This window comes from Erpetoichthys calabaricus, chromosome 2, assembly GCF_900747795.2.
Source record: "Erpetoichthys calabaricus chromosome 2, fErpCal1.3, whole genome shotgun sequence".
NCBI lineage: Eukaryota > Metazoa > Chordata > Cladistia > Polypteriformes > Polypteridae > Erpetoichthys > Erpetoichthys calabaricus.
In genome coordinates, this window is record NC_041395.2 from 261945539 (window position 1) to 262017627 (window position 72089).

A 72089-nucleotide genomic window follows, 5' to 3' on the forward strand; every position below is an offset into this window, starting at 1 on the left:
AACTTTTTAAAAATACGGTAGGATCTAATCAATAACATTTTAGAATAAGCTTCCATTTCGGGGAAAAGGATACCCTTCTTTTCTTGCTCCTTTCATAGACTAGCTGTGGTTGCTGGCTTCTCTCTCTTTCTCTTGGGTGAGGCTTTGATTTGTTAAATTTGTCCTGACTGTATAGAATATTATGTTTCTAATTAAAATCCATTAAAATATAAAAAAAAAATGATGACAATAAAGACTGAGAAAGTGACACTGAAAACAGTGAAACAGATGTGGATGAGAATTATACCACTATAATAATGAGATACAGATTAAGATTATGTCAGTGGCCCATCACAATTTAGCAGTGCTAACAATGCTAATTTAGCACCCTCCTTGTTCAGGATTAACACTCACAAAAGCTACCGCCAATCTGCACTGGTTCCAAAATCAGCCACTTACCCCTGATATTATAAGAGCTCTTATCAATCACATGGTAAATCCTTGGAATCTTTGTGCGTCTTGTGCTATGTGTGCATATGCAGGCAAGGGCCCTCCAACAATCCCAACCCCCCCAATTCATATTTCATGCTTTGCCACTAGTACCCATGTTACTCCCTTGGCAAACTGGATAGCTGTACTGTGTATGAAGTATTCTGTAAGTGCTCTCTACAAAATACTGGTTCTTTAATGGCATCTTATGGTTCTTCATTGGTTTGTGTGGTTCCTCTTAAAACCATTGCTTGACAAAGCACCATTTCATTCTAGGATGGGTTCTTTGCATATGAAGTTGGTTGTTTGTGCTTTAAAAACATTCTAATATGTAGAAACTACCTGAAATCTCTAATGTATGGTAGGATACCAAGCAGAACACTAACAGGTTAAGAAAACTTGAATTAGCCTGTGCTATTGTATGTAGCAAGAGTCCTTTTAAAATCACAAGCCATTCACAAAACTCTTACCATCTATTCATGGTTATTTACTGTACTGTTATGGATTTTAATAAATAAAAGGTTCTTTCTGGAACCTTCACGTGGATGGGACTTTTGGGCATCGCTCTGAAGAACCACCCAGACACCTTTATTTTTAAGAGTGTTATCGCAGTGCAGATAATGCTGTCAATTCTTATTTGGACATTTCCAAACATCAAAAACATCAGAATAGAAGGGTTCATTCCATGGTGCCATTAAGACAACTAAAACAAGCATGTTCAGGACTCTAAAGCTAGGGTTCTGAGTTACACCAAGCCCTGGGAACATATTACACCAACTCTGAACATCTCAAATCAGTCTTCTACTTACAATTCCTAGGACTACGAAGAGTACAATGTGTGATAGGACCTTAGCTCCGGCCCTATGGAATACTCTTCTTTAGAAGCTCACAGAAGCCAAGTCATTACCAGAGAAGCCAGCGTGTCTAAAAACAGACACAAAACTTTACTGTTTACTAAATCTTTTGCATAATCTGTTTTGTTATTCAGTGTGAGATAGATAGATAGATAGATAGATAGATAGATAGATAGATAGATAGATAGATAGATAGATAGATAGATAGATAGATAGATAGATAGATAGATAGATAGATAGATAGATAGATAGATAGATAGATAGATAGAACTTTATTTGTCCTCTGGTAGAAATTTGGCTTTTCACAAAAGCTCTTTAAATAAATACATAAATAGAAATGCAGAGCTTCTGTAAAAGGCTGCTACTTGCACAATGCCCAGAAGTACACACATGAATACTACATTTATATGTGTGAAAGTTTTGTAAATTGTTAAACAGGTATTTCAATAAAATAACTTTGTATTTTTAATATAAATAACATGCCAAAATAAACATACATTTATTTATCCATGTGCTTTTTTTTACTGGTTAGTCAAGTTTATAATTATGGGCTGTTCAAAACACAATTATATATATTTGTTACAGTCATATCCAACTAGAAAAACTGGAGTGGCACAATGTATGTCAAGAAAGAAAAATCCTGAAATCACGTGACTATTTGAAATGAAAATATTTCCCTGCTCTTTGCCAGCATGTTTAGAGTAAATGGCACTTTTGTTTTCATTACCTAGAAGCTGAAGACCGGGTGCTTTGTACAGCAGATCTTTTAGACTTCAGACAGTGGTTGTCGGAATAACAGATAATATGGAGTGAGTATCTCATGAACCCATATTCATTTCCTTTTTTATATTAAACATATAAGCCAAAATAATTTTGTGTTTCTAAATGTTGTATTAATATTAAGCAAGCATATCTTAATTATCATAAAGTTAAAATATTGTAATGGCAGTAAACATCTTGATTATGTCATAGCAAATTATAAAACAGATTGACTTTTTAATGCTTTTCTATTAGACTTTGGCACCTCACATAATTGGGGTATCCAAAGCACAGCACGTATGGTCTCTAATATAAGGAAATGAACTGTGAACAGACAGTACTGCATAATGTCCAAATCCAGGTGGCCTTGGAGACCAGCAAACAAAGGGAATTAGTACAGTGGATCGAGACTGTTATTTTAAAATGAGTTCATCAAGAACGTGGGGACACAGTTGGAAACTTATTAAGGGTACACATTATAAAATTTTTCTTGACACAGAGTACCATAGACACTTGGAATAAGCTACCAAGTACTGTGGTAGACAGTAAGACTTGAGGGAGCAACAAAACTGAATTTTATCTTATTTTAGAAGAATTAATTGGATAGGACTGGTGAGCTTTTTTTGGGATGAATGGCCTGTTCTAAATGAAGGTTCTATAATGTTCTAAAAATGCACCATGGTATGATTTTAAGCTAATGTTAATACACCATTCTATGACTACTTACTTTTGTTTAGCTTAGAACAAAAAAACTTACCTGTTGATTAATAGCTCAGTCACTATAATAGCATATTAACTGGAATCACCATTTCAGTTCTGTTCAAGACTTCCATTTATTGATTGCTTTCCATGTTGTCTCTCATCCTGATGTCTGTGTTGTAGCCCCATTATCCATGCTATTTTTATAGACAGGTACTATTCAAATATTTCCTGTACAAACTGATAGTTTTATTATAAAGGCCAGTATATCCATTTGCTAAACTAAAATAGTCTCTTGAGTGTTGTAAATATTAATTAACTATTGTTGGGGTATTATCATCCTATGATTACATACTTAGGAAAATTTTGTTAAAAGTCTTCATAAACAGGTAACTGATAAAAAAAGGAGGAACTATCTAAATAAATTGTATTAATAGGTTGTAATAAGGGTTCTGTGGCAAGTTTTAAATAAATAATCACTCCAGAGAACATGATGATGGATCCACAGAGGGTTACTCTTTAGTGAGTTTTTTAACAAGCTACTTGTGTAAATATAAATCTTACAAAAGCAAAAGTGGCAAACCTAACTGAGTGATTCTCTCACAAAACAGATTTTAAATGTATTTGTTACAATAACAGCTTTTAAGGGTATGTTTAAATGTAAGTATCCTAATTTTTTTTGGAATTCACTAATTCAACAGTACAGATATAAAAATGTTTGTATTTTTATTTTTAGTATTATTTTAAGTAGTAGTTTTCAGTTGCTGGAGAAAAAATATCAGAGAATAAATTTAAAATGTGCACATGGTCAGGTAAATCAGATAGTCCATGATGATCTCATTCTTTATAAACCCAGTGCTGAAATGAAATGTTTGTGGCTTGGTCCAACCTTTTCTGGTAAAATTTTATAGCAGCACGACTAAAGCATGTTAAAGGCCCGAAAACTGTGATGACAGACTAGAGCTGTCATTATCTGACCAAGAGCTTTTGGAGTAAATCCTTTCTACACCTATTCTTCATTTCATGTTCAATAATTACCATGTGGTTTGGCTCTCTAGTGTAAATGTTGGTATAACAATTTAGACATACAATATATTCTGTGCATATTCATATTTTAAGCCAGTTATCCAGTTATCCATCTGACTTTTTGTCTAATTTTCTTTTACTTTTAGTCGATTAAAACCAATGTACTTTTCTCAACTAAAATTAATTAATTTTCTGTTGACTAAAACTATACAATAATTAAATGACTAAAATGTGACTGAAATTAAAATGCAATTTAGTCAGAAGATTAGGACTAAAACTAAATCAAAATGTATTGTCAAAATTAACACTGCTATGTTTTATACTAAAACCTTACTAAAACATATCAAGAATAGAATATTTGTACAAGTAATCATTTAACTGCTGAAAAACTGGATTTTTAGAATTTTACTTTAAAAAGGCAGGTTAGAAGTTCTTCTTTTAAAATGTTCAATAGCCACTGATGTTTGGTCCATATAGTAACTCAAATGGAGGGAAACCTGTGTAGGCTTGTTGGACATCCTAATAAGCAAAAAGTATGAGAAGGAGTAGATGATCTCAGTACTTCCCATGCATGCTGACCACCTTGCGAAGCATTTGTCTGAATGTTTGATCAAACTGTTTCACTAAACCATCAGTTTGATGATAGTATACTGAGGTTTTTAAGTGCTTAATGCAGAGTGACTTAGCAACTTCACTGAAAATTTCCAAGGTGAAGGGTGTCCCTTGGTCCATAAGGACTTCTTTTGAGATATCGAAATGCACAAAGACCCCTACCAATTCCTGTGCAATATATTTGGAATTGACAAGTCTCAGGGGAATTGCCAAAGGTACCACGTAGCATAGTCTACAATTACTAAAATATATTTGTGAACATGTGGAGAAGGCTCTAGCGGTCCTACAATATCAACTTCTATTCGCTGAAACGGGATGTCATTGAGCGGTACAGACAAGAGAGGATCATGGCCCTTCTTAGGAATCTATTGCAGTTGACGTTCTGGACAGGAAGCACAAAAGTGGTGAACCACATCATTTACGCCCGGCCAATAAAATTGGAATTTAATCTGCTCTAGGGTTCAGATGGGCACCGAGGAGGTGGGCATGGGCTAGCTTGCAAACCTGCCACCAGAAGTCTCACGGGACTAGCAACAATGATCTTACCTCACCCTTATACTCTGCTACATGATATAATAGATCATTATTAACCACAAAGTGGGGCCCCATGGCATGGGATAGGACATGCTTTGGCCATCAATCAGAATAACTGCATTCTAGGGAATTATTATTCCACTCTTCTCTTTTGAATGAGGCTGGAGTTTGTCTAAAGTGAATGTGTAAAGTAGTGAATGGATCTGGAGCGATCTCAGTGGGCAGAGTGATATCACAAGACGCCTCACCATCAGTCTGCGTAGAGATGTCGGTGCAAGATGACATCACCTTGCTTGCGTAGTACCGAGTCGAAACATGATCGTGACTGGTTCTTGGTGGTGATGTGGTGTGGGGGCACATTGCGACATTGATTCTCCATCTATAATCAGGCCCAGACCTTTACTTGGGGTGGTCCGTGTCATTCCACTTTTTATGTTTGACCAGTCTTGCCCAAGTATCATAGGAGAGAGTGGCTTGTGCATAACAGCCACCCTCAGATTCTGGGTTATCCCCTGGTCGGTAATGACACAGATGGCAGACTTGTACTATTGAGTTTCTCCATGAATACAGGTGAGACTAGTCACTCCCTTTGCTCATTGTCATGGATGCACGTAATGGCGAGCAACAATGGAAATGTTCCTGCTGGAATCTATAAGTGCTGTAATCTTGTACCCTATCATGGTTGGCCAGTGTCCTTGTGCGGCCAGGACGTGTCTTCTCTGGGAGGACAAGGGGAGCAAGCCTTGTCAGGACAGTACCTCTGCTCAGAATGCTAGATGGCAGTCCCCCTGGGTTGCAGCGGTGCCTAGGTCTCCCACAGGGCTTCATGGCAGTTGGAGTTTGGTGCTGCCCTGTTGGGGTCCATGGGAGCCACCAGGGGGTGCTGCAGCTGCTGCTAAGACTTGGAAAGCAGCTCTTCTATCACACCTGGAAGTGCTGCCAGAAATAGGCCATCAAACACCTGGAGGACTTCCGGGTGGGCTATAAAAGGCGCCAGCAGCCACCACTCCAGGAGCCAGAGTCAGGAGGAGGGAGACAAAGTTTGCTGAGGACGAGTGGAGGAGAAAAAGAAAAGAAAAGGAATGGGTTGTGATTGTGCGGAGACAGTGTTGTGTACTTGTGGGAATGGGGAAGACATGCCCAGAAGTGAAGATACAAAATAAAATCAAGTCTGCTTTTGAAAGTGTGCCTCTAACGTCTGTCTGTGTCAGGTTGGGTGTCACAATCCATTTACTACAACCACCTCAGGAAACGAATGAGACAGAGGGTTATACACACCCGGATGGTCTCCATGTGCTTCCCGACACTCCTCCATCGACACTCCCCTGTATGGCGGAAGTGCCGGCTGCGCACCCGGAAGGACTCCGGGTGTCTCCGATCCTCTTCCCCCAAGCAATTCTCGGTGTGGCGGAAGTGCTGAGGTCCAGGGCTCCCAAGGCATCGGGGCGCCCCCTGGCGGTGACCACGGGCCCCTACAGGGTTGAGCTTCCCAGCTCTGTAGCCGTGGCCCCCAAAGCAACCAGGGCGGTCGCCCCCTCGTGGTCTGGAGGAGGCACAAGCCCTTCTCTGGTCCCCTGGGCGTCCCGGCTGGGTACGACCCCCAGCCGCGTGCCACAACATCAAACCAACAATTACCAAGCCCACAATCTAAAATTTGAAAGTCAAAAATCCTAAGAACAAAGCCATAACATACAAAGCTGAAAAAAATCCAAAACTAAATGCTTAAAAGAACACTGAACCTAAGAATGAGGGGAGCAGAAAAACACAACAAAATGTTAACGCCACTGCACCTGGGCATTGACAACAAGTCCCTTAAATAATCCACAGGTACTACTGTGAGGCAAATTTTTCATCGAAGAGTTTACACTTTCACTTCTGTTGTAATTCCTGCAACAACAAAATTCAGAAAAGATTGGAGGCCTGAAAACAACACCAAGCCAGATGGACACACTATCAAGATCTGGGAAACTTCATTGACCAAATCCTAGTCAACCTAGACCCAAACTCAAATAAAGGCTCCAAAAAATGGAGGCTAAGACTTTCATTGCCAAAATGTCCAGAATGTAGTAGATTGGAACTATAAACTATTAGTGTTACGGTTAGGGTTAGGGTAGGAGACAATGCCATAAAGGCAAGCACTGGCACACATAGTCTAAAATACTAAAGATAATTTTAGGGGTAAGTTAAATGCTGTGGGTCTAGTAACACAGGTTCATAATTTGGTGGCCCTAATTCCATGGACTCCACACACAGGAGACAGAACAAGAGAAATGAATAAATATAATCCTAACATAGTACAGGGGTGGGCAGATTCAGTCCTGGAGGGCCGCAGTGGCTGCAGGTTTTTGTTCCAACCCAGTTGCTTAATAACAAGCATTTATTGCTCAAGTAACACTTCTCCTTCACTTTAGTTGTCTCGTTCGTTAAGATTTTGAACCCTTATTGCTTATTTTAGTCTTAAACAGCTGTATTCTTGGTTTTTAATTGCTCCTAATTAGCAATAACATGCAAATGACAAAAGAAACCAGCATTTCTCCATTTAGCTTGTTTTCATTTACACCTGTGTATATTTATCACGCACTGTTGGGTTTAATTAAATACTTTAAAGGACAGTGAAGAGAAAAAAAGTGAAGCACTGAGAATTACTCATCTGTGTTAGTCTTCAAATCATTTGGATGATATCCTTAGAAAGGAAAATAAATCTAGGATATGAGAATGACCTGACATGGCAGAGTTAAAGCACTAGCATGCCATGCTATTAAATAATTGACAAGGATTGGTTTTTAATTAAGCAACTGGGTTGGAACAAAAATCTGCAACCACTGCGGCCCTCCAGGACTGAATCTGCCCACCCCTGACATAGTACAACATCGAAAAAGCATTAGTAAATAACACCTCAGTAAACAAACAACATACAGATAGAACAAAACCAAAAACAGAATTGATAACATAATATGAAGACAAACACAAATTAAATAACCAAAAGAATTCTTGAGGTAAGGGAAAATATCCACGCTGAAACATAGCAGTTCCAAGGTGCTTCTAGATGTCTTTTCATCTGGTTTTCATACCAAAATCACATTTCTCTCACACATTTAAGAGTTGTCAGCTTATTTAGCACTTTCGCTAAGTTCCATGATGAAACTCATGAGACAACCTGACAAAAGTCACTTTTCTCTGTCCATCTGTTAAGTTATGGTAATGTTATAATGAGCAACTTAGTGTGCTCATTTGTTCTATCTATGACTGCATGTTGAGAAGTCAATTACATAATTATTTTAATGAGAACACCTGTGAGAATACAACTGGTCTGAACCTGGTTGGTATGTTTTAATCATCAAGATATTTACTTTATTTTTCCATTGCCCTACATGATAACCTAACAATGTCATTTTTGTATGCTGGTTTTACAGGCTACATGGGCTACCCGCTACAGCAATGACCTGTTCATTAAGCTTCAATAAAAACAGAAAGCTTTCAGAAAATGTCAAAAGAAATTGCTTACAATGTTCATCAGTGCTGCCATGCTGCAAAGAGTAAGATGGCTACAAATGAAGTGACTTTCTCAAAGTCAGATTAGTGAGTTCTGAACCCAGAGCATTCTGGTGATAAGCATTTTTCTTTAAGTATAAGATCACACTACCTGTACAGTACACTTAGACTTATGATTAATGCTTTCACTGAAAAGCCCATTCAATATTTAACACATAGCTTTTTAGCCAGTACCATTGAAGGGGACATAATGAAGGTGTTCAGCATTCACAACTGCTTTGAAAACACTGATAAACAGAATTCTTTCAGGTTAACAGCAAACTATGTAAGCTAGGACCAATAGAAATTGAATAGGAGTGCAATTAAGAGAGAAGCAAGGAAGCAATTCTTCACACAAACGGCTTGGGAAATATGGAATAAACTAATGAATCATGCAGTTGAAAGGAATCCATGACAACTTTTAAACATTATTTGAATAATATATTGAGACAACATAGCCATTAGTGTCGTGAAAAATCTTTTCTCTGTCTTCAAAGATGGCAGTTATTGAGTCCAGATGAGAATACAGAACAATTTTTTATTTGCACAAAGTTATGCACAATCGATAGAGTGAGCAATTGATTAAGCAATTCATTTGCTTTTATACATTTTTCTAATTACATTCACCTTATCTAATACATCGCATCATCTGACTCTTAACATGCAGTCCTTTATCACCTCATCCAATCAGCTAATGCCACCAGTAATTTCTGTCGATTTTCCCATTACTTTGAACACTGATTTGTTAAGAAAGATGTTTTGTGGATTGTTCTATTGATCTTAGGACCACTTTATAGGAGGGATGTATGAGCTTTCCCATCAGTTTATCCCCACTTTTTGGAGGGGTGTTCATTACTCACTGACCTCATTCTAACCTTCAAAAATTGTGTTGGTGGCTTCTCTAGGATGAGGCAGAGACCACACACGTTTACGATTTATGTTCCATTTAATTAACACTTGAGTTACTTTCAGTATATTTCTATATGTTTAATAATTCTTTCTGTTATAGTTTCATACATATATGCTTGTAATAGATTGTAGAAGAGAGAGAGATAGGTTGGGAGCATGCACTGATACATCATGTTGCCGCACTCACCACACGACAAACCACCTCAGGATCCCAAATTAGGACCAAAATGCAGAAGTACAATGGATGACACCTCAGCACCACACTAGTTCAAATGGAATGGAACAGTGTGAGGTTTTTTCATAGTGGCTGGAGTGCCAATCCTGCCACCAACCTATGAGTTTTCCCTGCAAGTTGGAGATTATTATATATTAAGTAAAAATTCCATATTATCTAGCAGAATGAGCTTGATCAAGTAAATTACCTGTTCTTGTTTGACAGACATTTTACACACTTAATCTTTTTTTTTTTCAGATCAAAAAACATTTTGGAATCTGAGCTACTTCAGCTAGAGTGCCATTTCACATGGGAACTGAAAGAAAATGATCTTGACTATTTGGAAAACAGGCTGCTTGATGAAATCAAGTTTGGCTACAGCAAATACAAGATTGGTTTTTATAATCATCTGGCATATGTTAAATTCCTTCAGCAAGACACGGAAGGAGCCCTGAAATTTTTGGAGCAAGCTGAGAAAACTGCAAGAGACAATCATGCTGAGGACTTTGAAAAGCTGATTATTGTAACTTATGGAAATTTTGCTTGGCTATACTTCCATATGGGCGATGGCCCCAAAGCACAGAGCTACTTGAGGAAGGTGGAAGTTATATGCAAAATGTTTCCTAACAGAGCTCGTCTCACGGCTCTTATTCCTACTTTATATGGTGAAAAAGGATGGTGTTTCTTGAAGGCTTGGAACAAAAAATATGAAGAAATAAATGCATGCTTTGAAAAGGCATTAGAGCAAGAGCCTGATGAGCCTGAGTGGAACACTGGCTATGCAATTGCATTGTCTCGCTCCGAGAGAGGCATAACGAGACAGAATACTGATGAAGAAACAGCAGCAGTGAACCAGTTGAGACGTGCACTACAACTTGACCCAGAAAATAGCATGATAATGGCACTTCTGGCCTTAGTGCTGAAACAAAAAACAGAATCCACAGAGTTAGCAGAGCAAGCTCTTAAAATGTCACACGACAACCCTTTAGTGGCTCAGCTTGTTGGCAAAGTGTTCCGATTGCTTGGAGAAGCTGACAAGTCCTTACAGATCCTGCAAGCTGCATTACCATTTACCTCATCAACCAGTATACTGCATTATCAGATTGCACTAAATTATAAATCTAAAGTGAGGGACGCAAACTGCCTGACAAAGAACAAAAGTGAATACCCACAAATAAAAAAACTGATTGAAATGGAAATTTACCATCTAAAACAAGTGGCACAACAAAGGCCTTCTTACATCTGGCCACAAGTTGACCTAGCCACATGTTACGCAGATTTAAAAAATTTTGGCAAAGCTTTAAAAATAATGTCCTCGTTATTTTCTATTCCTGATTTGCAAGATGAAGAAAAACAAGAAATCCACCTTAATCTGGGGAAGTTGTACTTCTACCGATTAAAATCAGTTCATGTTGCTGTCGCACATTTTAAAGCTGGAATACAAATTGAAACGGATTCTGAGAAACGAAAACAATGCTTTAGCTCTCTGAGGAAAGTGGCGGAGACACTTGGGAGAGGGAATCCCGAAAACGGGCTTCACTTTGCTCTCCATGGGTTCATACATCAAATGAACAACAGCAAAACAGAAGCAATTCAGTTCTACGAAAAAGCATTATTTTATGATAAGGGCAATGAAGAATACTTGAAAGCACTGTCTGACCTTCACCATCCAGTGAGCTGAAATGGAAACCAAAGTTTGTAAAAGTCTGAATTAGAGTAATCTGCCCTAATCAGGGGGTGTTCCTAAGAAATGTAACGATTTATTTACATAACAGTACATAATAACCAAGAATAGTTGTATCATATATTTAAAATATTAAAATATGTGCTTCATTTGTTTAAAGTCTAAATATTCTGAATTGTAATAGAGGTTTGCCATTTTTGACCCTCTGATAGAGATCCATAGATAACTAGATACCAAGTAAAGAATCAAAAATAGCATCATAGTCATAATTACTGATATTGAAATAGTTTAAAACAACATTTCTTAAACTTTTTTATGTCATGACCCAGTCTTGCCCTGTTGCATACCCAATCGTTGTTCCCTCTTGGAGAATCATAGGCGATCGCCATGGGGGTAATTGAGCACAACTGTTGTAGCAATGTCCTGCGCAACTCACTTCCATTAAATACAACAGTAACTCATGTCCAAATGACTGCAAACCGTGACCTAACCACAACATAGGTTAAGAAGCCCTGGTGTAAACAGATACTCCACTTAGATTTGAAATTTGTAATTTATAACCTTCTGAGAGTGCCTCATAGAGGTCTACATCCACAGGTAAAGAGTCAAGTATCAAAAATATTATCATATTTGTGATCAGAAACCTCGAAATAGCATAAAATGACACTTCACATGCTTATATTACTGATCTCCATTGTTTGGAGGTTTTGTGAAAAGGAGTGACATTTACGCCTTGTCAGTTGATGTGTCATGAACAACGTCAAGTTCTTTTGATCATTTTTGCTGAAGACATCTATTGGTTTACTTTTTATCTAAAAGTGTAATTTCCTGCACAAAGTATGGTTTAAAAATGGCCAAACATGACAGTTTTTCAGGTCTAGAGGGCCAAAAATAGGGAGAGGAAAAACAAAGCTCAATGTCTTGCACAACTAGACATCAAGACGAGTCAAACGGTATTTCATATGGGGGAATTTCCTCAAACTTGTGAGACAGGAGGTGCCGGACAGAAGTAATTGATGTGATTTCAAAAGCATTCACACAGAAATTAAGAATTTGGTTTCTGGGCATCCATCCATCCATTTTCCAACCCGCTGAATCCGAACACAGGGTCACGGGGGTCTGTTGTAGCCAATCCCAGCCAACACAGGGCACAAGGCAGGAAACAATCCTGGGCAGGGTGCCAACCCACCGCAGGACACACACAAACACACCCACACACCAAGCACACACTAGGGCCAATTTAGAATCGCCAATCCACCTAACCTGCATGTCTTTGGACTGTGGGAGGAAACCGGAGCGCCCGGAGGAAACCCACGCAGACACGGGGAGAACATGCAAACTCCACGCAGGGAGGACCCGGGAAGCGAACCCGGGTCCCCAGGTCTCCCAACTGCGAGGCAGCAGCGCTACCCACTGCGCCGTAAATTTGAACAACACAATCACTTTAATGGGCAAAAATCTTTATATGATTTTCAGAACAAAGGCACCTACATGAGAGATACATTTCAGATGAGACTGTGTTTCTTTCCAAGGAAATTATTTTAGTTTTCATCACTAATTTTAGCTGTAATCACCAGTGCACTAATAACAGTGTCAAAGGAAATCAAGCTACATATTTCATGTTATAAACTTTTCTTTATTAAGTTGTATGTTGTAAAAACATAATTTCCCACTACCACAACCATCAGGCATCTGCATTTCTACATATATTGCTGTTGCAACAAATCAGTCTGTCTTAGATTATTTGTTTATTTTAAAATCCTATATCACCCAACACTATTGTCAAGAGTCACCACTCATCTATCAAACTATTCTTCTTCAGAAATCACTCACATTACTTGTACTAAGATATCAACTTCATATTTTAAGGTTGTCCCTCATGTTTCAGTCACATTGTTTCCAGTTCTCTCTTCTTGTGTATCAAATCCATTTCTTATTAAGTTATTATTTATTTATTTGGTATAATGTCAGCCAGGGAGTGGAATGGTAACATACAACGTTGCTCAAATATCAGTTAAAGGATGACTGCTAAGGGACTGTTTGCACACTATCCTCATACATCCAGAGATAGTCTCGTGAAGTGTAAGTGTTCAAATGATTACTTTGTAAATTGTTTTTATAAGCATTTCTTCAGCGGACATCTTTTGATTGACATCTGAGCTAGCTAATCATTTGGCCTTTCCGCCTCTTATCTAACTGTCGTTGGTTTTGTATAATCAAATACCCATTCATCCTATGTTTTAGCCCCAAATTCCAGGGTCGCAGGGTGCTTGAGTGTTCGGTTCAAGAGCAGCACCAATCCTGAGTGGACTGCTAAAGATTCACAGGATACACACCTATGCTCACTCACATATTGGACATTTATCATTCATGTTTTACAATGTGAGAAAAATATTTAATAAGATTAATAAATAAAACAAGAAATGAGTCTTGCACAAACATTAGAGTGACTCTGAGATGGATTCTCATGGATGGGTATGCTGGGACACATCATCAGTGATGTATCCTGGGGTCATTGTGTCTTTTGGGTCTTTCAACATCATACACCCTCACCCAGATCACCCAGCCACGGTTGATGAGACCCCAACTTGTGTTCCAGCAAACATTACCCATGGATCACCCTTCTGATCCATAACAATTTAGGGGCTCTCAACAGTCTCCATGGTGGTACTGATGGCTTTCCTCTTGCCAGCCCCAGCAATACCAAGTAGGGTGTGGACTCATCAGTGTGAACGGCTAATAAAAGCCCTGCATCCTACTTCAATGGGCTATCAAAGAGACTTCCATCCTTAACTCTGGCACTGCTCCACCAGCTCCTGGTATGTGGCCTGCTTCTGCTCATTCACCTCCTCATTATGGTTCCCTCAGGTAAAAAAAAGGCCTAGATCCAACCTCGGTCAATTTGTTCCTGTGTGGTCAGGAACCTTCAGCTGCCATTCCAAGTCAACTTAAAACAGCCAGTCTCACATGACATTGACTAGATGTTATGATGATAATGATCTGTGCAGATGATGGGGCTGTACTCCAGCTCTGACAAAGGAGATGTGCTTCCTCTGGTCACATTGTTTGCTGGTGCTAATGGCCAAAGCAGTGCTCTCTCTCAGTGCACAGCCAGTAGGCTGCTACTGAGGATGTGCTCCCATAATCCTCTTCCTGGACAGAGAGTACATGCTGGGGTATCACTCTTTGAGGTTTGCAGGAAATGGTAAGAAATTGTAGAAAAATGAGAATAATAAGTTAATAGGGAATGATGAGAGTTGAGAAGTGATGAATATAAAAGGATAAGTATCCACAATGCAAGATGACAGAAAATATTAGAGTTATCATATGATACGATTTCTTCTAAATAACACATATCTCTGCCTTGATTAGTGTTAAAATATGTTTTAATAAAACTAATGTTTTGACATTAATGTTAAATAACAAATTTATACAATGTAATTTACATATTACACAACAGACAAAATGTTTCCTGGACCAAAATAGACTATGTCTCCTAAATTGGACTCCCTGTACACAAATATCACCATGAAAATTGATTTTTAGCTGTAGTTTTTTAGATATAGAAAACAACTTGTGATGGGAGACATTGTTTCTGCTACCTATGGGAAAAGTTTCCTAGTCTAAGTAAGGCAAAATGTAAGAGTTGGTTTTCTTTGGATCACAGATACGAGAACTTCACAAGGACTATCACTTTGTTGACAAATTCTCCATTTTGAGCAAAAGTGTGTGTGGGACTTTTAAACAAGTTTGTGCAAATTTCCTGAAAAACAAGAGAATTGAAAATGAAGAGGACATTGCTGTGAAGATGGTGTCATCCTATCAGAAGTTGGGCTGCAGCATGTCTTTAATAATTCACTTTATCTTCTCCCACTGGGACTTTTTTCCTGAAAACTGTGGAGCAGTGAGTGATGAACTTGTGGAATGCTTATTCTAATTCTTCTCAGAATGGCTTATGTTTCAATTTAAAGCACTGGCTTTGTAATTTAATAAAATTTTGATCACAAAAAGAACAAGAAGTATCTCTCTATCTGTATAATGATATGGTTAATATGGGAGATATCACAATAGTGAATAAGATGCAGGTAATACAATTACAAGTGTCTTACAAAGCGAGAAGAAGGAACTTTCTCTAAAAGTCATACATGAAGACTACAAATAGAAACTCATATGTGATGATAGTGGAGCCTGGCAAGTATTGGAATGAGAGATACCTGAAGAGCAAAGAATGAGTGCAGAAAGCAGTTACTATGTAGACTGAAGACCTCTAATGAGTGATGACAGCCTCTTCATTTGTGCTCTAACGGCAATTAGAAAGAAAAGAAAGAAATGGTGACTTGAGCATCTTTCACATAAAGAAGTCTGGAGAGTCATGTGTTAAGAATTCAGTAGGATTTGTTTATTCACACTTGTTAGGGTCAACCTGGGTCTCTAACGTTCACATATGACAGTCCCAGATAAAGTAGCAGAGATCATGAAATGTGGGTTAAAGATCCACGCCTTTCATATCGCTGACTAATATGCACTGTGAAGAGTGGTGTTTAAGAAACAGAAACTTGCCTGTTTTATTAAAGATTATGTGAGCCAACCAATCAACATAAACATTCTGCTAAACATTTGTAAAACTAGAAAATATTCGTCATGTGCTGACGTACTTCATTTTCTGTTACTGGCATTTTGTTTACTAAAAGATCAGTGTTATTATTTCAAAGTCACAATGAACAAAACACACAAATCCTGCTACAACACCTACTAGACATTAAAGATTTTTCCTTTGTCCACAAATTAGGAACCTTTCAAATGTCTAAAGAACCAACTTCACGTGCAGAGAAGCCTTTACAGAGTGAAATGGCTCTTCATCAAGCAATGACTCTACAAGAAACCACACAACCCAGTAAAGTGCTTTTAAAAATGCAGCATTTAAAGACAATCTGTAAATATGTTGGGGTATTGAACAGAGTTTTGAAAGATTTGGGGTCGCTCAGTTCTTGACAATCAGAACAGCGTCACTGGTGTAGTAATTTACCTTTAAAGATGAATGACAGGATTGTATTTGTGGTCAATAAGGAGAACTGCACATTTCTATTTTCCCTTGATTTTGAAATGCATTTTCTTTCTTTCTTTCTTTCTTTCTTTCTTTCTTTCTTTCTTTCTTTCTTTCTTTCTTTCTTTCTTTCTTTCTTTCTTTCTTTCTTTCTTTCTTTCTTTCTTTCTTTCTTTCTTTCTTTCTTTCCCAAATACACTCAAAATAGTCTAGCTGATGTGTCTGTATGCTCTGCAGTGGAATGATTTGGCTCCTAACTTGTACTAACTAACTTCAAAAAACTGCTGAAAACACATTATTTTAACATGGCCTTCTCATAACTTAACTGTAATTTAATCCTGATACTCTGTATATCCAGTTCATTATAATAACTATTCATGGTGGCTCTAAAATCTGTACTAACCCCTACTCTCTCTTCTGTTTCCTTTTCCGGTGTCCTTTTCATGGTGGCACATCTACTCAAAGCACCGTGATGTTCCAACAGTGATGGATTAAAAGCCAGAAGTCTGCATGACCATCATCATCAAGTCCTTCCGTGAGAACCCTAAATACAAAGAGGACTATTTCATTTATGTTAGGTAGGATGCCCAGAGGGGACTGGGTGGTCTCGTGGCCTGGAACCCCTGCAGATTTTATTTTTTTCTCCAGCTGTCTGGAGTTTTGTTTTTTTTTCTGTCCCCGCTGGCCATTGGACCTTACTCTTTTTCTATGTTAAGTAATGTTGTCTTATTTTAATTTCTTACTTTCTTTTATTTTTCTTTTCTTCATTATGTAAAGCACTTTGAGCTACTTTTTTTGTATGAAAATGTGCTATTTAAATAAATGTTGTTGTTGTTGTACTCAGTGCTGTGAGGTTTGGCTCCAACTCCTTGCTAGCACTGTTCTGACAGCACTGTGTTACACAGTGGGTTCAGAAAATAGCCTCGGTCCATGATTAATATTATTATTACAGATATATGTACTATGCTGATTAACACTTTTAAACTACCCGTACACATGACAATAATGGCTTAATATAAACCTATAAAATGAATATAGGATGTGCCCTGCCAAATCCCAAAGGCATATTAGCTTAATACTCAAACTGACCACAAAGACTGCAATCCTTTTTTTTTTGTAATTAATTTATTTGGCTAATACACAATGGGGTTAGTTTCAATTACTAAAATATCTGCATTTAAGTTTCGTTTATCATTTTGGACGCAAAAGTAACAAACGACAAGCTTGCTGCGTAACCGCTTGCTGCAAAAGAAACAAATCCCCGACCCACCTCTGCCACAGAACAACTTCAGACGCCAGCCATGTGGTAAGTGCGCTATCTTAACCTTAATCTGCATGCCTTGCAGTACGCAGAGCGATATTTGAGGAACAGTGATAGAAAAGCCGTGCATTTTGACAGATCTGCACAAGTCGTTTTGCTGTGCGGAATGGTTATCGTGGCTAGCTTTTCAAATATAGTATATATTCTGTATATAATGCAAGTATTGTATCGAAGTATAGTGGTTACGATCGAAGCTTAAGCCGCCCAATAAAATGTATTTAGCTAGTGAACTGTCACAGTTTTGTGTGCTGTAGATACAGTACGAATGTGAGAAGAGAATGCATTGTCGTAGATACGCTTACAGAAGCTGGCAGCACTGAATACCTTGCTCTAGTGATGCATATTGTGGTAAAGTAAACTTGAATATCAAGCAAACCGCTTAATTGAACTAAAACCGCAGGGGGTCCGAGCATATCAGGCAGCCTCAGATGCAGTCCAACACAGAGCCGCAAAAAGGTATTGAAACAGCAGTCCACCGCCTTGACGAGCCGGGCTGAAGTAACACTCTCTTTTTCGGACATGTAGTAGAAAAACAGTTGCAAACCGAGGGATCCCACGAAGAAACTGGGCAAGCGTTCAATGTCCTAAATACAACAACAGGAGGCGAAATTGAAGCGGCGTGAGAGGTGGCTGATCCATGCTAACACCAAGACCAGCAATTGAGTTGCACATTAGACAGGATGTCGCTTGCGGAGTTGGTTTGCATCAAAGTCGTCTTTTGGTTACCTAAAGTTACTATAGAAACCGCGTTACATAACAGCGTAAGAGAATGGCAGTGCGTGATGTGTGACTTAATATGCTTGCCTCGGGGGTGGAGGAAGCACATAATTTACTTAAGTAAAAGTAGAAATAAACGAACAAAAAATAACTCTAGCAAATGTTGAAGTATTGCATTGATATTTCAACTTAAGTAAAAGTTTAAGAAAGTATTTGTTTGAACGAATAGTTAAAGTATGCGAATAAACGTATTTGTCGAAAGTATTCCCGGATTCAACAGTAAAATGTGGCGTATGGTGTGCCTACTTTATGTATATTGTGTAAAATGCAAAGATAGTACAGGTTATGCCATTTTATATACTGTATATTGGACGGATGCAGATCCGTTGCGCACCCACCACACGACGAAATACCGGGATTGGGACTCGAGTGTAGCCGTGGAACGGGTGATACCTCAGCAGCACACGGGAACAGTCCGAGGTTTTTTTTTTTACGGTGGCTACAAAGCCAATCCAGCCACCAACCCCCACGTTTTTCGTGCAAGTTGGAGGACCTGCTTGCAGAGCTGGATGCTGATTAACGTCATACCCATCCATCCATCCATCCATCCATTATCCAACCCGCTATATCCTAACTACAGGGTCACGGGGGTCTGCTGGAGGTCTCCTAACTGCGACGCAGCAGCGCTACCACTGCGCCACTGTGCCGCCCAACGTCACACCCGTATTCATTTAATATGTTCATAAATTCGAAATGTAACAAATAATTAAACAATCTATTATGATTAATGGAACAAATCAGATGTGTGCTACTTTCACTTGCGCTACGTTTAAACGTGAAAGGCTGACAACACGACGCATGCGCTTTACTCCTCTAAATCAAGGGTTCTTAAACTTCTTCATCGGAGGACCAGTACTGGGGCTCAATGAGGCGATTATCATCATAGTGACAATACGGTCAAAAAAGAAGCTGTTTTTCCTTTGAAGCATATTTTCTCAAATGAGTAACGTATTATTATGAAAAGAAGACTTTGTTTATCCGTATTTCAAATTTGTAAATTGTAGATTGCAGGATCATGGGGCATCTGGAGCCTATAACAGCAACCATAGGATGCAAGGCAGGAACGATCACTGAACAGTAAACGACTAAGAAGATGAATTTGCTATGACATCTCTTTTTTTCTTGTGTTCCAACATTAAAACATTTGAAATGTAATTGTCTCATCCTAAATTGTGCATATCTGTGGGGAAAGAATTATTAAGAAATAGTAACAGGTATTTTTAATAATATTGTAATATCTATACAAGATATAAAACACATATAGACTGCTAAGTTCACTGAAAAAATATGACAAATTTCCATCAAACTGTATCAAATAATTAATTTTTTTTTTGTCTTCTCTGATTTATATAATTTAAGAAGGATAGTCATATAAATCACGATACCTTAGAAAGACAGGTCATACTTAACATGGCTTGTATTCAATAACTTTAAAAGGTTGGAAGATGTTAATTTTATTACTGCTTCTGCATTTAAAGAAGTTTCATAACATTTACATGTTTCTATTGTATGACAAATGTCTATTAAAGTACATTGTGAATACCTAATGTACATTATTTTTCTCTGATTAAAATAAAGATTTAATATCTTTGAATCAATTTAGACTAATTATGCCACACATTTTCATTTGATCAATAATAAACAAACAGTCATAAATATGAAAGGCCTTGCTCCATTAGACTATTGATAGTTGAATTAAGATACAATTGTCAAATGTGGCTGGCACTTGCTGCTCTTACATCTTTCATAAACATGTTTACCCAACCAACATTTATACTGTTTTGAGTACATGGTCATATGTTGCACATTTCCAATGTACTTACTTTTTAATTCTTCTTTTTCTCAGTTCTTCAGAAGACAAAGACATTAAATCTAAGCTGATGCAGTTAGAATGTTACTTCACATGGGGCTTGGAAAAGGAGGCTGTAGATCTCGAATATCTGGTTCAACGATTGTTAGATTTTATACGAGTGCCTACTGAGAAAGTAAGATCTTTCAATTTTTTGGCTTATGCGAAGTACATGCAGGGATGTAATGAAGATGCACTTGCTTATCTTAAGCAAGCAGAAGATTATGCGAAGAAAGACCATGAAGATGAATTTGAAAAATGGGTATTGGTTACGTACGGCAACTATGCCTGGCTATATTATCACATGGGAGACATCAGTAAGGCTCAAGACTTCTTATCAAAGATCGAAGACATCTGCAAGAATATCCCATCAGCTTCTTGCTATTCTGCTCCTCTTTCCATCGTGGATGGAGAGAAAGGATGGTGTTACTTCAGGTTTGCAAGGAAATACTATAAAGAAGCAATAGTTTATTTTCAGAAAGCTCTTGCGCAAGAGCCAGATGACCCAGAATGGATCAAAGGTTATGCAATGGCACTGTATCGTACTGAGTCCTTTGACATAATTTCAATGGAAGAATCACTTGCCTTAAAACAACTAAAGCGTGCCATGGAGTTGAATCCAGAAGATGCTCATATTGTGGTCCTCCTTGGTTTAAAGCTCATATATTTGGAGCAGCGTGATGAAGGAATTAAACTCCTTGAGAAAGCTCTGACTCTTGCCCCAGATGAGCCGTATGTAATTCGCTATGTAGCAAAGGGGTTACGAAATACTGGATGTGAAGATGAATCTATTAAACTCCTAAAAAGAGCTTTGGAAAAGATGCCCAATTCTGCTTTTATGCACCATCAGATTGGCCTCTGTTACAGGAACAAAATATTCAAATTGCAACCTTTGCTGAGAAGACCTATTATCGAGATGAGCATCCAGCATCTGGAAAAAGCATGTAAGTTGAAGCATTTCTTTTTTAATGCACAACTGGAACTGGCCAAGATGTATGCATTGTCAAAAGACTTTCAAAAAGCTGAAGAATTGTTCCAGAAAACATGTGAAATGCAGAATACCTGTGAAGAAGACATTGCAATGAAACATCGGTGTTATGGAGATTTCCTCTTTAAATACAAACAATCGGAGGTTCTTGCAATTAAGCAGTACAAAGCAGGCTTATCATGTAGAAAAGAGACACAAGACAAAGAAAGGTGCCTACAGCAACTGGAAAGGATTGCAAAGAGATGCATTGGCTGGTATCCAAAAGATGGGGAAGCATATGGTCTCCTGGGCTTGGTTCATCAACATAGAAAGCAAGAAATGTTAGCAGTTGAGTGCTTTGAGAAAGCTTTGCTCAATGACCCGGGGAACGAAGACTACCTAAGTGCTCTTTGTGAATTGCGGCTCAAGCTGGAATAAAAGTCATTGGATTCTGAAGGCAACTTCCTTCTGTGTGTGAAGTGAGCACAGTCTACGATATTATTTTCATCATATATTCATTTGGAAATGACTTTTCAAACAAAGGAAGTTGTAGATCCAATCTAGTAAACCCATCATCCATTTGATTTACAGAAGATGCTTAGCTTTGAACACCTTTGATGCAACAAATGAGATGCTCTTCATTGTTACTAACTTTCTCAAAAATAACTGTATATTTTTTGTGATTTTTATTGGACAATTGTTTAGTAGACTGAATGCTTTCTAACCTCCATACACGCTCCATATACTGCATATAATATAATCCTGTGAAAGGAAAAGGCCAAATCAAGTGAAAGGATATCCATTATACAGTATTAAAACAGGACTTTCTCTTTTTGTAGTTTCCAGTAGCTTCTTCATGAGTCCACCAGACTCAGAGTGCCTTATTTTTCAGTCAGACAACCCCTGACTCTTCGATAAAGTAAGATGAACTGAAGGGATGACACCTGCTTCATGGCTACCACTCTGGACTTCAGCAAGTTTGTTCAGAAGATGGGTGGATGGATGGATGAAAGGACTGACGATTACACCATCTCCCAGCCTTCGCTCACACATCAGAACAAAATGCTTACAAATGCAGTATCAATTAATACATAGTGTAAAACTTAAAAATGCACTCTTTAACTGTTTAACTTGAACTTTTCTAAAAGCTTTGAATGATGTGTGCACATATCTTATGTACCATGAAAGTTTGTACCTCACTTTACTGCAGCACCTTATTAACCAATTAATAAATAAGAACATTCATGAATGAGCATTGCTTTGCCTCACATTGCAATAAATACTGAGAAATGAACACCTTACAGTTTAGACAAATGAAGGTGACTGGGAAGCAACCTTGGCACATACAATAGATAAATAAAAATACATCTTGGTCTGCATGGGCTCCCCTGTGCTGAGGAGAATAACTGACGATAAGAGAGAGCAGTGAGCCTGATTGCTTTCCAGATTAACCAATTCTCTAAACTTCCATATCTCTCTCTCGGGTGATTTCCTTCACTTATCTGTTATTTCTGGTAGGAAGCCATGATCCACTGAATTTTATATCCAAGCTTGTAAGTTCCAGGCAGTGTTGGCTGTCTTTACACCAGTCTGTTACATATTCTTAGTCCAGGTATCCAAAACAATTCCTCGACCGTGTGAATGCCACATGGGTTGGACGGACATCCCAACCAGAGAAGGGGATGGTTCCTTACCCGGATGGGAGGCTCCGAACAGGCAGATGGGCATCCTGACCAAGAGAAAGGAAGGAGCCAGACCCGGAAGTGATGGTTGGAGGAGATGGGCGGACAGCCCACTGGAAGTGGAAGGTATTGCTGGGGACTTTTTATTCAACCAAAAAATGAGATAACAGCAGTCCTCCATATCGGCACCAATTTCGGAACCAGTAGAGAATGCTGTGAGATGTAGTCCAGCAATGCAGCCCTGCTGGGGACCATGGATGCCACAAAATGGGACTTCCGTATCACATGGGAGTCCTTCCATTGGGTAGTGTCCCTGGCAACAGAAGTATTCCCAGGTCCTTAATAAATGGGACCACACTCCCTTGTCCAGGTGAGTGGGAGCTGAGAGGATGTAAAGCAACACTGAAGTGGAGGAGGACAGTGCAGTGGTGAAAGGAGAGGCAAACTGTACAGAGAGAGAAAGGATATTAGTGCTTGTGCTTTTATTACTTTGTAGAAGTGTGTTGAATAAACACTCCATTAGTTGAACTCGGGACTCTCTGTGCATTTGTGTTTTGGTGTCTGGGGCTCACTGATGCCCCCATGATTTCCAACACAACTGTCACATCTCTGTCTCAATGAGAATGGTTCCTGTCACCCCAACTGGATCTAGGGCTTATGTTATAGACACCTCCAAATGGTCCATTCTAATGACTATTCTCCTGAGGTTCTAAGAGTATGCTGGGTAAATGTGTCAAGCTGGAGCTCAGAGACCATCATTCCGTGGTGTAAAACCTTTTTTTGCAGATGTCTAGGTATCCGTTGAGGTCAGAAAAACATTACATGAGCCTGAGCCATTTTTAGGAGAAAAGGAAATGCTATCCTGATACACAGATTATGTAAATAAAAATAAAATACCTGAATTCACATAGCTTTAGATAACAGAAGAGCAAAATAAATGTTAAACAAAGCAAAGACGTTTTTGAACCTGAGAACAACCCTATAACTTGACAACACTGGTTTGGATTTAGAAAATATCTTGGCTTTTGTAGATTTTAGTGCTACACGAGAAATTTTATAACAGAGTTATTCATTGTCTTTACCAATAAACAAATGGAGAAAAAACACTATAGAAAGGAGTGAAATGAAACTCCTTGTTTCTTTAGCTGTGGTTTGTGTCCATTCCTTTTGGTGGCCATGGTTTATACACAAAAGCACACACTGCAAGTGTAGATATTTTTTTTTTGCTGTAGAACATGGGCATTAAATAGATTATTTCATTATAACTATAACTATAATACAATTAAACATCTTTATTTTATTATTTCAAAAACTGTGACAGCTTTACTTCTGTTGTACTTGTTAATGTGGTGGCACACTGGTTAGCACCTCTGTCTCACACAGAAAGCATTCTGATAGATAGATAGATAGATAGATAGATAGATAGATAGATAGATAGATAGATAGATAGATAGATAGATAGATAGATAGATAGATAGATAGATAGATAGATAGATAGATAGATAGATAGATACTTTATTAATCCCAGGGGGAAATTCACATACTCCAGAAGCAAAAAATATTAAATTAAAGAGTAATAAAAAATGCAGGTAAAAAACAGACAATAATTTGAATAATGTTCAACGTTTACCCCCTCTGGTGGAATTGAAGAGTCGCATAGTTTGGGGGAGGAATGATCTTCTCAGTCTGTCAGTGGAGCAGGACAGTGACAGCAGTCTGTCGCTGAAACTGCTCCTCTGTCTGGAGATGACACTGTTTAATGGATGTAGTGGATTCTCCATAATTGATAGGAGCCTCTTGGGTGCCCGTTGCTCTGCTACGGATGTCAAACCGTCCAGCTCCATGCCAACAATAGAGCCTGCCTTCCTCACCAGTTTGTCCAGACGTGAGGCGTCCTTCTTCTTAATGCTGCCTCCCCAGCACACCACTGCGTAGAAGAGGGCACTCGCCACAACCATCTGATAGAACATCTGCAGCATCTTACTGCAGATGTTGAAGGATGCCAGTCTTCTAAGGAAGTACAGGCGGCTCTGTCCTTTCTTGCACAGAGAATCAGTATTGGCAGTCCAGTCCAATTTATCGTCCAGCTGCACTCCCAGGTATTTATAGGTCTGCACCCTCTGCACACAGTCACCTCTAACGATCATGGGGTCCATGAGGGGCCTGGGCCTCCTAAAATCCACCACCAGTTCCTTGGTTTTGCTGGTGTTCATTTGTAGGTGGTTTAAGTCGCACCATTTAACAAAGTCCTTGATGAGGTTTCTATACTCCTCCTCCTGCCCACTCCTGATGCAGCCCACGGTAGCAGTGTCATCAGCAAACCTTTGCACGTGGCAGGACTCCGAGTTATATTGGAAGTCCGATGTATATAGGCTGAACAGGACCGGAGAAAGTACAGTCCCCTGCAGCGCTCCTGTGTTGCTGACCACAATGTCAGATCTGCAATTCCCGAGACGCACATACTGAGGTCTGTTTGTAAGATAGTCCACGATCCATGCCACCAGGTATGAATCTACTCCCATCTCTGTCAGCTTGTCCCTAAGGAGCAGAGGTTGGATGGTGTTGAAGGCGCTAGAGAAGTCTAGAAACATAATTCTTACAGCGCCACTGCCTCTGTCCAAGTGGGAGAGGGATCGATGTAGCATATAGATGATGGCATCTTCCGCTCCCACCTTCTCCTGGTATGCGAACTGCAGAGGGTCGAGGGCGTGTTGAACCTGTGGCCTCAGGTGGTGAAGCAGCAGCCGCTCCATGGTTTTCATCACATGTGATGTTAGAGCGACAGGCCGGAAGTCATTCAGCTCACCAGGACGTGATACCTTTGGGACTGGGGTGATGCAAGATGTTTTCCAAAGCCTCGGGACTCTCCGCTGTTCCAGGCTCAGGTTGAAGATGCGCTGTAGAGGACCCCCCAGCTCTGATGCACAGACCTTCAGCAGTCGTGGCGATACTCCATCTGGACCTGCTGCTTTGCTGGCACGAAGTTTCCTCAGCTCTCTGCTCACTTGCGCTGCTGTAATTGTGGGTGGGGATGTCTCTCCTATGTTGTTATCAGCAGAAGGATGTGTAGAGAGTGCAGTACTCCGAGGTGAGAGTGGGTTAGGGTGGTCAAACCTGTTAAAGAAGATGTTCATTTGGTTTGCTCTCTTCACGTCTCTCTCGATGGTGGTACCCCGCTTTGAGCTGCAGCCAGTGATGATTTTCATCCCATCCCACACTTCCTTCATGCTGTTGTTCTGCAACTTCTGCTCCAGCTTTCTCCTGTACTGGTCTTTTGCCGCCCTGAGCTGGACTCGGAGTTTCTTCTGCACGTGCTTGAGCTCATGCTGATCACCGTCTTTAAAGGCCCTTTTCTTCTGGTTCAAAAGGCCCTTGATGTCACTTGTAATCCATGGCTTGTTGTTAGCATAGCAGCGTACTGTTCTTACTGGAACTACAATGTCCATACAGAAGTTGATGTAGTCAGTAGTGCAGTCAACAACCTCCTCAATGTTCTCACTATGTGATCCCTGCAGGATATCCCAGTCTGTAGTTCCAAAACATTGTCTCAGAGCATTCTCAGCCTGGGTTCAAATCATACACCTGGTTGTTCTCTGTGAGGAGTCTGGATGCTGTCCCCATCTTTCATCAGATTTCCTCCCACATTCCTAAAGACATGCATGTTAGGTTAACTGGTCATTCTGAACTGGTCCATGTTGGGTGGGTGTGTGCCCTGCAATGGGCTGGCACCCTCTCTAAGGTTATGCCTTTAGGATCCTATGATCTTGATTTGTATTATGTGGGTCTGAGAGTATGTGTGCATGTACCTGTATATATAATTATTAACTGCAGAATTTGTTCTACGACGGTATAAGACTACATTAATTGTGGGTGCTTGAGTGTTCGGTTCAAGGAAAGCACCAATCCTGAGTGGACTGCTAAACCTTCACAGGATACACACCCATGCTCACTCATATATTGGACATTTATCATTCATGTTTTACAATATGAGAAAAATATTTAATAAGATTAATAAATAAAATAAGAAATGAGTCTTGCACAAACATTAGAGTGACTCTGAGATGGATTCTCATGAATGGATATGCTGGGACACATCATCAGTGATGTATCCTGGGGTCATTGCATGTTTTTGGTCTTTCAACATCATACACCCTCACCCAGATGAGGGTTGATGAGACCCCAACGTGTGTTCCAGCAAACATTACCCATGGATCACCCTTCTGATCCAAAAAATTTAGGGGCTCTCAACAGTCTTCACTGTGATGTTGATTGCTTTCCTCTTGCCAGCCCCAGCAAAGCCAAGTAGGGTGTGGACTTATTAGAGTGAACGGCTAGCAAAATCCCTGCATCCTACTTCAATGGGCTATCAGAGAGCCTTCCATCCTTGACTCTGGCACTGCTCACCAGCTCCTGGTATGTGGCCCACTTCTGCTCATTCACCTCCTCGTTATGGTTCCCTCAGGTAAAAAAAAGGCCTAAATCCAACCACGGTCAATTTGTTCATGTGTGGTCAGGAACCTTCAGCTGCCATTCCAAGTCAACTTAAAGCAACCAGTTTGACATGATATTGACTAGCTCTGATGATGATAATGATCTGTGCTGATGATGGGGCTGTACTCCAGCTCTGACAAAGGAGATGTGCTTCCTCTGGTCACATTGTTTGCTGGTGCTAATGGCCAAAGTAGTGCTCTCTGCCAGTGCCTTCAGTGCCTGGTCATGGCACCACCAGTAGGCAGCTGCTGAGGATGTGCTCCCATAATCCTCTTCCTGGACAGAGAGTGCATGCTGGGGTATCACTCTTTAAGGTTTGCAGGACTGGGTAAGAAATTGTAGAATAATGAGAACAATAAGTTAATAGGGAATGATGAGAGTTGAGAAGTGATGAATATAAAAGGATAAGTATCCACAATGCAAGATGACAGAAATATTAGAGATATCACATGATACGATTTCTGCTAAAAAAACACGTATCTCTGCCTTGATTAGTGTTAAAATGTGTTTTGATGAAACTAATTTAAAAAGACATTAATGATAAATAACAAATTTACACAAAGTAATTTACATATTACACAACAGACAAAATGTTTCCTGGACCAAAATAGACTAGGTCCCCCTAATTTGGATTCCCTGTACACAAATATGACCATGAAAATTGATCTTTAGCTGTAGTTTTTTAGATATAGAAAACAACTTCTGACAGGGGACATTGTTTCTGCTACCTATGGGAAAGGTTTCCTAGTCTAAGTGAGGCAAAATATCGGAGTTGGCTTTCTTTGGATCACAAATACAAGAACATCTCAAGGACAATCACTTTGTTGACAAATGCTCCATTGTGAGCAAAAGTGTGTGTGGGACTTTTAAACAAGTTTGTGCAAATTTCCTGAAAAACAAGAGAATTGAACATGAAGAGGACATTGCTGTGAAGATGGTGTCATCCTATCAGAAGTTGGGCTGCAGCATCTGTTTAATAATTCACTTTATCTACTCCCACTGGGACCTTGTTGCTGAAAACTGTGGAGTGAGAGAGCGTGAACTTGTGGAATGCTTATTGCAATTCTTCTTAGAATGGTTTCAATTTAAAGCATTGGTTTTAATTTAATAAAATTTTGATCACAATAAGAACAAGAGTTACCTCTCTATCTGTATAATAATGTGGTTAATATGGGAGATATCACAATAGTGAATAATCCATCCATCCATCCATTGTCTTCCGCTTATCCGAGGTCGGGTCGCGGGGGCAGCAGCTTGAGCAGAGATGCCCAGACTTCCCTCTCCTCGGCCACTTCTTCTAGCTCTTCCGGGAGAATCCCAAAGCGTTCCCAGGTCAGCCGAGAGACATAGTCCCTCCAGTGTGTCCTGGGTCTTCCCCGGGGCCTCCTCCCGGTTAGACGTGCCCGGAACACCTCACCAGGGAGGCGTCCAGGAGGCATCCTGATCAGATGCCCGATCCACCTCATCTGACTCCTCTCGATGCGGAGGAGCAGCGGCTCTACTCTGAGCCCCTCCTGGATGACTGAGCTTCTCACCCTATCTTTAAGGGAAAGCCCAGACACCCTGCGGAGGAAACTCATTTCAGCCGCTTGTATTCGCGATCTCGTTCTTTCGGTCACTACCCATAGCTCATGACCATAGGTGAGGGTAGGAACATAGATCGACTGGTAAATTGAGAGCTTCGCCTTGCGGCTCAGCTCCTTTTTCACCACGACAGACCGATGCAGCGCCCGCATTACTGCGGATGCCTCACCGATCCGCCTGTCGATCTCACGCTCCATTCTTCCCTCACTCGTGAACAAGACCCCGAGATACTTGAACTCCTCCACTTCGGGCAGGATCTCGCTACCAACCCTGAGAGGGCACTCCACCCTTTTCCGGCTGAGGACCATGGTCTCGGATGATGAGAATCAGCACCTCCAAATCCGAGACCATGGTCCAATAGTGAATAAGATGCAGGTAATACAATTACAAGTGTCTTACAAAGCGAGAAGAAGGAACTTTCTCTAAAAGTCATACATGAAGACTACAAATAGAAACTCATATGTGATGATAGTGGAGCCTGGCAAGTATTGGAATGAGAGATACCTGAAGACCAAAGAATGAGTGCAGAAAGCAGTTACTACGTAGACTGAAGACCTCTAACGAGTGATGACAGCCTCTTCATTTGTGCTCTAAAGGCAATAAGAAAGAAAAGGAAGAAATGGTGACATGAGCATCTTTCACATAAAGAGGTCTGGAGAGTCATGTGTTAAGAATTCAGTAGGATTTGTTTATTCACACTTGTTAGGGTCAACCTGGGTCTCTAACGTTCACATATGACAGTCCCAGATAAAGTAGCAGAGATCAAGAAATGTGGGTTAAAGATCTGCGCCTTTCATATCGCTGACTAATATGCACTGTGAAGAGTGGTGCTTAAGAAACAGAAACTTGCCTGTTTTATTAAAGATTATGTGAGCTAACCAATCAACATAAACGTTCTGCTAAACATTTGTAAAACTAGAAAATATTCATGTGCTGACGTACGTCATTTTCTGTTACTGGCATTTTGTTTACTAAAAGATCAGTGTTATTATTTCAAAGTCACAATGAACAAAACACACATATCCTGCTACAACACCTACTAGACATTAAAGATTTTTCCTTTGTCCACAAATTAGGAACCTTTCAAATGTCTAAAGAACCAACTTCACGTGCAGAGAAGCCTTAACAGAGTGAAATGGTTCTTCATCAAGCAATGACTCTACAAGAAACCACACAACCCAGTAAAGTGCTTTTAAAAATGCAGCATTTAAAGACAATATGTAAATATGTTGGGGTATTGAACAGAGTTTTGAAAGATTTGGGGTCGCTCAGTTCTTGACAATCAGAACAGCGTCACTGGTGTAGTAATTTACCTTTAAAGATGAATGACAGGATTGTATTTGTGGTCAATAAGGAGAACTGCACATTTCTATTTTCCCTTGATTTTGAAATGCATTTTCTTTCTTTCTTTCTTTCTTTCTTTCTTTCTTTCTTTCTTTCTTTCTTTCTTTCTTTCTTTCTTTCTTTCCCAGATACACTCAAAATAGTCTAGCTGATGTGTCTGTATGCTCTGCAGTGGAATGATTTGGCTCCTAACTTGTACTAACTAACTTCAAAAAACTGCTGAAAACACATTATTTAAACATGGCCTTCTCATAACTGTAATTTAATCCTGATACTCTGTATATCCAGTTCATTATAATAACTATTCATGGTGGCTCTAAAATCTGTACTAACCCCTACTCTCTCTTCTGTTTCCTTTTCTACTTACTCAAAGCACCGTGATGTTCCAACAGTGATGGATTAAAAGCCAGAAGTCTGCATGACCATCATCATCAAGTCCTTCCGTGAGAACCCTAAATACAAAGAGGACTATTTCATTTATGTTAGGTAGGATGCCCAGAGGGGACTGGGTGGTCTCGTGGCCTGGAACCCCTGCAGATTTAATTTTTTTCTCCAGCTGTCTGGAGTTTTGTTTTTTTTTTCTGTCCCCCCTAGCCATTGGACCTTACTCTTTTTCTATGTTAAGTAATGTTGTCTTATTTTAATTTCTTACTTTCTTTTATTTTTCTTTTCTTCATTATGTAAAGCACTTTGAGCTACTTTTTTTGTATGAAAATGTGCTTTTTAAATAAATGTTGTTGTTGTTGTATTCAGTGCTGTGAGGTTTGGCTCCAACTCCTTGCTAGCACTGTTCTGACAGCACTGTGTTACACAGTGGGTTCAGAAAATAGCCTCGGTCCATGATTAATATTATTATTACAGATATATGTACTATGCTGATTAACACTTTTAAACTACCCGTACACATGACAATAATGGCTCAATATAAACCTATAAAATGAATATAGGATGTGCCCTGCCAAATCCCAAAGGCATATTAGCTTAATACTCAAACTGACCACAAAGACTGCAATCCTTTTTTTTTTGTAATTAATTTATTTGGCTAATACACAATGGGGTTAGTTTCAATTACTAAAATATCTGCATTTAAGTTTCATTTATCATTTTGGACGCAAAAGTAACAAACGACAAGCTTGCTGCGTAACCGCTTGCTGCAAAAGAAACAAATCCCCGACCCACCTCTGCCACAGAACAACTTCAGACGCCAGCCATGTGGTAAGTGCGCTATCTTAACCTTAATCTGTATTTATTGCAGTACGCAGAGCGATATTTGAGGAACAGTGATAGAAAAGCCGTGCATTTTGACAGATCTGCACAAGTCGTTTTGCTGTGCGGAATGGTTATCGTGGCTAGCTTTTCAAATATAGTATATATTCTGTATATAATGCAAGTATTGTATCGAAGTATAGTGGTTACGATCGAAGCTTAAGCCGCCCAATAAAATGTATTTAGCTAGTGAACTGTCACAGTTTTGTGTGCTGTAGATACAGTACGAATGTGAGAAGAGAATGCATTGTCGTAGATACGCTTACAGAAGCTGGCAGCACTGAATACCTTGCTCTAGTGATGCATATTGTGGTAAAGTAAACTTGAATATCAAGCAAACCGCTTAATTGAACTAAAACCGCAGGGGGTCCGAGCATATCAGGCAGCCTCAGATGCAGTCCAACACAGAGCCGCAAAAAGGTATTGAAACAGCAGTCCACCGCCTTGACGAGCCGGGCTGAAGTAACACTCTCTTTTTCGGACATGTAGTAGAAAAACAGTTGCAAACCGAGGGATCCCACGAAGAAACTGGGCAAGCGTTCAATGTCCTAAATACAACAACAGGAGGCGAAATTGAAGCGGCGTGAGAGGTGGCTGATCCATGCTAACACCAAGACCAGCAATTGAGTTGCACATTAGACAGGATGTCGCTTGCGGAGTTGGTTTGCATTAAAGTCGTCTTTTGGTTACCTAAAGTTACTATAGAAACCGCGTTACATAACAGCGTAAGAGAATGGCAGTGCGTGATGTGTGACTTAATATGCTTGCCTCGGGGGTGGAGGAAGCACATAATTTACTTAAGTAAAAGTAGAAATAAACGAACAAAAAATAACTCTAGCAAATGTTGAAGTATTGCATTGATATTTCAACTTAAGTAAAAGTTTAAGAAAGTATTTGTTTGAACGAATAGTTAAAGTATGAGAATTAACGTATTTGTCGAAAGTATTCCCGGATTCAACAGTAAAATGTGGCGTATGGTGTGCCTACTTTATGTATATTGTGTAAAATGCAAAGATAGTACAGGTTATGCCATTTTATATACTGTATATAGGAAGGATGCAGATCCGTTGCGCACCCACCACACGACGAAATAACGGATTGAGACTCGAGTGTAGCCGTGGAACGGGTGATACCTCAGCAGCACACGGGAACAGTCCGAGGTTTTTTTTTTTACGGTGGCTACAAAGCCAATCCAGCCACCAACCCCCACGTTTTTCGTGCAAGTTGGAGGACCTGCTTGCAGAGCTGGATGCTGATTAACGTCATACCCATCCATCCATCCATCCATCCATTATCCATCCATCCATCCATTATCCAACCCGCTATATCCTAACTACAGGGTCACGGGGGTCTGCTGGAGGTCTCCTAACTGCGACGCAGCAGCGCTACCACTGCGCCACTGTGCCGCCCAACGTCACACCCGTATTCATTTAATATGTTCATAAATTCGAAATGTAACAAATAATTAAACAATCTATTATGATTAATGGAACAAATCAGATGTGTGCTACTTTCACTTGCGCTACGTTTAAACGTGAAAGGCTGACAACACGACGCATGCGCTTTACTCCTCTAAATCAAGGGTTCTTAAACTTCTTCATCGGAGGACCAGTACTGGGGCTCAATGAGGCGATTATCATCATAGTGACAATACGGTCAAAAAAGAAGCTGTTTTTCCTTTGAAGCATATTTTCTCAAATGAGTAACGTATTATTATGAAAAGAAGACTTTGTTTATCCGTATTTCAAATTTGTAAATTGTAGATTGCAGGATCATGGGGCATCTGGAGCCTATAACAGCAACCATAGGATGCAAGGCAGGAACGATCACTGAACAGTAAACGACTAAGAAGATGAATTTGCTATGACATCTCTTTTTTTCTTGTGTTCCAACATTAAAACATTTGAAATGTAATTGTCTCATCCTAAATTGTGCATATCTGTGGGGAAAGAATTATTAAGAAATAGTAACAGGTATTTTTAATAATATTGTAATATCTATACAAGATATAAAACACATATAGACTGCTAAGTTCACTGAAAAAATATGACAAATTTCCATCAAACTGTATCAAATAATTAATTTTTTTTTTGTCTTCTCTGATTTATATAATTTAAGAAGGATAGTCATATAAATCACGATACCTTAGAAAGACAGGTCATACTTAACATGGCTTGTATTCAATAACTTTAAAAGGTTGGAAGATGTTAATTTTATTACTGCTTCTGCATTTAAAGAAGTTTCATAACATTTACATGTTTCTATTGTATGACAAATGTCTATTAAAGTACATTGTGAATACCTAATGTACATTATTTTTCTCTGATTAAAATAAAGATTTAATATCTTTGAATCAATTTAGACTAATTATGCCACACATTTTCATTTGATCAATAATAAACAAACAGTCATAAATATGAAAGGCCTTGCTCCATTAGACTATTGATAGTTGAATTAAGATACAATTGTCAAATGTGGCTGGCACTTGCTGCTCTTACATCTTTCATAAACATGTTTACCCAACCAACATTTATACTGTTTTGAGTACATGGTCATATGTTGCACATTTCCAATGTACTTACTTTTTAATTCTTCTTTTTCTCAGTTCTTCAGAAGACAAAGACATTAAATCTAAGCTGATGCAGTTAGAATGTTACTTCACATGGGGCTTGGAAAAGGAGGCTGTAGATCTCGAATATCTGGTTCAACGATTGTTAGATTTTATACGAGTGCCTACTGAGAAAGTAAGATCTTTCAATTTTTTGGCTTATGCGAAGTACATGCAGGGATGTAATGAAGATGCACTTGCTTATCTTAAGCAAGCAGAAGATTATGCGAAGAAAGACCATGAAGATGAATTTGAAAAATGGGTATTGGTTACGTACGGCAACTATGCCTGGCTATATTATCACATGGGAGACATCAGTAAGGCTCAAGACTTCTTATCAAAGATCGAAGACATCTGCAAGAATATCCCATCAGCTTCTTGCTATTCTGCTCCTCTTTCCATCGTGGATGGAGAGAAAGGATGGTGTTACTTCAGGTTTGCAAGGAAATACTATAAAGAAGCAATAGTTTATTTTCAGAAAGCTCTTGCGCAAGAGCCAGATGACCCAGAATGGATCAAAGGTTATGCAATGGCACTGTATCGTACTGAGTCCTTTGACATAATTTCAATGGAAGAATCACTTGCCTTAAAACAACTAAAGCGTGCCATGGAGTTGAATCCAGAAGATGCTCATATTGTGGTCCTCCTTGGTTTAAAGCTCATATATTTGGAGCAGCGTGATGAAGGAATTAAACTCCTTGAGAAAGCTCTGACTCTTGCCCCAGATGAGCCGTATGTAATTCGCTATGTAGCAAAGGGGTTACGAAATACTGGATGTGAAGATGAATCTATTAAACTCCTAAAAAGAGCTTTGGAAAAGATGCCCAATTCTGCTTTTATGCACCATCAGATTGGCCTCTGTTACAGGAACAAAATATTCAAATTGCAACCTTTGCTGAGAAGACCTATTATCGAGATGAGCATCCAGCATCTGGAAAAAGCATGTAAGTTGAAGCATTTCTTTTTTAATGCACAACTGGAACTGGCCAAGATGTATGCATTGTCAAAAGACTTTCAAAAAGCTGAAGAATTGTTCCAGAAAACATGTGAAATGCAGAATACCTGTGAAGAAGACATTGCAATGAAACATCGGTGTTATGGAGATTTCCTCTTTAAATACAAACAATCGGAGGTTCTTGCAATTAAGCAGTACAAAGCAGGCTTATCATGTAGAAAAGAGACACAAGACAAAGAAAGGTGCCTACAGCAACTGGAAAGGATTGCAAAGAGATGCATTGGCTGGTATCCAAAAGATGGGGAAGCATATGGTCTCCTGGGCTTGGTTCATCAACATAGAAAGCAAGAAATGTTAGCAGTTGAGTGCTTTGAGAAAGCTTTGCTCAATGACCCGGGGAACGAAGACTACCTAAGTGCTCTTTGTGAATTGCGGCTCAAGCTGGAATAAAAGTCATTGGATTCTGAAGGCAACTTCCTTCTGTGTGTGAAGTGAGCACAGTCTACGATATTATTTTCATCATATATTCATTTGGAAATGACTTTTCAAACAAAGGAAGTTGTAGATCCAATCTAGTAAACCCATCATCCATTTGATTTACAGAAGATGCTTAGCTTTGAACACCTTTGATGCAACAAATGAGATGCTCTTCATTGTTACTAACTTTCTCAAAAATAACTATATTTTTTGTGATTTTTATTGGACAATTGTTTAGTAGACTGAATGCTTTCTAACCTCCATACACGCTCCATATACTGCATATAATATAATCCTGTGAAAGGAAAAGGCCAAATCAAGTGAAAGGATATCCATTATACAGTATTAAAACAGGACTTTCTCTTTTTGTAGTTTCCAGTAGCTTCTTCATGAGTCCACCAGACTCAGAGTGCCTTATTTTTCAGTCAGACAACCCCTGACTCTTCTATTAAGTAAGATGAACTGAAGGGATGACACCTGCTTCATGGCTACCACTCTGGACTTCAGCAAGTTTGTTCAGAAGATGGGTGGATGGATGGATGAAAGGACTGACGATTACACCATCTCCCAGCCTTCGCTCACACATCAGAACAAAATGCTTACAAATGCAGTATCAATTAATACATAGTGTAAAACTTAAAAATGCACTCTTTAACTGTTTAACTTGAACTTTTCTAAAAGCTTTGAATGATGTGTGCACATATCTTATGTACCATGAAAGTTTGTACCTCACTTTACTGCAGCACCTTATTAACCAATTAATAAATAAGAACATTCATGAATGAGCATTGCTTTGCCTCACATTGCAATAAATACTGAGAAATGAACACCTTACAGTTTAGACAAATGAAGGTGACTGGGAAGCAACCTTGGCACATACAATAGATAAATAAAAATACATCTTGGTCTGCATGGGCTCCCCTGTGCTGAGGAGAATAACTGACGATAAGAGAGAGCAGTGAGCCTGATTGCTTTCCAGATTAACCAATTCTCTAAACTTCCATATCTCTCTCTCGGGTGATTTCCTTCACTTATCTGTTATTTCTGGTAGGAAGCCATGATCCACTGAATTTTATATCCAAGCTTGTAAGTTCCAGGCAGTGTTGGCTGTCTTTACACCAGTCTGTTACATATTCTTAGTCCAGGTATCCAAAACAATTCCTCGACCGTGTGAATGCCACATGGGTTGGACGGACATCCCAACCAGAGAAGGGGATGGTTCCTTACCCGGATGGGAGGCTCCGAACAGGCAGATGGGCATCCTGACCAAGAGAAAGGAAGGAGCCAGACCCGGAAGTGATGGTTGGAGGAGATGGGCGGACAGCCCACTGGAAGTGGAAGGTATTGCTGGGGACTTTTTATTCAACCAAAAAATGAGATAACAGCAGTCCTCCATATCGGCACCAATTTCGGAACCAGTAGAGAATGCTGTGAGATGTAGTCCAGCAATGCAGCCCTGCTGGGGACCATGGATGCCACAAAATGGGACTTCCGTATCACATGGGAGTCCTTCCATTGGGTAGTGTCCCTGGCAACAGAAGTATTCCCGGGTCCTTAATAAATGGGACCACACTCCCTTGTCCAGGTGAGTGGGAGCTGAGAGGATGTAAAGCAACACTGAAGTGGAGGAGGACAGTGCAGTGGTGAAAGGAGAGGCGAACTGTACAGAGAGAGAAAGGATATTAGTGCTTGTGCTTTTATTACTTTGTAGAAGTGTGTTGAATAAACACTCCATTAGTTGAACTCGGGACTCTGTGCATTTGTGTTTTGGTGTCTGGGGCTCACTGATGCCCCCGTGATTTCCATCACAACTGTCACATCTCTGTCTCAATGAGAATGGTTCCTGTCACCCCAACTGGATCTAGGGCTTATGTTATAGACACCTCCAAATGGTCCATTCTAATGACTATTCTACTGAGGTTCTAAGAGTATGCTGGGTAAATGTGTCAAGCTGGAGCTCAGAGACCATTATTCTGTGGTGTAAAACCTTTTTTTGCAGATGTCTAGGTATCCGTTGAGGTCAGAAAAACATTACATGAGCCTGAGCCATTTTTAGGAGAAAAGGAAATGTTATCCTGATACACAGATTATGTAAATAAAAATAAATACTGAATTCACATAGCTTTAGATAACAGAAGAGCAAAATAAATGTTAAACAAAGCAAAGATGTTTTTGAACCTGAGAACAACCCTACAACTTGACAACACTGGTTTGGATTTAGAAAATATCTTGGCTTTTGTAGATTTTAGTGCTACATGAGAAATTTTATAATAGAGTTATTCATTGTCTTTACCAATAAACATATGGAGAAAAAACACTATAGAAAGGAGTGAAATGAAACTCCTTGTTTCTTTAGCTGTGGTTTGTGTCCATTCCTTTTGGTGGCCATGGTTTATACACAAAAGCACACACTGCAAGTGTAGATATTTTTTTTGCTGTAGAACATGGGCATTAAATAGATTATTTCATTATAACTATAACTATAATACAATTAAACATCTTTATTTTAAAAACTGTGACAGCTTTACTTCTGTTGTACTTGTTAATCTGGTGGCACACTGGTAAGCACCTCTGTCTCACTAAGAAAGCATCCTGGGTTCAAATCATACACCTGGTTGTTCTCTGTGAGGAGTCTGGATGCTGTCCCCATCGTTCATCAGATTTCCTCCCACATTCCTAAAGACATGCATGTTAGGTTAACTGGTCATTCTGAACTGGTCCATGTTGGGTGGGTGTGTGCCCTGCAATGGGCTGGCACCCTATCTGAGGTTATGCCATTAGGATCCTATGATCTTGATTTGTATTATGTGGGTCTGAGAGTATGTGTGCATGTACCTGTATATATAATTATTAACTGCAGAATTTGTTATAAGATGGTATAAAACTACATTAATTGTGGGTGCTTGAGTGTTCGGTTCAAGGAGAGCACCAATCCTGAGTGGACTGCTAAACCTTCACAGGATACACACCCATGCTCACTCATATATTGGACATTTATCATTCATGTTTTACAATATGAGAAAAATATTTAATAAGATTAATAAATAAAATACGAAATGAGTCTTGCACAAACATTAGAGTGACTCTGAGATGAATTCTCATGAATGGATATGCTGGGACACATCATCAGTGATGTATCCTGGGGTCATTACATGTTTTGGGTCTTTCAACATCATACACCCTCACCCAGATGAGGGTTGATGAGACCCCAACGTGTGTTCCAGCAAACATTACCCATGGATCACCCTTCTGATCCATAACAATTTAGGGGCTCTCAACAGTCTTCACTGTGATGTTGATTGTTTTCCTCTTGCCAGCCCCAGCAAAGCCAAGTAGGGTGTGGACTCATTAGAGTGAACGGCTAGCAAAATACCTGCATCCTACTTCAATGGGCTATCAGAGAGCCTTCCATCCTTGACTCTGGCACTGCTCACCAGCTCCTGGTATGTGGCCCACTTCTGCTCATTCACCTCCTCATTATGGTTCCCTCAGGTAAAAAAAAGGCCTAAATCCAACCTCGGTCAATTTGTTCTTGTGTGGTCAGGAACCTTCAGCTGCCATTCCAAGTCAACTTAAAGCAACCAGTTTGACATGATATTGACTAGATCTGATGATGATAATGATCTGTGCTGATGATGGGGCTGTACTCCAGCTCTGACAAAGGAGATGTGCTTCCTCTGGTCACATTGTTTGCTGGTGCTAATGGCCAAAGTAGTGCTCTCTGCCAGTGCCTTCAGTGCCTGGTCATGGCGCCACCAGTAGGCAGCTGCTGAGGATGTGCTCCCATAATCCTCTTCCTGGACAGAGAGTGCATGCTGGGGTATCACTCTTTAAGGTTTGCAGGACTGGGTAAGAAATTGTAGAATAATGAGAACAATAAGTTAATAGGGAATGATGAGAGTTGAGAAGTGATGAATATAAAAGGATAAGTATCCACAATGCAAGATGACAGAAATATTAGAGATATCATATGATACGATTTCTGCTAAAAAAACACGTATCTCTGCCTTGATTAGTGTTAAAATGTGTTGTGATGAAACTAATTTAAAAAGACATTAATGATAAATAACAAATTTACACAAAGTAATTTACATATTACACAACAGACAAAATGTTTCCTGGACCAAAATAGACTAGGTCCCCCTAATTTGGATTCCCTGTACACAAATATGACCATGAAAATTGATCTTTAGCTGTAGTTTTTTAGATATAGAAAACAACTTCTGACAGGGGACATTGTTTCTGCTACCTATGGGAAAGGTTTCCTAGTCTAAGTGATGCAAAATATCGGAGTTGGCTTTCTTTGGATCACACATACAGGAACTTCCCAGGGACTCTTTGTTGACAAATTCTCCATTATGAGCAAAAGTTTGTGTGGGACTTTTAAACAAGTTTGTGCAAATTTCCTGAAAAACACGAGAATTGAAAATGAAGAGGACATTGCTGTGAAGATGGTGTCATCCTATCAGAAGTTGGGCTGCGGCATGTCTTTAATAATTCACTTTATCTACTCCCACTGGGACCTTGTTGCTGAAAACTGTGGATTGAGAGAGCGATGAACTTGTGGAATGCTTATTGTAATTCTTCTTAGAATGGTTTCAATTTAAAGCATTGGCTTTAATTCAATAAAATTTTGAATCACAAAAAGAACAAGAGTTACCTCTCTATCTGTATAATAATGTGGTTAATATGGGAGATATCACAATAGTGAATAAGATGCAGGTAATACAATTACAAGTGTCTTAAAAAGTGAGAAGAAGAACCTTTCTCTAAAAGTCATACATGAATACTACAAATAGAAACTCATATTTGATGATAGTGGAGCCTGGCAAGTATTGGAATGAGAGATACCTGAAGACCAAAGAATGAGTGCAGAAAGCAGTTACTACCTAGACTGAAGACCTCTAATGAGTGATGACAGCCTCTTCATTTGTGCTCTAAAGGCAATTAGAAAGAAAAGAAAGAAATGGTGACATGAGCATCTGTCACATAAAGAGGTCTGGAGAGTCATGTGTTAAGAATTCAGTAGGATTTGTTTATTCACACTTGTTAGGGTCAACCTAGGTCTCTAACGTTCACATATGACAGTCCCAGATAAAGAAGAAGAGATCATGAACTGTAGGTTAAAGATCTGCGCCTTGTCATATCTCTGACTAATATGCACTGTGAAGAGTGGTGCTTAAGAAACAGAAACTTGCCTGTTTTATTAAAGATTATGTGAGCTAACCAATCAACATAAATGTTCTGCTAAACATTTGTAAAACTAGAAACTATCTGTCATGTGCTGACATACTTCATTTTCTGTTACTGGGATTTTGTTTACTAAAAGATCAGTGTTATTATTTCAAAGTCACAATGAACAAAACACACATACAGTATTCATAGTTTATGAGAAAGAAGAAGAAAAAGGATGGTGAACATAAAACAGTAAAAAGTAAGTTTAAAATGCTTAAAGAAGAAATGTGAATTAACTCTCCTTTTCAAAAGAAAGAAATTTGTTGAACTCATCACCTGTAAGTCTGTAGATAAACTCTAACTGGAAATGTGTTTGTAAATATAAACATGTTTTTTATATTTTCTATCCCCCTTCTAAAATGTACCTACCCTCTTTAAAAAGGTGTCAAAGTGTATCTTTAGAGCAATTCAGTAGGGAAACAATGTTTTTTATGCCAAAAGAACCGTCCACATGAAGGTTCCAGGAAAAAGCTCGGTTTATTTAAATTCATCACAGGCTCCATAAATAGCCATGAAGAGCTGATAACAGACTTATGAAACAACAATGGATTCCTGATTTTAAATGGACTCTCGCTGCATACACTAACTCGGGCTAAGTTCTGGTTTTCTTCATCTGTCATATCCTGCTACAACACCTACTAGACATTAAATATTTTATTTGTTCACAAAGTAGGAACCTTTCAAATGTCCAAAGAACCAGCTTCACGAGCAGAGAAGCCTTTACAGAGTGAAATGGTTCTTCATCAAGCAATGGCTCTACAAGAAATCACACAACCCAGTAAAGTGCTTTTAAAATTGCAACATTTAAAGACAATCTGTAAATATGTTGGGCTATTGAACAGAGTTTTGAAAGATTTGGGGTCACTCAGCTCTTGACAATCAGAACAACGTCACTGGTGTAGCAGTTTACCTTTAAAGATGAATGACAGGATTGTATTTGAGGTCAATAAGGAAAAGCGTACATTTTTATTTTCCCTTGATTTTGAAATTCTTTCTTTCTTTCTTTCTTTCTTTCTTTCTTTCTTTCTTTCTTTCTTTCTTTCTTTCTTTCTTTCTTTCTGTCTGTCTGTCTGTCTGTATGTCTGTCTGTCTGTCTGTCTGTCTCAAATACACTCAAAATAGTCTAGCTGGTGTGTCTGTATGCTCTGCAGTGGAATGTTTTGGCTCCTGACTTATGCTCAGTGCTGCAAGGTTTGGTTCTGCCACCACTGATCTTTGCACAGTTCTTTTCAGAAAATAGCCTCAGTTCATGATTAATATTATTATTATTACAGATATAGAAGCTATGCTGATTAACACTTTTAAACTACCCCTATACATGACAATACTGGCCCAATACAAACCTGTAAAATTTGTCCTGCCAAATCCCAAAGGCAAATTATCTTAATACTCAAACTGACCACAAACACTGAAATCCTTTTTTTTTTTTTTTTTTGTAAAGAAGTTATTTCGCTAATGCACAATGGGGTGACTTTCAATTTCCAAAATATCTGCATTTAAGTTTCCTTTTTCATTTTGGCCGCAAGAGGAACAAATGACAAGTTTGCTGCGTGACCATTTTCTGTAAAAGAAGCAAATCCCCGATCTAGCTCTGCCGCAGGACAACTTCAGACGCCAGCCATGGGGTAAGTGCGCTGTCTTAATCTGCATGCATTGCAGTACGCAGAGCGTTATTTGAGGAGCAGTTATACAAAAGCCGTGCATTTTGACAGATCTGCACAAGTCGTTTTGCCGTGCGGAATGGTTATCGTAGCTAGCTTTTCAAATATGGTATATATTGTGTATATAATACAGGAATAGTGTCGAAGTAGTGGTTACGATCGAAGCTTAAGCCGCCTAATAAAATGTGTTTAGCTAGTGAACTGTCACAGATACAGTACGTATGTGAGAAGAGAATACATTGTCGTAAATACGCTTATAGAAGCTGCCCAGCACTGAATACCTTGCTCTAGTGATGCATATGGTGGTAAAGTTAACTTGAATAAGCAAACCGCTCAATTGAACTAAAATCGCAGGGGGTCCGAACATATCAGGCAGCCCCAGACGCTGTCCAACGCAGAGCCACAAAAAGGTATGGAAACAGCAGTCCACCGCCTTGACGAGCCGGGCTGAAGTAACACTCTCTTTTTCGGACATGTAGTAGAAAAAGAGGTGCAAACCGATGGAGCCCACGAAGAAACTGGGCAAGCGTTCAAAGTCCTAAATACAATAGCAAGTGGCGAAATTCAAGCGGCGTGAGAGGTGGGTGATCAATGCCAACAACAAGACCAGCAATACAGTTTCACTTTAGGCACTATGTCGCTTGCGGAGATGGTTTGCTTACTCTACCTGAAAACTTGAAAGTCTTTTGTTTACCTGCAGTTGCTATGGAAACCACGTTACGTAGCAGCGTAAGAGAATGGCAGTGCGTTATGTGTGACTTAATATGCTTGCCTTAGGGGTGGAGGAAGCACACAATTTACTTAAGTAAAAGTAAAAATGAACAAAAATAAACTCTAGCAAATGTTGAAGTATCGCATTGATCTTTCAACTGAAGTAAAAGTTTAAGAAAGTACTTGTTTGAATGAATAGTTAAAGTATGAGAATAAATGTATTTGTCGAAAGTATTCCCAGATTCACCAGTAAAATATGGCGTATGGTGTGCCTACTTAATGTATATTGTGTTAAATGCAAAGATAGTACAGGTTATGCCATGTTATATATATTTAGGAATGAGGCAGATGCGTTGCGCACCCACCACACCACGAAATACCGGGATTGGGACTCGAGTGTAGCCATGGAACGGGTGATACCTCAGCAGCACACGGGAACAGTTCGAGGCTTTTTTTTTTTTTTTTTTACGGTGGCTACAAAGCCAATCCTGCCACCAACCCCCAACGTTTTTCATGCAAGTTGGAAGACCTGCATGCAGGGCTGGATGCTGATTAACGTCATACCCGTATTAATTTAATATATTCATAAATTCGAAATGTAACAAATAATTAAAACATTATATTATGATGAATAGGACGAATCAGACGTGTGCTACTTTCACTTGTCTAAACGAGAGAATCTGACAGCACAACGCATGCGCATTACGCCTCTAAATCAACGGTTCTTAAACTTCTTTATCGGAGGACCCGTACAGGGGCAGGGTTATGGGGCATCTGGAGCCTATACCAGCAACCATAGGGTGCAAGGCAGAAACTATCACTGGACAGTAAACGACTAAGAAGATGCATTTGCTATGATATCTCTTTTTTTCTTGTGTTCCAACATTAAAACATTTGAAATGTGAATGTCTCATCCTAAATTTTGCATATCTGTGGGGAAAGAATTATTAAGAAATAGTAACAGGTATTTTTAATAATATTGTAATATCTATACAAGATATAAAACACACATAGACTGCTAAGTTCACTGAAAAAATCTAACACATTTCCATCAAACTGTATCAAATAATCTTAATTTTGTTTTTGTCCTCTCTGACTTATACAAATTCAGAAAGATAGTCATATAAATCATGATACCTTAGAAAGACAGGACATACTTAACATGGCTTGTATTCAGTAACTTTAAAAGGTTGAAAGATGTTAATTTTATTACTGCTTCTGCATTTAAAGAAGTATTTGAGTTCATTTCATAACATTTACATGTTTCTATTGTATGACAAATGTCTATTAAAGTGCATTGTGAAATCCTAACATACATTATTTTTCTCTGATTAAAAAAAGATTTAATATCTTTGAATCAATTTAGACTAATTATGCCACACATTTTCATTTAATCAATAATATACAAACAGTCATAAATATGAAAGGCCTTGCTCCATTAGACTATTGATAGTTGAATTAAGATACAATTGTCAAATGTGGCTGGCACTTGCTGCTCTTACATCTTTCATAAACATGTTTACCCAACCAACATTTATACTGTTTTGAGTACATGGTCAAATGTTGCACATTTCCAATGTACTTACTTTTTAATTCTTCTTTTTCTCAGTTCTTCAGAAGACAAAGACATTAAATCTAAGCTGATGCAGTTAGAATGTTACTTCACATGGGGCTTGGAAAAGGAGGCTGTAGATCTCGACAATCTGGTTCAACGATTGTTAGATTCTATACGACTGCCTACTGGGAAAGTAAGATCTTTCAATTTTTTGGCTTATGCGAAGTACATGCAGGGATGTAATGAAGATGCACTTGCTTATCTTAAGCAAGCAGAAGATTATGCGAAGAAAGACCATGAAGATGACTTTGAAAAATGGGTATTGGTTACTTATGGCAACTATGCCTGGTTATATTATCACATGGGAGACATCAGTAAAGCTCAAGACTTCTTATCAAAGATTGAAGACATCTGCAAGAATATCCTGTCAGCTTCTCGCTATTCTGCTCCTCTTTCCATCGTGGATGGAGAGAAAGGATGGTGTTACTGCAGGTTTGCAAGGAAATACTATAATGAAGCAATAGTTTATTTTCAGAAAGCTCTTGAGCAAGAGCCAGATGACCCAGAATGGAACAAAGGCTATGCAATGGCACTGTATCGTACTGAGTCCTTTGACATAATTTCAATGGAAGAATCACTTGCCTTAAAACAACTAAAGCATGCCATGGAGTTGAATCCAGAAGATGCTCATATTGTGGTCCTCCTTGGTTTAAAGCTTATATTTTTAAAGCAGCGTGATGAAGGAATTAAGCTCATTGAGAAAGCTCTGACTCTTGACCCAGACGAGCCGTATGTAACTCGCTATGCAGCAATGGGGTTGCGAAATACTGGATGTGAAGATGAATCTATTAAACTCCTAAAAAGAGCTTTGGAAAAGATGCCCAATTCTGCTTTTCTGCACCATCAGATTGGCCTCTGTTACAGGAACAAAATATTCAAATTGCAACCTTGGCTAAGAAGACCTTTTATCGAGTTGAGCATTCAGCATCTGGAAAGAGCACTTGAGTTGAAGCATTTCTTTTTTAATGCACAACTGGAACTGGCCAAGATGTATGCATTGTCAAAAGACTTTCAAAAAGCTGAAGAATTGTTCCAGAAAGCATGTGAAATGCAGAATACCTGTGAAGAAGACATTGCAATGAAACATCGGTATTATGGAGATTTCCTCTTTAAATACAAACAATCGGAGGTTCTTGCAATTAAGCAGTACAAAGCAGGCTTATCATGTAGAAAAGAGACACATGACAAAGAAAGGTGCCTACAGCAACTGGAAAGCATTGCAGAGAGACGCGTTGGCTGGTATCCAAAAGATGGGGAAGCATATGGTCTCCTGGGCTTGGTTCATCAACATAGAAAGCAAGAAATGTTAGCAGTTGAGTGCTTTGAGAAAGCTTTGCTCAATGACCCGGGGAACGAAGACTACCTAAGTGCTCTTTGTGAATTGTGGCTCAAGCTGGAATAAAAGTCATTGGATTCTGAAGGCAACTTCCTTCTGTGTGTGAAGTGAGCACAGTCTACAATATTATTTTCATCATATATTCATTTGGAAATGACTTTTCAAACAAAGGAAGTTGTAGATCCAATCTAGTAAACCCATCATCCATTTGATTTACAGAAGATGCTTAGCTTTGAACACCTTTGATGCAACAAATGAGATGCTCTTCATTGTTACTAACTTTCTCAAAAATAACTGTATATTTTTTGTGATTTTTATTGGACAATTGTTTAGTAGACTGAATGCTTTCTAACCTCCATACACGCTCCATATACTGCATATAATATAATCCTCTGAAAGGAAAAGGCCAAATCAAGTGAAAGGATATCCATTATACAGTATTAAAACAGGACTTTCTCTTTTTGTAGTTTCCAGTAGCTTCTTCATGAGTCCACCAGACTCAGAGTGCCTTATTTTTCAGTCAGACAACCCCTGACTCTTCGATAAAGTAAGATGAACTGAAGGGATGACACCTGCTTCATGGCTACCACTCTGGACTTCAGCAAGTTTGTTCAGAAGATGGGTGGATGGATGGATGAAAGGACTGACGATTACACCATCTCCCAGCCTTCGCTCACACATCAGAACAAAATGCTTACAAATGCAGTATCAATTAATACATAGTGTAAAACTTAAAAATGCACTCTTTAACTGTTTAACTTGAACTTTTCTAAAAGCTTTGAATGATGTGTGCACATATCTTATGTACCATGAAAGTTTGTACCTCACTTTACTGCAGCACCTTATTAACCAATTAATAAATAAGAACATTCATGAATGAGCATTGCTTTGCCTCACATTGCAATAAATACTGAGAAATGAACACCTTACAATTTAGACAAATGAAGGTGACTGGGAAGCAACCTTGGCACATACAATAGATAAATAAAAATACATCTTGGTCTGCATGGGCTCCCCTGTGCTGAGGAGAATAACTGACGATAAGAGAGAGCAGTGAGCCTGATTGCTTTCCAGATTAACCAATTCTCTGAACTTCCATATCTCTCTCTCGGGTGATTTCCTTCACTTATCTGTTATTTCTTGTAGGAAGCCATGATCCACTGAATTTTATATCCAAGCTTGTAAGTTCCAGGCAGTGTTGGCTGTCTTTACACCAGTCTGTTACATATTCTTAGTCCAGGTATCCAAAACAATTCCTCGACCGTGTGAATGCCACATGGGTTGGACGGACATCCCAACCAGAGAAGGGGATGGTTCCTTACCCGGATGGGAGGCTCCGAACAGGCAGATGGGCATCCTGACCAAGAGAAAGGAAGGCGCCAAACCCGGAAGTGATGGTCGGAGGAGATGGACGGACAGCCCACTGGAAGTGGAAGGTATTGCTGGGGATTTTTTATTCAACCAAAAATTGAGATAACAGCAGTCCTTCATATCAGCACCAATTTCGGAACCAGTAGAGAATGCTGTGAGATGTAGTCCAGCAATGCAGCCCTGCTGGGGACCATGGATGCCACAAAATGGGACTTCCGTATCACATGGGAGTCCTTCCATTGGGTAGTGTCCCTAGCAACAGAAGTATTCCCGGGTCCTTAATAAATGGGACCACACTCCCTTGTCCAGGTGAGTGGGAGCTGAGAGGATGTAAAGCAACACTGAAGTGGAGGAGGACAGTGCAGTGGTGAAAGGAGAGGCGAACTGTACAGAGAGAGAAAGGATATTAGTGCTTGTGCTTTTATTACTTTGTAGAAGTGTGTTGAATAAACACTCCATTAGTTGAACTCGGGACTCTGTGCATTTGTGTTTTGGTGTCTGGGGCTCACTGATGCCCCCGTGATTTCCATCACAACTGTCACATCTCTGTCTCAATGAGAATGGTTCCTGCCATCCCAACTGGATCTAGGGCTTATGTTATAGACACCTCCAAATGGTCCATTCTAATGACTATTCTACTGAGGTTCTAAGAGTATGCTGGGTAAATGTGTCAAGCTGGAGCTCAGAGACCATCATTCCGTAGTGTAAAACCTTTTTTTGCAGATGTCTAGGTATCCGTTGAAGTCAGAAAAACATTACATGAGCCTGAGCCATTTTTAGGAGAAAAGGAAATGTTATCCTGATACACATTATGTAAATAAAAATAAAATACCTGAATTCACATAGCTTTAGATAACAGAAGAGCAAAATAAATGTTAAACAAAGCAAAGACGTTTTTGAACCTGAGAACAACACTACAACTTGACAACACTGGTTTGGATTTAGAAAATATCGTGGCTTTTGTAGATTTTAGTGCTACATGAGAAATTTTATAACAGAGTTATTCATTGTCTTTACCAATAAACATATGGAGAAAAAACACTATAGAAAGGAGTGAAATGAAACTCTTTGTTTCTTTAGCTGTGGTTTGTGTCCATTCCTTTTGGTAGCCATGGTTTACACACAAAAGCACACACTGCAAGTGTAGATATTTTTTTTGCTGTAGATCATGGGCATTAAATAGATTATTTCATTATAACTATAACTATAATACAATTAAACATCTTTATTTTAAAAACTGTGACAGCTTTACTTCTGTTGTACTTGTTAATGTGGTGGCACACTGGTAAGCACCTCTGTCTCACACAGAAAGCATTCTGGGTTCAAATCATACACCTGTTTGTTCTCTGTGAGGAGTCTGGATGCTGTCCCCATCTTTCATCAGATTTCCTCCCACATTCCTAAAGACATGCATTTTAGGTTAACTGGTCATTCTGAACTGGTCCATGTTGGGTGGGTGTGTGCTCTGCAATGGGCTGGCACCCTATCTAAGGTTATGCCATTAGGATCCTATGATCTTGATTTGTATTATGTGGGTCTGAGAGTATGTGTGCATGTACCTGTATATATAATTATTAACTGCAGAATTTGTTATAAGATGGTGTAAAACTACATTAATTGTGGGTGCTTGAGTGTTCGGTTCAAGGAGAGCACCAATCCTGAGTGGACTGCTAAACCTTCACAGGATACACACCCATGCTCACTCATATATTGGACATTTATCATTCATGTTTTACAATATGAGAAAAATATTTAATAAGATTAATAAATAAAATACGAAATGAGTCTTGCACAAACATTAGAGTGACTCTGAGATGAATTCTCATGAATGGATATGCTGGGACACATCATCAGTGATGTATCCTGGGGTCATTACATGTTTTGGGTCTTTCAACATCATACACCCTCACCCAGATGAGGGTTGATGAGACCCCAACGTGTGTTCCAGCAAACATTACCCATGGATCACCCTTCTGATCCATAACAATTTAGGGGCTCTCAACAGTCTTCACTGTGATGTTGATTGTTTTCCTCTTGCCAGCCCCAGCAAAGCCAAGTAGGGTGTGGACTCATTAGAGTGAACGGCTAGCAAAATCCCTGCATCCTACTTCAATGGGCTATCAGAGAGCCTTCCATCCTTGACTCTGGCACTGCTCACCAGCTCCTGGTATGAGGCCCGCTTCTGCTCATTCACCTCCTCATTATGGTTCCCTCAGGTAAAAAAAAGGCCTAAATCCAACCTCGGTCAATTTGTTCTTGTGTGGTCAGGAACCTTCAGCTGCCATTCCAAGTCAACTTAAAGCAACCAGTTTGACATGATATTGACTAGATCTGATGATGATAATGATCTGTGCTGATGATGGGGCTGTACTCCAGCTCTGACAAAGGAGATGTGCTTCCTCTGGTCACATTGTTTGCTGGTGCTAATGGCCAAAGTAGTGCTCTCTGCCAGTGCCTTCAGTGCCTGGTCATGGCGCCACCAGTAGGCAGCTGCTGAGGATGTGCTCCCATAATCCTCTTCCTGGACAGAGAGTGCATGCTGGGGTATCACTCTTTAAGGTTTGCAGGACTGGGTAAGAAATTGTAGAATAATGAGAACAATAAGTTAAAGGGAATGATGAGAGTTGAGAAGTGATGAATATAAAAGGATAAGTATCCACAATGCAAGATGACAGAAATATTAGAGATATCATATGATACGATTTCTGCTAAATAACACATATGTCTGCCTTGATTAGTGTTAAAATGTGTTTTGATTAAACTAATTTAAAAAGACATTAATTAATGTGAATTTCCCATTGGGATTAATAAATTATCTATCTATCTATCTATCTATCTATCTATCTATCTATCTATCTATCTATCTATCTATCTATCTATCTATCTATCTATCTATCTATCTATCTATCTATCTATCTATAATGTTAAATAACAAATTTACACAAAGTAATTTACATATTACACAACAGACAAAATGTTTCCTGGACCAAAATAGACTAGGTCCCCTAATTTGGACTCTCTGTACACAAATATGACCATGAAAATTGATCTTTAGCTGTAGTTTTTTAGATATAGAAAACAACTTCTGACAGGGGACATTATTTCTGCTACCTATGGGAAAGGTTTCCTAGTCTAAGTGAGGCAAAATATCGAAGTTGGCTTTCTTTGGATCACAAATACAAGAACATCTCAAGGACAATCACTTTGTTGACAAATTCTCCATTGTGAGCAAAAGTGTGTGTGGGACTTTTAAACAAGTTTGTGCAAATTTCCTGAATAAGAAGAGAATTGAAAATGAAGAGGACATTGCTGTGAGATGGTGTCATCCTATCAGAAGTTGGGCTGCAGCATGTCTTTAATAATTCACTTTATCTACTCCCACTGGGACCTTGTTGCTGAAAACTGTGGAGTGAGAGAGCGATGAACTTGTGGAATGCTTATTGTAATTCTTCTCAGAATGGTTTCAATTTAAAGCTTTGGCTTTGTCATTTAATAAAATTTTGATTACAAAAAGAACAAGAAGTACCTTTCTATCTGTATAATGATGTGGTTAATATGGGAGATATCACAATAGTGAATAAGATGCAGGTAATACAATTAGAAGTGTCTTACAAAGCGAGAAGAAGGAACTTTCTCTAAAAGTCATACATGAAGACTACAAATAGAAACTCATATGTGATGATAGTGGAGCCTGGCAAGTATTGGAATGAGAGATACCTGAAGAGCAAAGAATGAGTGCAGAAAGCAGTTACTACGTAGACTGAAGACCTCTAACGAGTGATGACAGCCTGTTCATTTGTGCTCTAAAGGCAATAAGAAAGAAAAGAAAGAAATGGTGACATGAGCATCTTTCACATAAAGAGGTCTGGAGAGTCATGTGTTAAGAATTCAGTAGGATTTGTTTATTCACACTTGTTAGGGTCAACCTGGGTCTCTAACGTTCACATATCACTGACTAATATGCACTGTGAAGAGTGGTGCTTAAGAAACAGAAACTTACCGGTTTTATTAAAGATTTTATGAGCTAACCAATCAACATAAATGTTATGCTAAACATTTGTAAAACTAGAAACTATCTGTCATGTGCTGACGTACTTCATTTTCTTTTACTGGCATTTTGTTTACTAAAAGATCAGTGTTATTATTTCAAAGTCTCAATGAAAAAAACACATACAGTATTCATAGTTTATGAGAAAGAAGAAGAAAAAGGATGGTGAACATAAAACAGTAAAAAGTAAGTTTAAAATGCTTAATGAAGAAATGTGAATTAACTCTCCTTTTCAAAAGAAAGAAATTTGTTGAACTCATCACCTGTGAGTCTGTAGATAAACTTTAACTGGAAATGTGTTTGTAAATATAAACATGTATTTTATATTCTCTATCCCCCTTCTAAAATGTACCTACCCTCTTTAAAAAGGTGTCAAAGTGTATCTTTAGAGCAATTCAGTCAGGAAACAATGTTTTTTATGCCAAAAGAACCGTCCACATGAAGGTTCCAGGAAGAAGCTCGGTTTATTTAAATTCATCACAGGCTCCATAAATAGCCATGAAGAACTGATAACAGACTTATGAAAGAACAATGAATTCCTGATTTTAAATGGACTCTCGCTGCACACACTAACTCAGGCTAAGTTCTGGTTTTCTTCATCTGTCATATCCTGCTACAACACCTACTCGACATTAAAGATTTTTCCTTTCTCCACAAATTAGGAACCTTTCAAATGTTTCAAAGAACCAACTTCACGAGCAGAGAAGCCTTTACAGAGTGAAATGGTTCTTCATCAAGCAATGACTCTACAAGAAACCACACAACCCAGTAAAGTGCTTTTAAAAATGCAGTATTTAAAGACAATATGTATGTAAATATATTGGGGTATTGAACAGAGTTTTGAAAGATGTGGGGTTGCTCAGTTCTTGACAATCAGAACAACGTCACTGTTGTAACAATTTACCTTTAAAGATGAATGACAGGATTGTATTTGAGGTCAATAAGGAAAACCGCACATTTTTATTTTTCCTTGATTTTGAAATGCACTCTTTCTTTCTTTCATTCTGTCTGTCTGTCTGTCTCAAATACACTCAAAATTGTCTAGCTTGTGTATCTGTATGCTCTGCAGTGCAATGTTTTGGCTCCTGACTTATGCTCAGTGCTGTGAGGTTTGGCTGCAACTCCCTGCCAGCATTGATCTTTGCACAGTGGTGTTCAGAAAATAGCCTCAGTTCATGATTAATATTATTATTATTACAGATATATGTGCAATGCTGATTAACACTTTAAAACTACCCCGTACACATGACAATAATTGCCCTTTATAAACCTGTAACATTGATATACGATGTGTCCTGCCAAATCCCAAAGGCATATTAGCTTAATACTCAAACTGACCACAAAAACTGCAGTCCTTTTTTTTGTAAAGAAGTTATTTCGCTAAAGCACAATGGGGTTAGTTTCAATTTCCAAAATATCTGCATTTAAGTTTCGTTTTTCATTTTGGACGCAAAAGTAACAAACGACAAGCTTGCTGCGTAACCGCTTGCTGTAAAAGAAACAAATCCCTGACCCATCTCTGCCACGGAACAACTTCAGACGCCAGCCATGTGGTAAGTGCGCTATCTTAATCTTAATCTGCATGCATTGCAGTACGCAGAGCGATATTTGAGGAACAGTGATAGAAAAGCCGTGCATTTTGACAGATCTGCACAAGTCGTTTTGCTGTGAGGAATGGTTACCGTGGCTAGCTTTTCAAATATAGTATATATTCTATATATAATACAAGTATTGTATCGAAGTAGGGGTTACGATCGAAGCTGAAGCCGCCTAATAAAATGTTTTTAGCTAGTGAACTGTCACAGTTTTGTGTGCTGTAGATACAGTACGTATGTGAGAAGAGAATGCATTGTCGTAAATACGCTTACAGAAGCTGCCCAGCACTGAATACCTTGCTCTAGTGATGCATATGGTGGTAAAGTTAACTTGAATATCAAGCAAACCGCTCAATTGAACTAAAATCGCAGGGGGTCCGAACTCCGAACATATCAGGCAGCCCCAGACGCTGTCCAACGCAGAGCCGCAAAAAGGTATGGAAACAGCAGTCCACCGCCTTGACGAGCCGGGCTGAAGTAACACTCTCTTTTTCGGACATGTAATAGAAAAAGAGGTGCAAACCGATGGAGCCCACGAAGAAACAGGACAAGCGTTCAAAGTCCTAAATACAACATCAGGTGGCGAAATTCAAGGGGCGTGAGAGGTGGGTGATCAATGCCAACATCAAGACCAGCAATACAGTTTCACATTAGGCACGATGTCACTTGCGGAACTGGTTTGCTTACTCTACCTGACGACTTGAAAATGTTTTGATTACCTGCAGTTGCTATGGAAACAGCGTTACGTAACAGCGTAAGAGAATGGCAGTGCGTGATGTGTGACTTAATATGCTTGCCTCGGGGGTGGAGGAAGCACGCAATTTACTTAAGTAAAAGTAGAAATGAACAAAAACGAACTCTAGCAAATGTTGAAGTATTGCATTGATCTTTCAACTGAAGTAAAAGTTTAAGAAAGTACTTGTTTGAATGAATAGTTAAAGTATGAGAATAAATGTATTTGTCGAAAGTATTCCCCGATTCACCAGTAAAATATGGCGTATAGTGTGCCTACTTAATGTATATTGTGTTAAATGCAAAGATAGTACAGGTTATGCCATGTTATATATATTTAGGAATGAGGCAGATGCGTTGCGCACCCACCACACGACGAAATACCGGGATTGGGACTCGAGTTTAGCCGTGGAACGGGTGATACCTCAGCAGCACACGGGAACAGTCCGAGGCTTTTTTTTTTTTTTTACGGTGGCTACAAAGCCAATCCTGCCACCAACCCCAACGTTTTTCATGCAAGTTGGAGGACCTGCTTGCAGGGCTGGATGCTGATTAACGTCATACCCGTATTCATTTAATATGTTCATAAATTCGAAATGTAACAAATAATTAAAACATTATATTATGATGAATAGGCCGAATCAGACGTGTGCTACTTTCACTTGTCTAAACGAGAGGCTGACAACACAACGCATGCGCTTTACTCCTCTAAATCAAGGGTTCTTAAAACTTCTTCATCGGAGAACCCATACTGGGGCTCAATGAGGCGATTATCATCATAGTGACAATGGAGTCAAAAAAGAAGCTGTTTTTCCTTTGAAGCATATTTTCTCAAATGAGTAATGCATTATTAAGAAAATAATACTTTATCTATCCGTAGTTCAAATTTGTAGATTGCAGGGTCATGGCGCATCTGGAGCCTACACCAGCAACCATAGGTTGCAAGGCAGGAACGATCACAGGACAGTAAACGACTAAGAAGATGAATTTGCTATGACATCTCTTTTTTTCTTGTGTTCCAACATTAAAACATTTGAAATGTGATTGTCTCATCCTAAATTTTGCATATGTGTGGGGAAAGAATTATAAAGAAATACTAAGAGGTATTTTTAATAATATTGTAATATCTATACAAGATATAAAACACATATAGACTGCTAAGTTCACTGAAAAAATATGACACATTTCCATCAAACTGTATCAAATAATCTTTTTTTTGTCTTCTCTGATTTATACAATTTAAGAAAGATAGTCATATAAATCATGATACCTTAGAAGGACAGGTCATACTTAACATGGCTTGTATTCAGTAACTTTAAGAGGTTTAAAGATGTTAATTTTATTATTGTTTCTGCATTTAAAGATGTATTTGAGTCCATTTCATAACATTTACATGTTTCTATTGTATGACAAATGTCCATTAAAGTACATTGTGAATTCCTAATGTACATTATTTTTCTAAGATTAAAAAAAGATGTAATATCTTTGAATCAATTTAGACTAATTATGCCACACATTTTCATTTAATCAATAATATACAAACAGTCATAAATATGAAAGGCCTTGCTCCATTAGACTATTGATAGTTGAATTAAGATACAATTGTCAAATGTGGCTGGCACTTGCTGCTCTTACATCTTTCATAAACATGTTTACCCAACCAACATTTATACTGTTTTGAGTACATGGTCAAATGTTGCACATTTCCAATGTACTTACTTTTTAATTCTTCTTTTTCTCAGTTCTTCAGAAGACAAAGACATTAAATCTAAGCTGATGCAGTTAGAATGTTACTTCACATGGGGCTTGGAAAAGGAGGCTGTAGATCTCGACAATCTGGTTCAACGATTGTTAGATTCTATACGACTGCCTACTGGGAAAGTAAGATCTTTCAATTTTTTGGCTTATGTGAAGTACATGCAGGGATGTAATGAAGATGCACTTGCTTATCTTAAGCAAGCAGAAGATTATGCGAAGAAAGACCATGAAGATGACTTTGAAAAATGGGTATTGGTTACGTATGGCAACTATGCCTGGTTATATTATCACATGGGAGACATCAGTAAGGCTCAAGACTTCTTATCAAAGATTGAAGACATCTGCAAGAATATCCCATCAGCTTCTCGCTATTCTGCTCCTCTTTCCATCGTGGATGGAGAGAAAGGATGGTGTTACTTAAGGTTTGCAAGGAAATACTATAATGAAGCAATAGTTTATTTTCAGAAAGCTCTTGAGCAAGAGCCAGATGACCCAGAATGGAACAAAGGCTATGCAATGGCACTGTATCGTACTGAGTCCTTTGACATAATTTCAATGGAAGAATCACTTGCCTTAAAACAACTAAAGCATGCCATGGAGTTGAATCCAGAAGATGCTCATATTGTGGTCCTCCTTGGTTTAAAGCTTATATTTTTGAAGCAGCGTGATGAAGGGATGAAACTCATCGAGAAAGCTCTGACTCTTGCCCCAGATGAGCCATATGTAACTCGCTATGTAGCAATGGGGTTACGAAATGCTGGATGTGAAGATGAATCTATTAAACTCCTAAAAAGAGCTTTGGAAAAGATGCCCAATTCTGCTTTTCTGCACCATCAGATTAGCCTCTGTTACAGGAACAAAATATTCAAATTGCAACCTTGGCTAAGAAGACCTTTTATCGAGATGAGCATTGAGCATCTGCAAAAAGCACTTGAGTTGAAGCATTTCTTTGTTCATGCACAACTGGACCTGGCCAAGATGTATGCATTGTCAAAAGACTTTCAAAAAGCTGAAGAATTGTTCCAGAAAGCATGTGAAATGCCGAATACCTGTGAAGAAGACATTGCAATGAAACATCGGTGTTATGGAGATTTCCTCTTTAAAAACAAACAATCGGAGGTTCTTGCAATTAAGCAGTACAAAGCAGGCTTATCATGTAGAAAAGAGACACATGACAAAGATAGGTGCCTACAGCAACTGGAAAGGATTGCAAAGAGACGCATTGGCAGGTATCCAAAAGATGGGGAAGCATATGGTCTCCTGGGCTTGGTTCATCAACATAGAAAGCAAGAAATGTTAGCAGTTGAGTGCTTTGAGAAAGCTTTGCTCAATGACCCGGGGAACGAAGACTACCTAAGTGCTCTTTGTGAATTGCGGCTGAAGCTGGAATAAAAGACATTGGATTCTGAAGGCAACTTCCTTCTGTGTGTGAAGTGAGCACAGTGTACAATATTATTTTCATCATATATTCATTTGGAAATGACTTTTCAAACAAAGGAAGTTGTAGATCCAATCTAGAAAACCCATCATCCATTTGATTTACAGAAGATACTTAGCTTTGAACACCTTTGATGCAACAAATGAGATGCTCTTCATTGTTACTACCTTTCTTCAAAAATAACTGTATATTTTTTGTGATTTTTATTGGACAATTCTTAAGTAGACTGAATGCTTTCTAACCTCCATACACGCTCCATATACTGCATATAATTTAACCCCATAAAAGGAAAAGGCCGAATCAAGCGAAAGGATATCCATTATACAGTATTAAGACAGGACTTTCTCTTTTTTGTAGTTTCCTGTAGTTTCTTCATGAGTCCACCAGACTCAGAGTGCCTTATTTGTCAGTCAGACAACCCCTGACTGAACAACAATTTCCTTCACTTATCTGTTATTTCTGGTAGGCAGCCATGATCCACTGAATTTTATATCCAAGCTTGTAAGTTCCAGGCAGTGTTGGCTGTCTTTACCCCAATCTGTTACATATTTTTAATCCAGGTATGCAAAACAATTCCTCAACTGTGTGAATGCCACACGGGTTGGATGGACATCCCAACCAGAGAAGGGGATGGTTCCTTACCCAGACGGGAGGCTCCGAACAGGCAGATGGGAATCCTGACCAAGGGAAAGGAAGGAGCCAGACCTGGAAGTGATGGTCGGAGGAGATGGACAGACAGCCCACCGGAAGTGGAAGGTATTACTGGGGACTTTTTATTCCCCCAGAAAATGAGATGGCAGCAGTCCTCCATATCGGCACCAATTTGGAAACCAGTAGGGAATGCTGGGAGATGTAGTCCAGCAATTCAGCCCTGCTGGGGACCATGGGTGCCACAAAATGTGACTTCCGTGTCACATGGGAGTCCTTCCATCGGGCAGTGTCCCTGGCAACAGAAGTACTCCCAGGTCCTTAATAAAAGGTGTCCAGGTGAGTCAGAGCTGAGAGGATGTAAAGCAACACTGAAATGGAGGAGGACAGTGCAGTGGTGAAAGGAGAGGTGAATTGTAGAGACAGAGAAAGGATATTAGTGCTTGTGTTACTTTGTGGAAGTGTGTTGAATAAACACTCCATTATTTGAACCTGGGACTCTCTGTGCATTTGTGTTTTGGTGTCTGGGGCTCACTCCATCACAACTGTCACATCTCTGTCAATGAGAATGGGTCCTGTCACCCCAACTGGATCTATGGCTTATGTTACAGACACTTCCAAATTGTCCATTCTAATGACTATTCTACTGAGGTTCTAAGAGTATGCTGGGTAAATGTGTCAAGCTGGAGCTCAGAGACCATCATTCCGTGGTGTAAAACCTTTTTTTGCAGATGTCTAGGTTTCTGTTGAGGTCAGAAAAACATTACATGAGCCTGAGACATTTCTACGAGAAAAGGAAATGTTATCCTGATACACAGATTATGTAAATAAAAATAAAATACCTGAATTCACATAGCTTTAGATAACAGAAGAGCAAAATAAATGTTAAACAAAGCAAAGACGTTTTTGAACCTGAGAACAACCCTACAACTTGACAACACTGGTTTGGATTTAGAAAATATCTTGGCTTTTGTAGATTTTAGTGCTACATGAGAAATTTTATAATAGAGTTATTCATTGTCTTTACCAATAAACATATGGAGAAAAAACACTATAGAAAGGAGTGAAATGAAACTCCTTGTTTCTTTAGCTGTGGTTTGTGTCCATTCCTTTTGGTGGCCATGGTTTATACACAAAAGCACACACTGCAAGTGTAGATAATTTTTTTTCTGTAGAACATGGACATTAAATAGATTATTTCATTATAACTATAACTATAATACAATTAAACATCTTTATTTTAAAAACTGTGACAGCTTTACTTTCTGTTGTACTTGTTAATGGGGTGGCACACTGGTAAGCACCTCTGTCTCACACAGAAAGCATTCTGGGTTCAAATCATACACCTGTTTGTTCTCTGTGAGGAGTCTGGATGCTGTCCCCATCTTTCATCAGATTTCCTCCCACATTCCTAAAGACATGCATGTTAGGTTAACTGGTCATTCTGAACTGGTCCATGTTGGGTGGGTGTGTGCCCTGCAATGGGCTGGCACCCTCTCTAAGGTTATGCCATTAGGATCCTATGATCTTGATTTGTATTATGTGGGTGTGAGAGTATGTGTGCATGTACCTGTATATATAATTATTAACTGCAGAATTTGTTCTAAGATATTATAAGACTACATTTATGTGATTCTTCTAAATATTATAGCTATTTATACAATTCACAATAAAAGATTAGCCTAATTGCATTTCCTCTAAATGTTCTTCAAAAACTGAACTAGAAAAAATGAGACAGCTATGAGAGAGGACAAAGTATCTGAAGTAGTCTGGGTGATCATTAATGAAAAATGAGTCACATACAAGAAAAGGGAAGTATGAAGCAGTTGTGGATGATTTTATAAAGTAACAGATAGCCGAGGAGTAGCATACATCTACATGAGTGTTCAAAAGGAAATGAGTGGAAGGCATTAACCAAAAGAAAGACAGACAAAAACAGATCTTTAAACAAATGAAAGAACAAAATCAGAGCTTTTCAAAGGCACATGCATGACAACCCATATGTTCTTCTAGATTAAAGCAGACAACAAATACAAGATAAAGCTTCAGATAAAAATATATTCTAAGGAAGAGTAATCTGTAAATTCATTGTGCACACAGCTCACCGTTTATTATCAATAAACAACTGTAAAAGATATTTTGAGAGGGACAGGTGAAACATTTATCAATGGGTACTGTACCTTTGTAGACTGTAAGAGTTCACTATTTGCTGTGCTTCATTAATATAAAGGAAAGATTTATATTTCAATGACAGAATGGTGGCCACATGCTTATCAGTGCTACTTCACAGCTCCAGTGTAGTAATTGTGAGGCCTGGTCCAGGTCTGTGTGGAGTCTGCACTTTTTCACCATGTCTGGCAAAATTTCTACCAGGAATTTAAAATTCAATTTGCTGGACAAAATGGAGTCCTGACTTCTACTCAGTGCTGCTGTGACTGTCTCTGGCTACACAAGTGTACACTACAAAGTGGACTGCAGAAAATGTATATATGGATAACAATAATAATAATAGGGTCTGTTCATTTTGTTTCCCAGTTACACTCTCACACCCCAAAAAATGCTTGTTAGGTAAATGTGGTTGCTCTAAATTGGTCCAATATGATTAAACACTAATGTGTGCGCATGCATACAAGCAACATACTGTATGTGCAAGTAAGAACAGTCCAATCAGAAGATACTCATTAGAAACAAATCTACTGGCCACAATGCCCCTCTTAACTGAATGTGCCATTTAGTGATAATAAGGTACAGCAATAACAAATATGCACCTGCTTCATTCCCATAGGGGAGATCCATTGATGGCAATAGCACAAAACCTTTCAAACATTGTTAATGTAAGGTTATGCCATTATTATGGGGGAAATGCAATATATAAACTGAGAAGTCTTTTGTGTTCCTCTGCCTTATGTCACCAGGGGTCTGGCTAAAGGCATCTCTACCCTTAGTTTTTCCAGTTTGGACTTTGTTATGCTTGTTTTTGTATATAGAAGTTCATGAATTGGCTTGGAAATTTGAGCAATGTTTTGGAGTAGCTGATGAAATTCTACAGTCTGGGCACTTCTTCAACAGTTTATTCTCCCCTTCAATGCTAAGATGATATATATTTCTTTAGGGTCAGCACTGAAGTACTGAGAATGAAAATATAGTTTGTTTTGAAAAGGAAAGTTAACAAATAGGAAAGAGAATTGTTCAGCTAGAGAAAAAACAGACTGGACAAAAAAATCAGCCCGGAGAGTTATTGACATCTCTGTAGGGTATAAATACAGATAATGTTATTTGCATTTCTAGCAACCAAAAAAGAAAAGAAAAAGATTCTCAATAACAGCATCTTTCTGACAATATGTTCATGATTCTCAGCCTAATAGCAAAATTCAACTGATGGGTGCTACAGCCTTGATTGCTGGTACTCTTCACCATTATAATTTGGTAACCTGTCCCCTCGCATGGTGTTTTAGAACAATTCTTGTGACTTTTTCGATACAGCCAAGGGTAATTTTTCTTGGAAGAATGATTTCATGCTTTATGTGGCTAGCAATAAATTTTTCAGTATAGTAGTTGGCTGTCCATTGGCCATCATTTATAATTACTTCCATAATGTACATAAAGTGTAAGGCGCACTACTTTATATGAGAAGCACTCATCTTCACCATTGCTGTTATGGGTTCATCTGATGTTTATTAAAAATTATATGGTAGGTAAATCTTTAAGAAAATGAGGTGAGTTGGAAAAATAAACCTGCTTGAGAATGATGGGTCAATCTGAACGATGAGTGTGAAAAACTCGGACAAACTTACAGATTTGTAAAATCCGCCCACTTAGGTGCCTAAGATGAGGTCATTTCTACAAAAACCTGGGTGTGTGGTAAACCTAGTAATATCAGCAAAAAGTGACATTGGCATTGTAGAAAATAGTTAATGAGAAACAAATTAAACCTGCAGTTTAATTAAAAACGCAAAACAGTCTTTGATCAAAGAGAGGTTATTTGCTCTTTAAAGAGAACTTATAAGTAAAGCACTCTAACACTCTTTTTCTTCTTCTTGCTATGATTAATATAAAAAAGGCATTGTATTATTTAATTTAAAAATAAGAGTAACCTTGTATATTACTCATTGATATTAATATAATATAATATTGCATCATCCAGTTTTCATTTTCCAAAAAAGCAGCAGCACTGCTGCCACGACTCAAACAGGCACCAGTGACCCAGAGCCTATCTCTTTGGAATTGCCATTATATTGGACACTCTCTATGGTGAAAAACCTATGTCTTCTCAAAATATTTGTTGCAAAAATGAATTAAAATGATAGCTTTTTACTAATCAGTCAAACAAAATACAGTAATTAACAAAACACTACAACAAGGAAAGCAGACATAAATCTAAATTTCATTTAGTTTTTAATTTGCCTCACATGGTGACACAGCATCACACCGAATTCAAAAATTGCTTAAAGTCATAAAATTAACCGTAATATACTGAGTACATGTTTATTCATTCTATGCATAACACTTTACAGAGCCAAGTTTAGGGATCGTCCTCGTCTGCTAATATTCAGATAAATGAACTGTTTTTTTTAACCTGTTATACTGTCAATCAGCAGGTCTCTCTGTTTGCACAACTCATTTTAGGGGACAGCAAATTTTTGCCCATTTGAGGATCTGTTTTGCCACCCAGAGAAGATATTGAACATTTAAAAATGGAGAATTTACAAGTACCTCTCAAAATAAATATCAATCAATAAACAATTCAGTTATACAGGTCACATAGAACTGATATCTGTTTTAAGATAGATGATGTTGAAAATTATGACAATGTTTCTTAAGTGACAATGACAATAGGTGCAATATGTTCAGTATTCATATGCTTTGCAGCTCTCTATTGGCTATTTTAAGATGAACAATTTTTTAAATTCACCAGTGATTTTTACATTGGACTTTTTTACAATTCATAATAACAATGAAAATGTCTCAGCAAATTCCCTATGTTGAACTTGTAGTCCCAAAAAGCACTTCCAATAATGCCCACTAGAGGGCAAAAAACATCAAAACCCAGCGAGTAATGGAGCAAACAGAGAATCCTTATAAATTAAAAGATTTGTTCTCCACAAAACAGAATACCAAGAGCAATGAAGCTCCATGGAGCACAGAGTCAAAACGGAATTCCCAAGACACATGGCAAACCAAAACAAACAAGACCAAATACTGCAAATAAAAGAATTGTCTGAAACAGAGCAAAATATCAAAATTCCAATAACACACAAAAAATGTAGCAGAAACACACCAAAAATCTCGCTAGCACATCTGAAATGAACTGCCAGGAACTATGGAAAACCATTCAGTTTATAGAGAAGAGGGCAGTTCCTGGCAGTGATTGACAGGTGGTCATGCTCCCTTCAGGACCACCCACAAAACACATGGAACATAGCTGAGGCATCCATCCATTCATCCTCTTCCGCTTATCGGAGATCGGGTCGTGGGGGCAGCAGCTTGAGCAGAGATGCCCAGACTTCCCTCTCCCCGGCCACTTCTTCTAGCTCTTTCTGGGAGAATCTCAAGGCGTTCCCAGGCCAGCCGAGAGACATAGTCCCTCCAGCGTGTCCTGGGTCTTCCCCGGGGCCTCCTCCCGGTTAGACATGCCCGGAACACCTCACCAGGGAGGCGTCCAGGAGGCATCCTGATCAGATGCCCGAGCCACCTCATCTGACTCCTCTCGATGCGGAGGAGCAGCGGCTCTACTCTGAGTCCCTCCCGGATGACTGAGCTTCTCACCCTATCTTTAAGGGAAAGCCCAGACACCCTGTGGAGGAAACTCATTTCCGCTGCTTGTACTGTATTCGCGATCTTGTTCTTTCGGTCACTACCCATAGCTCATGAACATAGGTGAGGGTAGGAACATAGATCGACTGGTAAATCGAGAGCTTTGCCTTGCGGCTCAGGTCCTTTTTCACTACGACAGACCGATTCAGAGCCTGCATCACTGCAGACACCGTACCGATCCGCCTGTTGATCTCACGCTCCATTCTTCCCTCGCTCGTGAACAAGATCCCGAGATACTTGAACTCCTCCACTTGGGGCAGGATCTCGCTCCCAACCCTAAAAGGGCACTCTACCCTTTTCCGGCTGAGGACCATGGTCTCAGATTTGGAGGTGCTGATTCCCATCCCAGCCGCTTCACACTCGGCTGTGAACCGATCCAGAGGGAGCTGAAGATCATTGCCTGATGAAGCAAACAGGACAACATCATCTGCAAAAAGCAGTGACCCTATCCTGAGTCCACCAAACCGGACTCCCTCAACACCCTGGCTGCGCCTAGAAATTCTGTCCATAAAAGTTATGAATAGAATCGGTGACAAAGGGCAGCCCTGGCGGAGTCCAACAATCACTGGAAACGGGTTCAACTTACTGCCAGAAATGCGGACCAAGCTCTGACACCAATCGTACAGGGACCAAACAACTCTTATCAGGGGGTCCGGTACCCCATACTCTAGGAGTACGCCCCACAGGATTCCCAGAGTGACACGGTCAAACGCCTTTTCCAAGTCCACAAAACACATGTCGACTGGTTGGGCAAACTCCCATGCACCCTCCAGGACTCTGCTAAGGGTGTAGAGCTGGTCCACTGTTCCGTGGCCAGGACAAATAAACCATACTTTTCCTCCTGAATACGAGGTTCAACTATCCGACGGACCCTCCTCTCCAGGACCCCCGAATAGACTTTTCCAGGGAGGCTGAGGAGTGTGATCCCTCTGTAGTTGGAACACACCCTCCGGTCCCCCTTCTTAAAGATGGGGACCACCACCCCGGTCTGCCAATCCAGAGGCACTGTCCCTGATGTCCATGCAGTGTTGCAGAGGCGTGTCAACCAAGACAGTTCTACAACATCCAGAGCCTTGAGGAACTCCGGGCGTATCTCATCCACCCCCGGGGCCCTGCCACCAAGGAGTTTTTTGACCACCTCGGTGACCTCAGTCCCAGAGATGGGGGAGCCCACATCCGAGTACCCAGGCTCTGCTTCCTCATTGGAAGGCATGTTAGTGGGATTGAGGAGGTCTTCGAAGTATTCCCCCCACCGACCCACAACATTCCGAGTTGAGGTCAGCAGCGCACCATTCACACCATATACAGTGTTGACACTGCACTGCTTCCCCCTCCTGAGATGCCAGATGGTGGACCAGAATCTCCGCGAAGCCATCCGAAAGTCGTTCTCCATGGCCTCCCCAAACTCCTCCCATGCCTGAGTTTTTGCCTCAGCAACCACCAAAGCCGCATTCCTCTTGGCCTGCCGGTACCTATCAGCTGCCTCCAGAGTCCCACAGGACAAAAGGGACCGGTAGGACTCCTTCTTCAGCTTGACAGCATCCCTCACCACCGGTGTCCACCAATGGGTTCGGGGATTGCTGCCATGAGAGGCACCGACCACCTTACGGCCACAGCTTTGGTCAGCCGCCTCAACAATAGAGGCATGGAACATGGCCCATTCGGACTCCATGTTGAAGCTTTGAAACTTAAATAAACAGAAATAAACGTAATATACAGTATATAAAAGAGCCAAAAATGTACAAAGATGTCATGAAAGATTCATCTGAACCCCAACCAGCGGAGGGACTCTGGCTATGCAGGCAGTGTGGTGTTGTGTTTAAGGCTTTGGACTTCAAAATTCCAGGCTGTGGGTTCAGATTCCACTACTGACACTGTGTGAACATGAGCAAGTCACTTGACCTGCCTGGGCTCCAGTTGGATACCAAAAGAAATATAACAAATTGTATCATAAATGTTGTAAGTCACCTGAGATAAAGATGTCAGCCAAATAAGTATATGTAAATAAGGTGTGACATTTCCTTGAAGACCATATAAGCACTTTAAGCACTTTGAGCTACTTTTTTGTATAAAAATGTGCTATACAAATAAATGTTATTATTATTATTATTATTATTATTATTATTATTATTATTATTATTATTATTATTATTATTATCATTATTATTATTATTATATGAAATTTGTCCACTGGGAACCAAATTATTTTATGCAGACAGACACAAGGACCAAACAAAAGCAAAAGCCGTCTCACTTTCCATGCCACCACTCCTAAAAAATGACATTTGATAAGATTGTTTTAAATAGATATGGCCACATTCCCTGCTCTACAAACAGAGCAGAATTAGCATGGGCCATAAATTGATATGAAAGGTAAAAAGAATCTGCAAAAATGTCCTAACACACTCTCACTTTTCTGTTCTTCTGATGAAGCATGCAAAGAAAGACTAGTGAGCCTTAAAACATTTAACGAAACTCTACAAACTAAGCACAAGCAAGGTTTCAGAAAGCTCTCAAGCAAGATCCAAATAGTAAAGAACGAAGAGCCCATGGAGTGACATTTGTATTACATACCTGAAGAAGTGCTAGCCAGAGAATCATCTCTGTATATATAAAATCCAACGTCTGTCTGTCTGTATGTCTGTCCGCTTTTCACAAGAGAACTACTGAACTTATTTAAATCGGGTTTTTTCTATAATTTGCATGAACATTCCAGTTGATTTTGTGAGTTCTCTCACTGCGCTATGTATCATAGTTCGCTTGTGGTACTGATTTCTTTGCACAAATCCAAGAAACATGCAGCGGGCTGAGGGGATGGGGTGGGGACCTCCTCACTCACGCACCAGCCTTAGCTAGTGAACGAGACAACTACTGAACGAATTTAGATCGGGTTTTTTTCTATAATTTTTTTGAACATTCTGGTTGATTTTGCGACTTGTCTCATCGCGCTAAGAATCATAGTTTACTTGCAGGAGTGATATATTCACACTACTCCAAGACAGAAGCTGCAGGCCGAGGGGAGGGGGTAGCGTGACGTCAGGAGTAGGGAGCCAGGCAGGGCCCTTATATCATAAGCTAAACCTACAATATTTTTCAGCCTTGGTTGAAAATTAATACTGTAGGTAGTAATATGATTTAGTAGGGTGAGCTTTAAACTTCTCACTAGATGGTCATAATTGAAGTTAATACTTGGGACAGGAATTAAATGATGTGTCTGTAGAAGAATCTCTGGAATCACTATTAAACAATTTAGGTAAGGCATGTAATTTTTTTTTCTTACTTCATCAGATTAGGCTTCTTCTTACAGGAAAAAACATTTCCTAAAAAAATCACTAAACATTGTAACATGGCACTATATTGGCGCCCGACCCAACACAGATGGACACAGAGGCACATGTAAAAATAAAACAAATATTTATTTTTCTTCAGCTGGAGGACACGTCTTTCCCGTGCCCTTCCAGGTGTGGCTGCATTGCCGCCAAAGACGGGGTCAGGAAGCCGTGTAGCTCCCCCCAGCAGTGTCCACGGAGCCCAACAGGGCTGAGCTCCGAAGTCCCATGTCTGTGGTCCCGATGCAACCCAGGGGGGCTGCCACCAAGCGTTCTGGGGCAAGTAGTATGCTGCCCATGGCTGTTCCCCCGGACCAAGTGTCGAAGGGGCATCCCGGCTAGTCATGGGCCCCGGCCGTCCGCCACAACATATATAACTGACCATTTATTTTCTGAAAACAGCACCCATACTAATTTTGTAAAAATTATCAAATAATATAGTAAAAGGTCAATTAAACAAGAAAATACTTGAAATGATAAAATGCACATTAAAAAGCTTTCATACATTATGGCAAACTTACATTTATTAAGATTTATTTATCTGAAGTGCAAAGGTGGTCGCTAGACAAAGGGAGTCTTACTGAAGTAAAGTCATTCATTGCCACGATCAGTACAGAAACATTAACCAAAAGGTCAAAACTGCAAATGAAAACAAGTAGCCAAAGTGAAATATTTGCAAAGTTCACAATCTTTATAATTCTTTTCTTAACAAATGATTTGCTTTCTTAAAGATCTTCTCTTAATTATTTAAAGTTTGGACACGGGCTACAACATACAGCCATCTTTTATATTATGGTTTCCATAATGTCACAGGTCAATGGCATCTGCTCACTTGTGTGGCATTCATGCAGCATCATAGTGATTAGGGACACAAAATGTCGACACCCATGAAAACAGCCACAAAAATTAGTGGCACCCAAAGAAAAATAAAGGCACAAAATAGTGCCAAGGAAAGTCACCAATACTGTAAAAATAATCAAATGCCAAAATAATAACTATGTTTACACAAATATACTGCAATTGAACATAACATGATGGAGCTCTAGCAAAGTGGTGGAAAAGATTCATAAAGGGTGCTTCTGTAACCTGAACATACAAATAAAAAACATGGCTTTACATTGTACACCAACCATCCATCTCCAACCTGCTATATCCTAACTACAGGGTCACGGGGGTCTGCTGGAGCCAATCCCAGCCAACACAGGACGCAAGGCAGGAAACAAACCCCAGGCAGGGCGCCAGCCCACCGCAGGGCACACGCACACACCAAGCACAATTTAGGATCGCCAATGCACCTAACCTGCATGTCTTTGGGAGGAAACCAGAGCACCCAGAGGAAACCCATGCAGACACGGGGAGAACATGCAGACTCCATGCAGGGAGGACGAGAGAAGCAAACCCAGGTCTCCTAACTGCGAGGCAACCACTGTGCCACCGTGCCGCCCACATTGTACCGTAACCGGCGGAGTTTTGGGTCTGAGGCTAGGGATCTCGTAAATGCCAAAAGGGACTCTACTCTGTTGGGCCCTTGAGCAAGGCCCTTACCCTGCAATTGCTGAGCGCTTTGAGTAGTGAGAAAAGCGCTATATAGATTCAAAGAATTATTATTAATTATTATTGTATACTTCCTATGAAAAAATACTTACAAAGGAAAAAAAAAATCAAACTTTTGATCAGACTTTAGCTCTGCACAGACCTGTTCTGGACAAAGGGAGTGGCCTAGTGGTTAAGGTTTTGGACCTCAAATCCTGAGACTATGGGTTCAAATCCCAATATTATCAATGTGTGACCATGAACAAGTCACTTCACCTGCCTGTGCTCCAACTGAACAAACAAAAGAAATGTAACCAATTGTCTATCACCTTGGATAAAGGCATCAGTAAATGTAGATTGATTGACTACTAATTAAGAATTACACTGACAGAGCGACTTACAAGATATTCTAGAACAGAAAGTGATTAAGTGACCCTGTGGCTAAGGATCTGTGCTGGTATCTGGAAGATTGCCGGTTCAAATCCCATTACTGCCAGAAGGAATCCTACTCCAAAGGGCCCTTGGGCGAGGCCATTAAATTGAAAATTGTTCTTGGGATGCTGTACAATGGCGAACCCTGTGCTCTGACCGCCAAACGTCATGCAAAGAGACAGTTTCCTGTTATAGATAGTGACCACCAGGGGGCGCACAGCTCCCCAAATGCCTGACGAAACAGACACTAGGCAAAAATGCAGCAACACACACGTTTATTTTCATGGGGAAATTCTTCCCAAATCATTCCCCTCAGCAGCACAGTACAGAAGCACCAAAGCACACTTTTTCTTCTTCTTTTCTTCTCTGTCTTTTTCTCTTATCCTTCTCATTCACTCCTCCTCCCGCAAGCGTCATCCTCTCCTTCCCAACTCCTGACTGGAGTGTGGCGGATCCTTTTGTAGAGCACCCAGAAGTGCCCCAGGTGTCGCATGATATCATTCCAGGTGTCCTGCAGAGGAGGGCTCAGCCGTTCCCTATGCACCCTTTGGTGGTGGCCATGGGTTCCAGTAGGGTAGCACTTCCATGTTCCAAAGCCATAGCACGATAAGAAGCTGGGGGACTGCCCTCTGTCGTCCTGGGGGAGATACTGCCCTGTGCAAGCACACAGAGGCGTCCCAGTCGGGTAAAAGTCCGAGCCGTCTGTCACAATACACATATGGTATATAGAAATAAAAAAAATAAAGTTGAGTATAGTGGAGTGCCCCATTGTGATCAACAATTCAGTAAGCTCCTATGAAATACTGTAGTATTTCTAAAATGAAATGAAATGTTGTACGAATTTGTTATTCAACTCGGTGATGGTTAAAATTAATTCATTTTAAATCCAAGTGGCCTAGAGTGTATTCATGGAACAAGCTGTGAATTGTTGTTTTGCTAAATTTTAAAAATACAGCTTACTGCACAGTGTTGCTACACTGAAATGCTTATTTTTATTTAATTTTCATTAAATTTATTGCTGTGAGTTTTGCTTACTTTAAGATTTTAAAGAGCTATCATTTGATTTTGAAAACAAGCTTATGTGCCTGTGTTATGGTAAAGGTAATAATCCCCTCTTATGAAACTCTATCCACATTCTCTTTGAGAGTATGATCTTTGACAGAGTTACTGCATAAGTGAATCTTTTCAAAAGTTGGTAGACAAAATAGAATATGATTAATGATAAATTCATAACTAAAATTCAAGCTGTAATTCCGAGTTAATTCAAATAGTTGTATAAACAGGGATATTTATAAAGTTGAATAAAAACATGTCCATTGCTTATAATAAAAACTGTAATTAAAATGAGATGAGTTTACATAAAGCCATTTTTCTCCATCATGTAACATTTTTATACAAAACACATCTCTTAACTGTCTATTATAGTTTTATTTTATTGTTTCTGCACCATAATTAATTAAATATCAGTGTTTCATTTTGCTAATTTCTTTGAATTTTAAATTTGTAATATTAAAATATATATTTAAAGCAAAATAATTTTTTTTTTTTTTCCGTAATACGATCATCCATCCATCCTCCAACCCACTGAATCCGAACACAGGGTCACGGGGGTCTGCTGGAGCCAATCCCAGCCAACACAGGGCAGGAACCAATCCCAGGCAGGGTGCCAACCCACCGCAGGACACACACACCAAGCAGACACTAGGGCCAATTTAGAATCGCCAATCCACCTAACCTGCATGTCTTTGGACTGTGGGAGGAAACCGGAGCGCCCAGAGGAAACCCACGCAGACACGGGGAGAACATGCAGACTCCAAGCAGGGAGGACCCAGGAAGCGAACTCAGGTCCCCAGGTCTCCCGACTGCGAGGCAGCAGCGCTACCCATTGCGCCACTGTGCCACCCTAATACGATCATCCATCCATCCATCCATTTTCCAACCCGCTGAATCCGAACACAGGGTCACGGGGGTCTGCTGGAGCCAATCCCAGCCAACACAGGGCACAAGGCAGGAAACAATCCTGGGCAGGGTGCCAACCCACCGCAGGACACACACAAACACACCCACACACCAAGCACACACTAGGGCCAATTTAGAATCACCAATCCACCTAACCTGCATGTCTTTGGACTGTGGGAGGAAACCGGAGCGCCCGGAGGAAACCCACGCAGACACAGGGAGAACATGCAGACTCCAAGCAGGGAGGACCCAGGAAGCGAACTCAGGTCCCCAGGTCTCCCGACTGCGAGGCAGCAGCGCTACCCATTGCGCCACCCTAATACGATCATATGGTTCATATATAGGGACCTGAGAGTTCAGAGTATCTTACTGGATCAGCAGTCAGGTCAAACACAGTTCCCAAGAGTTGACATTGGACTCAGAAGGAATGGCTAGCTAGATAAACGCTACTGCTTGGTGCCGAAAGCATCATCAGAGCAAGCTTGGTGGATGCTACCATCACCTCAGATTAAGTTTGGTTTAATGAAGGAGTTTGTCAAAGCCTTATCAAAAGATGGGGTCTGTTTGATTTGTTTCTGCTGAAGGTTTCTGGACATGTCTGAGACTAAATTGAAAGAAGGCATTTTGTCTACACCTGATATTTGAAAACTATGAATGCTCAAGTCAAGTGTATTCACGGCACGTTATTGTGTAGTGCGCCATCACTGGTTTCTTATAAATGAAAATCTCACCTTACTGCATTTGTATGAATGTAAAATAAGAGAAGCAAAAAAAAAAAGATCTGCTTATTTAAAAATAAAATTAATTACAGGTGAAAGTACCTTGTGAAACTGGTTGGACCAAAATCCTTCAGCCACTGGCGGACCCCCAGGACCGAATGTGAGTACGACTGGTTCAGTTGACTGATTGCCATAAAAGCACATGTTGTGAAGATGCCCCCGTGTCTGGCACTCTTCCCTCTGCTTTGTCGTCCAGTTTTTCACTGTCTCCATGGCGCTGCCCATCAGATGCTGCAACTTGCTTAGCCTTGATAAAAAAATAAGAGTAATAATCTAACACACATTCAATACAAAAAGTGGGTTTAAAACTAAATAAATACTGCTTGCTAGTTAATGTTAACTTCACTCCACGTGCATTTGAAAGTTGGCGTCCTTGTAAAACAAAATATGTAGATCACTACAAAAGAAAAAAAGTTAAAAGGAAAGTCTGTTGACTTCAT

General features: G+C 39.5%; 4 protein-coding genes across 8 annotated transcripts in view; all 4 read left to right on the plus strand.

Annotated features, from left to right (window-relative positions):
- LOC114646992 (interferon-induced protein with tetratricopeptide repeats 1-like) overlaps positions 1-11822 on the plus strand; it is a 22214-nt gene extending 10392 nt beyond the window's left edge. Inside the window, exons 2-3 of the mRNA XM_028795444.2 lie at positions 2054-2131; positions 9865-11822. Of these exons, the coding sequence (XP_028651277.1) occupies positions 2127-2131; positions 9865-11287 (1428 nt within the window). The 5' untranslated portion in view covers positions 2054-2126 and the 3' untranslated portion in view covers positions 11288-11822. The remainder of the gene's footprint in view (positions 1-2053; positions 2132-9864) is intronic.
- A 5701-nt stretch (positions 11823-17523) lies between these two features.
- On the plus strand, positions 17524-47045 carry LOC114645585 (interferon-induced protein with tetratricopeptide repeats 5-like). 5 transcript variants are annotated; one of them, XR_007934151.1, is made up of 3 exons: positions 17524-17640; positions 20279-22093; positions 46703-47045. XR_007934151.1 is itself a non-coding variant. In XM_051923095.1 (2 exons), the coding sequence occupies exons 1-2, from the start codon at positions 17636-17638 to the stop codon at positions 21684-21686; spliced, it is 1413 nt and encodes a 470-aa protein (XP_051779055.1). In that variant the 5' UTR covers positions 17524-17635; the 3' UTR covers positions 21687-22500. The 5 variants fall into 5 exon arrangements, 2 of the variants coding, with proteins under 2 accessions (XP_051779055.1, XP_051779054.1); XR_007934152.1 differs by lacking the exon at positions 46703-47045 and adding an exon at positions 36050-36440; XR_007934150.1 differs by lacking the exon at positions 20279-22093 and adding an exon at positions 34221-36033 and having other exon boundaries at positions 17525-17640.
- Positions 42335-47045, plus strand: LOC114646995 (interferon-induced protein with tetratricopeptide repeats 5-like). The gene is made up of 2 exons (XM_028795445.2): positions 42335-42515; positions 44872-47045. Exons 1-2 carry the CDS (start codon positions 42511-42513, stop codon positions 46277-46279), a joined length of 1413 nt encoding a protein of 470 aa, XP_028651278.1. The 5' UTR covers positions 42335-42510; the 3' UTR covers positions 46280-47045.
- Positions 47046-52963: 5918 nt separating this feature from the next.
- Positions 52964-57109, plus strand: LOC114646996 (interferon-induced protein with tetratricopeptide repeats 5-like). Its single transcript, XM_028795447.2, has 2 exons — positions 52964-53185; positions 55702-57109. The coding sequence occupies exons 1-2, from the start codon at positions 53181-53183 to the stop codon at positions 57107-57109; spliced, it is 1413 nt and encodes a 470-aa protein (XP_028651280.1). The 5' UTR covers positions 52964-53180.
- The last annotated feature ends 14980 nt before the right edge of the window (positions 57110-72089 follow it).